Here is a 72,089-nt window from a genome sequence, read left to right on the forward strand (position 1 = left end):
ATTCAGAAAGTAAGATTTGAGAATATTCTAACTCACATTGAACAGATTTACACTTGGGCAGGTATTGTAACCAACTTGTTCACATTCAGCTTTTTTGTGTTCTGATATTTTTGAGTTGAGTTAAGTTATATTGGTGTTTTCCTTGAATGTTTCTCTAATGTTTTTGTGTCTCTGGGCATGGTGATCCACTCTAATCCTCCTCCTGTCTGTATCAGCCAGCTCACCTGCTCCTCGTCATTTCATTAGCATGCATTAACTAAACCCTGCTGCTCCAGTCAATCCATACCAGATCGTTCAGTCAATCTGTGTGGCAGAAACATTAAGGCCTCATTTTGTGTTTAATTCAAGATTTTTGCTTTTTCTTATATTGCCTTTTTTGACTATACCTTGTATCTCCTGTGCTCTGGGAATAAACCTCATCCTGCTATACCTGCATGCTGTGCAACATCTACCAGCCTTGCTTCACCTGCATCAGCTTCTCTGCTGCTCATCAGTCTCTCCATGGACAAAATCTGCAAAGTGACTGTAATGTGATGCAATAACAATGAACATGGCCAGTGAGCCATAATATGAATCAGCTAATGCCCACAGTAAAGGGAGGGGTTGGATTACGTGGGTGCCAGCAAGATCAGAAATGGTACAGTACACAATTGAATCTGTATTTTAATTAAAAATAAAATATCAAAAAAGGGGTTTCAATTAAAATGCTGAGCAACTGCTAAGATTCAAACCACAGTGAGTCCTGCGAGGTAAGATCAGACCCACCGAGCAGAATTTAGAAATGACATGTACCGGAGAAATGCCACAGGAGGGCAGCAGAGACTCTTTGGAGTGGGAGCTCACAGATGGTTCTGGTGCATCATCAGAAGAGGCTGCAAAAATGACATTTTATTAGTTTTCCTCAAAAGAGAAGAGACAGAGAGAGAAGAAATGATCACAACAGAATTTTTTGCTATCGTCTTATCTGTTGCTATTAGACCATTTGGTGTTGATGGTACCCACATTTAGCTTTTTGCTTCAACGTAATGTGAGATGGCTTTGCCACAGAATGAGTCAAGTCTTTCTTGCCATTATTGTGAAAGCTCTTAGAGGAACCAAACATTATCATGTTGTCATAACTGAATATGTAGTTAGGTTACTGCTGTGAAAAGTATTCCTACATCCAAAATAAAAACTGTAGAATTATAAACTGGCTTTTCAAAAGCCAGTCTAGAATTTAACACAGTTAAAACATCACTTAAATTATTTAATCAGCTTTTGTTTGTAGAAAAAGGAGACACTCCTTGAAAAATCAAAATGTTGCTTTGTTCCATTTATCTCAGGTCCGGTGCGTAGGGGGAGAGTAGGGAGGTGAAACTTTGCATTGCAGTCTGCCACAGTGACTTTATGATTCTGCCACTAGGTGAAGCCTAAGTCAGATATTTTCGAATTCTACACATAGTGGCTCTAAATGCACCTTCATGTGTTTCAGTTTTTTTTTTTTTTCAACTATTGAGCAACATTTTCATACATATCACACGTTTCAGATGTTACACAATCTCTTTTTCCCTTTTATATTTTGCTTTTAAAAAAGAAAAGGAAACAATAGCAGTAGTGAATAAAAACAACAAGATGTAAAATAAGCCATTCTTTTCTACAAACAGCCAGTTCGTGTTTAGAATCTGTTTGGTTACCCAATAAAAGACAAACAAAAAACAAACAAAAAGACCACAATTAAGTGAACAAGCCCGACGGGCTATAAAAGATAGTATACACACCAAAGTTAACATAGGACAACAGCAGCCGCGGATTCCCATCTAATCTCCAGCGAATCACCTGACATGCACATGTGTTTCAGTTTTGTTTGATTTATTGTTTAAGTGTCTGTTTGTCTGTTTGTCTGAAGTACATTTCAAAATAATAGCAGCATTATCCGATCTTGGTGTGATTCTGCGAGGAACCTGACCGAATGGTTTATTAACCCAACATACAACATTACATTTAAATAAAAACTACACACAGTTGTACTCTGCACACTGTCCTCACCAAAACATTGGTAGGGAAATGTCCCTGCCACCCACATGCAAACCTACACCCTAGGTGAACAACAATGAACTCTGAAGTGAAGTAGATTTATTACTGGTTCGCACAATTGTTAAACAATCAGTACTCTTTGGTTTTGCATCATTGATAAACTCATATGTGAAGCATTGCAAGTTGTGTTGCGTTTTGACTCAGTCCTTTTTGTACTTTGAAGATGTATAGTATCTTAAAGTACAGCATTAATTAGAAAAACACAGACAAAGCTTTTCAATACTCATCATTATGAAAAAGATGCTTTTTTTGACGGATATTGCAGATATATATACAGATATCTCATCTACTTGTTCTGATATGTAACATCTCTGGTGCCATTTCAGTGTGAAAGTGTGTGTATGTGTGTGTGGATGTCCTGCCATATAGTGGTCTCCTCAAGCTTGTAACCTCGGAGCGCCAAACTTCACTCTCAGTCATCACCACTGCTTTAAATGACTTCATTACCACGTCTGTAGTCACACCATAAAACCAGAGCGACACAAATTCTTCAAGAGTGCAACGTGCACTGGGAAAGTCAGCTCATGTTGCCCCGCAGAGGAATTCTGTTGCTCCCATAAAGTGCCACAATGACCAATCAACCGTAATTGTAGCTTAAATTTACCACAGCACCACCCTTGCCAGTCTAGGCATCCTGGCTGGCGGCCATCTTCTTTTTCGAAGGCCTTAAATCCACCCCTGCAATTTCGGGCTCCCCTTCAGTGAACTCTCTCATTGAAAGGTCCTGCATGTGTTTGCTAAAACTGGGCAAGAATGGGCTTTGATGGTGTTATTTCGGGAGAGCCTTCAGAATGCGTGGGACTGAGAAGTGCCACCCAGCTCATTGTGTTGCATCAGTCAGGAGGGAGTGAAGTTGAGGTTCCTCCAGAGACTGAAGAAATCACTTCCTCAATATCAGAGCTGCTTGGTTTTTAATCATGGAAATATCACCACATTCATGCCGACCACACTCATAGAGACAGCAGTGAGCACATCTTTGCAGAATTAATCTTTTTATACACCGTATTTTGCTTCAAGTAGTAGTTTCAACACTTGTTTGGGATCATCTGTGAGCCATCACTTTGCACTCAGAGAGTACATGTCTTATTCACATCACATTAACCAACAACTGATTTCAGTTCGAGATTTAAACTGAATTTAAATAAGAAATTGAAACCATATAGCTCAGCCATTTAAATCATCATTGGAGCAAGCATGTCATGTGACAAAAACTGTTCAAATGTCACTTCTGTCTGTCTGCTTTCTTTCTTTCTTTTTCTTTTTTTTTTTTGCTGTCCTTGGCTGTCTGCAAACCCCTCCCTAATTCCATAGTACTGTCTGAGGCTTTCCTTGGATTTGCAAGTGGCATGAGTCACAATAACCATTTAAAAGGCTTTCTCATTAACCAGAACTCCCATCTCCATGTGTTTAAACTAGGCCACTACAATTCATGTAGTGTTAAGTCTGTGAAATGCATGTCATGCTGCTATCTGTCTGTGTCTTGGTCTTGCTATTGCCCCGTCCATGTTTTACGGCGCCCACATTTATTCCGGAGGGAACGAGCTCTCCTTCCACAGAACCACAGGTTGACTTGAAGCTGGCCACAGTAAGTGCATAATTGCATGAGCTACATTACAAATGTTTGAGATTTCACTGCATGTGATTTAATCTCTTGTACAATGCCAAAGACTTGCCTGTTTTAAAATGTTTCTAATGTGGTAGAAACACTTTAACTGCATTGCAAGGGGTCATTCTCGTGTGGTGGGATGTTGAGATATTGTTTTTATTTCTTTTGTTTTTGTGTGGGTGGGGGGCGGAGGTAAGTGAGTGCACTGCCCTCTGAGTCCTCAAAGTTGTTATATTGCATGCATTTGCAGATTCTTTCAGCATCCTTATTTTCTCTTTCCTCATCTTAAATCCCTATCATAAATCTGTTCTTGTTTTTCTTTGGAAGGAACTGTTGGAGAAAACAATCTGCATGGGAATTGCTTGCTCCTTCTTCATTCATGTTATTTTTGTGATTGGATTCTTTGGTGTAATTGGAGAGGGTGCAATTTACAGCTGATGCTGTGATTCTGATCACTCTAGGACAGTAGATTAGTAGGTTTATGTAGAAATTATGAATGAACATAATGAGCAGTTTGATGGATGTTATGCGTGTAATCTTCTATAATGCATGCTGAAAATAAGGAGTTCATCCATAAGGACAATACCACTTTCTACCTTCCCATTAACTGAGCTGTGCAGGGCCGATTCATTTACCTGGCTCTTTAGTGCAAAATGAGATCTGACATGGACCTTGAATCTACTGACAGGAATACCTTCAGCAGTACTACAACCTGGAAAAAGAGCCTTTTGGGCGCATGAAGCGGAGTGGGCCAGCCTTCACCTCCAAAGTGAAAGACATGCAGATTTTCTTTGGGCTCAATGCAACAGGTGTGCTGGACTCAGACACCCTGGAGGTGATGGGGAGCCCTCGATGCGGCGTTCCAGATGTGGAGGAGTACAGCCACATCCAGGGGACACGGTGGAACAAGAATGTCATCACCTACAGGTGTGTATGTGGACTTTAACGATGTTTAATGATCAAGATGTTATTACTCTTTTTACTATTAACATTCAATAGAATTAGCACTGAAAGATATATGCTTGTATGAAAGATACAGGCATATCTGACCTAGACTGAACTTGTAAAAAAAAGACAAAAAAAAACAGACTGGTTGTCCCTAAACCCTGCCAAATACATGGGAAACAGTTTGAGCCAGCAGGCAATAAAACTGTTGGCAGAAAAGAGGAATAGCAACTGTCACAAATCATTATGGTTAACAGATTTTGGGTTTGGGACTCCTGCCTCTAAAGTTATTATGGGATTTTTAAAGTGCCAGTTTCTACATACGTGCGTGAATTTATGTAACAATCTCTCAAACATCCGTATCTATTTCTGATTTAGCCATGTCTGCTGAATGTACATGCAGAACAAATATATAATTAAAGAGAAAGTAAGAAACGTAGCCATTGTCGTATAAGAGTTGATTTACAAACGACTGTATAACCATACACTAATTTCATTATATTTATATTTACAAAAAGGATACTGTGTTCTGACCTTGATATTAATCAACATCAAAATGACACATACTTTGCAGCATTGGCAGGTACACCAGGGATTTGCCTCGCAGCACTGTGGACTCTCTGGTTGAGTCAGCTTTCAGCGTCTGGGCCAGAGCCAGCAGTCTGACGTTTGTAAGGTCACACACCCGCAACGCTGACATCATGGTGGAGTTTGTGACCTATGGTGGGTTTGTCTTTTGTTTTATGAAGGTCAGTCTTTAGTGTAATGAAGGACCGTGGCAAAAGATGCTCGAAAGTGCAATGAGCAGTTTGACTCATGCTCACGTTAAGAAAGATATATCTCTGTGTTATGTAAATATAACAGTGCAGTGGATATGCACGTGGAGGACTTCAGCAGCTAACCATGGCAGCATCATCATGCACTGGCTGCTGAACACGACAGGCTCCTTGAGTTGAGGTGAACGGAGCCCTGTAATTTTCTAGTGGCATGAGAGAAAACGGTTTTCTCTGTGGTTTCTATTTCATGTTTGGCCTGGATTATGTAATGAAGAACACGGTGACTTGTATCCATTCGACGGACCAGGAGGCACCTTGGCTCATGCTTTCGGGCCAGGGTTGGGTGCTGGAGGTGACACGCACTTTGACGACAATGAGCACTGGACAGCAGGAGAGACAGGTGCCGGACTGAGTCACACTGGCACTCTGCATTCATACTGAAGGAGCTGTATATATATTTATTTGAGTAAATTTTTTTCTTTGTGTTATTGTAGGTTTCAATCTGTTTGTAGTAGCTGCGCATGAATTTGGCCATGCTTTGGGCCTGAAGCACTCCAGAAACCCAGACTCACTGATGTATCCGACCTACAGATCCTCCCGTCCAGCCAACCTATTATCAAGAGAAGATGCAGCAAATATCAACGCACTTTACAGTAAAGAGTTTTGATTAATCTCTCTATGGATATACTATACTAACTGATACAGCTATTAGAGTCATATCTTTACTCCTTTGTGCTTCCTCCTAAGTGGAACCTGATACATAAGTGTATGCTGATGTATGTTAGGCCCAGCCAGAGGTCGTCCGAATCACTTGCCGAGGTACAACTGGAGCTCTCAGAACAACCCCTGGATGTCAGGATCACTGCTCCCTCGACTCATGCAGAACAGATGTGCTCCAGACCTGACTTTTGATGCAGTGTCCACTCTCGGGGATGCCACCTTCTTCTTCAGGGAAAGGTATGTTGATGAGTTTTAATTTGAAGAGCTTGAAGGACGTTTAAAAGTGTTATCATGTACAGCTCCAGGCATGTGTTATCCTCATTTAAATAGAGTAGAATGTAGAGTTATTAACAACTTTATAAGGTTATCAAAAGTATATTTCTCACTTTGGGACCCTATTTTTTTAGCTGTGTCTGACACCAGAGTCCATTTAGAAATCTTCATTTTAATGCCATTTGCAAAATAAAATAATCAAAATATATTTTTGATCTAACTGACAATTTTTTCCCACAAGATATCTCTGGATTAAACATAATGAGCAATATGACATCAAAGAAGGTCCCATCTCCAACTTCATGCCCAAGATTGAAACACGCATTGATGCCGCCTTCTGGGTACCTCGAAGATCCACTGCTTACCTTATCCATGGTAACTATATTTAATACTCTAAATACTTATATTTATAATACTGCAACACTGGTTTAGTTGATCTCACCCCATGCCCATAGCCACATCTAATCCCAATTTTTATACACAGTCAAACTGTTAATTGTCCCAGTGTTCTACACCCACAATTCATAGTAGATTCATATTAATAGTCACTGAATTGGAAAAGACCCTGTGACATAAAACTATCTTTATCCTTTGACAGAAGCCATGTTCTGGACAGTGAAAGGTTCTCTTGTGAAGGGGAAGCCCAGAGCACTCAGCCACTTTGGATTTCCAGTCTGGGTGCAGGACGTTGATGCAGCTGTGCACATAGTGAAAACAGGACGCACACTCTTCTTTATGCATGATATTTACTGGAGGTAAGGCAACAAGTCAACAGCACGAATCCAGTAGCAATCACTTCAAAAATATTCCCGGCTTTTCTTTGCATGCATGTTTACACATCACGGCATTTTACTTTTGATCATTTCAAAGTATGAGGATATAACATTTTTCACTGGGTAATATTTTTTTCCATTCATGAGCACATTGAATTGGAGTTTCAACATCATGAATTAGCAAAGGACATGATTAATGTATGTGTGAGTGTGTGAGCACTACAGATTGAATTAAGTCAAATTACACTCCTAATTTTAGCCCAAATGAAGAGTTTTTTTTTTTTTTTTTTAATTGTGTTATATTAAATGAATGTGTAATTATATAAAAGAGCCAAATCTCAAAGCGCTGGTAGATATGGACCCAACTGACCCAGATCTGACAATAACATTTCCTCTGTCGGCTGGACCTCACACAGAGAGCAAAGGGCTCGGTTTGATGACGGGATCATAAAGTTGCAACCGTACACAAATGTTTTGTCTTAACTTTGTAGCAAGAACAGATGATCATGAGTCACAACTTGTTTATTTTCAGTTACAATGAAAACCGAAGAGTTATGGATTTTGGTTTCCCAAAGTACATCAGCGAGGACTTTCCAGGAGTCAACACGACAATAAATGCAGCTGTTCATAAAGAGGGTGAGCAAATGGTATCACTGTTACCCATTGTGTTGTATATTTGCAGTTGATGGAGGCTACATACTATATATTTACAGCATAACTTGTGAGATGGAAGAAAATGCAAAAGCTTAAACATGCTCCACAACAAATTTCCTCATATTCAGAACAAGAGTAAAGTATGGTGGCCCTGAGAGCTCAACGCGCTGCAGCTGAAGAAAACTTTGACAAAACATGTGCTGAAAATACTCACAACACAACCACACACACAAATGAGCTGCAAGTAGCTCAGACGACAATGTGTGTGTTTCCAGAGGATACTAAAACGTGTCAAGTGTGTATTTGGTTATGTTGTGTGTATTTGCATAATGTTTTCTGAATCGGCTTGTGTTCTCTTACGTTGCAGTGCAGTGCATTGAGCTCTCAGGGCCACAGTTGTAAACATACTGGGTGATGTTGTGCAGTAGTCTTATTTATGTTTAGCAGGTAGCATATCTCTGTCTGTAGCTTGAAGGGAGCAAGTTGCATTGTTATTAGTAGCACAGGAATGCTAATGTACATGCAATGTGAGCTCAGTGTAGTTAAGGTTTACAGAGCAGCCAGTTCGCCCTCTATCATTTCAACTGTATAATTTAACAATTAAAGTCCTTCATATGACATACTGTAATTTCAACTGTAAGCAAGAGTGGATATTTGAGTTCAGAAAGATGCCCATCATCGTCATCAGCATCATCATTGTGACCGTCAACAAAAACGAACAGCAAAAACATTCTGGGCAGCACAACATGAAAAATGTGAAATACAGTATGTGAATCACTCTGTTTGCTTCCTGAAGGTCTGATTTTTCTTCATCTTAGGTTTCATCTATTTCTTTGTCGGACCACAAGTCTACAAATACGACTACTCCCAGAAGCTTGTTGTCGGAGTTGAGAAAGCAAATTCCTGGCTTGGATGTTGAAATACTTTAAGTCCGTGAACATGCAACAAGGAAATTACCTGAAAACCTTGATTAAATTAAACAGGAAGACGAAATAAACACTGTGTTTTTCAGTTTTGAGTGAAGTTTTATTTATCAGCGGTCACATGTTGTCGAAATAAAGAAATACAATTTGAACCTGATGTGTGTGTTTTTTGGATTGTATACCACAGTAAAAAGCACCCAGCATTTACACATCAGCTTATGTCTTTTTATCAAATCTGCATATCACTGTGGTGGAGATTGATTTACACATATGATGGCAGGCTGTAAATAAGGTTTGCCTCACAAATGGCTACAAGTTGGGTACAAGCTACTGTATCTACATCTGGTTTGTATACTACAAAACACACGGTATACATGTCATCATTACAGACAGAAATCCCAGACGTAGTATGTAGACGTTTCATTGAGAGGTTTTAACCACAAAAACCTCCAGAAAATTGAGGCAGGTAGACCCAGCTGTAACAACCAGGATTACGCACTTTTGGGCTGTGTGATTGCCCAACAACCCTGAGAGTACTCCCATATAAAAAATGTGAAGCCTGCTGAAAATGTGCATTTAAAACATGGAGTTGCTCTGGTTGTTGATACCAGTTTTGGGCTCTCTGATGTTTGCGGGAATCTCATGGACTCTACCCATCGACCAGAGTCAGCAGCTGAAGCCCGAGGATGTGGAGATGGCTGAGGTTTGTTTTGTGGGTAGATGGCTGTCTTGTAGTTTATATAAGAACCATATAATTTAGATTTAGATATCTCATGACTGTGACTGTTTTTGAGGAACCTAGTGAAGATATTAGTTTGTAACTATGCCTATATTTATGACGATTTATGCAGACGGACAATTTATGTGGATTTGATTTGGTTCCAGTATGAAGTCTTAGCTATTAATATCAAAAATTCATTTAAACTACAAATACTAAAGTGTAGTGATTATCACCTCATTTTGAGAGATAAACTGTCTACATTTATACGTATCAGTGAATTCAGCTTGCTTTATACTCATTTCTTTGCAACATGCATTTAGCAATTGAGGTCAATAGGTGATCTACCTCATATGCATTTATTAGAAACATTTTTTTTTTTTATTTATCAGAAAATGATTTGTAGAAATAGTGAACAGTCCGATGTCTTTGTATCAGAAAATGCATCTGCTGTAACCTCTCATCAGTCATACACTGCGTAGTGTGGCGCAGAAAACATATAAAACACCATTTATAGTATAAATACTTTTTGGCATCTCATATGAACATAGACTTAACCCTCCTCTCACAACAGGAGGTTCTATAACCTGAACCCCAGAAGCAGAGACAGAGTGTGAGTGAGACGGATTCGGTCCACGTCAGCCATGGAGGAGAAGATCAGAGAAATGCAAAACTTCTTTGGTCTGACAGAGACGGGACACCTGGACCCTCATACACTGGATGTGATGAGGGAGCCGAGGTGAGGTGTTCCAGATGTGGAAAACTTCAGCTTTTACCCTGAAAAGCCTAAATGGAAGAACCACACCATCACATACATGTGAGATGTTTTGCGTCGACTCAGAAACATTCATAGTTTTCTAATACATACTTTAATCATTCTGGTTTTTACTGATTACTGTAATATTGTAAAATGGTCATTTTCTCACATGTTGTTGGTCCATCTTTTACCGGCACACAGGATTGCTAAATACACTCCAGACATGAAGAATGGGGATGTGGCAAAGTCCTTTTGTTCAGCCCTGAAGATGTGGATCGATGCAGCACCACTGAGGTTCATAAAAGTCAGCCATGGCAAAGCTGATATAGTCTTCTCCTTCGCCCGCAGAAGTAAATCTGCAAATCACTTCTGAGGAGTTACAATGCCGCTTAAAATACACTCAACACTTATGTTAATTATGGTTAATCATGCCAAAAAAGATGGAGAAGATGGGATATTTTTGCAACAGTGTAAATCAGATTTTCCCGGAAACCCTGGTTCATTCACTCGTTCTGTTGTAGCTCATGGAGATTTCTCTCCGTTTGATGGACCCCGGGGTGAGCTGGCTCACGCCTTTCAGCCTGGAGAGGGGATGGAAGGAGACGTGCACTTTGATGAGGATGAAACATGGACGGCAGGGGGGCAAGGTTTGTCAGTCGGGATTTTATCTCAAACCTTGCTGACACTCACTTACTTTGCTCATTTGTCTGAATAAAAATCTTGAGTTATTGGTTTATTTATTGGTTTAAAATATACATAAAGGATACACTCTTAATTTCATGATATCTAGCTCTTGCTCTCAGATGCTTTGAATGCACTTACTGTTAGTCGCTTTGGATAAAAGCATCTACCAGATGAAATTGATGAAATATAAAAATTTGTTGCAGATTGTCAAAACTGTGCAATCTTAGTGCAGTATGTTTGTTGAATATGTAAATCAATGCTGCACCATGAGGGTGTGGCTCGAAGTGAAGCTCTCAAACCCAAAGACAGCAGTGTGGCAACAGTTTTCAGTGTAATCCTGTGCTAATTTACCTCTTAAAGTGACTAATTGGACACTGTTGCTGTATTTCAGGTTACAGCTTGTTTGCTGTTGCAGCTCATGAGTTCGGCCACTCACTGGGTTTGACTCACTCCAAGGACCCCTCTGCTATCATGTACCCCAATTACAGGCATCACAGCAGTACACAGTACTCTCTATCCAGAGATGATGTGCTTGGGATCCAAAAAAGTCCAGGTACATGTGGATGAGAACAACAGGGACATCCTGTTGGAGTCGCCTGAGAGAGGGCCGCAGCGGCACATATTTACCAAGCATCAGTTCTCATGTTGATGCCGCTTATGACATCCCTGCCAAAGGCGTGGCGTACATATTCACTGGTAGAGTAATGGGCAGTCTGCAAAGCATCACTTAGGCCTTGTCAGCATGACAAGGCTCGATTTCCAGTAGGAGAGCACAACGTTGAGCCCAAATTACAGCCTTGTGCAACTTAAGTGTTGCACTTCATGCAAGAGGCTCATTGAGTTTGGCAGTGCCTGTGGTATGTTGCTGTTTTTCATAGTGTCCCAAAATGCAGTGACATGGCTGTGTTTTTCCAGGTCATAAGTACTGGGTGGTTCAACAGCTTATGAGATGAGAAGTTGTGCCGGCTCCATCTACGAGTACGGCTTCTCCTCCAGAATCAGGCAGGTCGACGCTGCCGTGCATGTCAGTGAATATGGGAAAACAGTTTTCTTCACAGGAGATTTTTATTACAGTTACCCTTTTTTAAAGGCCAACTTGCTTCACATAAAAAAAAAAAAATCACATACAAGCAAATAAAAAAACAGGAGAAGTTACAGATGAAGTGAGAGAAAATATTCCAATATCAAACAGCCACCTAATGAGGCTTTTTCATGCTCATTCAGTTTCAATGCCATACTAAGCAAATTAATCTAGGGCTGCAGCTAATGATTATTTTCATCATCTATGAATCGATCAATCATTCTCTTGATTATTCTATGAAAGTTTTGGTCTATAAAATGTCAGAAAATAGTGAAAATGTCCCTCACAATTTCTTAAAGCCCCAGTGACGTCTTCAAACGTCTTCTTTTGACTAACAGTCCAGAACCAAAAGATTATCAGTTTATTGTAATGTGAGCGACAAAAAAAAGCAATCGAATATGAACATAGTGTCAAAATAATTCATTAATATGAACTAATATTAACTCAAAATTATTGGATACATTATCAACATCTCATCACATTGGGTAAATGAGCATGCATGAAATAACAGACATCAAAAGACGTTTGCACTCTAGCAGGTAACAATGTCCATACCCAAACGGGGAAAAAAATTCTAGTATGAACTGGATGAACAAAACAAGCGAATATGAATGATCCAACCTCAGGTATGATGAACGCAAGAGACGGATGGACCCGGGCTTCCCCAGACTCATCCAGACAGACTGGCCTGGAATCCCGAAGAGGGTCAACGCCGCCTTTAAGTTGCATGGTAAAGAAAACAGTGAAACACAGTTATGGTCATGAACTCTGTATAATGCGGACCTGAGCAACAGGATACAAATAGAATACAGCTGAAATAGAAGTTGTAATTTCTTGTTTTTACCGGGTTTAGGTGGTGGACGGGTGGGGCTTACCGCACTGGACACACTTTTATACTGAAAACACCACTTTTCACCAGTTTTAGAACAATGTGTTACTGAAGTAGAAATGTTCTATTTACAGCTGAACTTTGCTGTTCACATCTCAATTCAACATGAGGGGATAACACACTTGACATGCACACACAATTAACATATGACAAGAAATAGAGTCTTTTTTTAACTCTTTTATGTGTGATTTTCTGTTGACAGGTAGCATCTTCCTCCTCAGTGGGTTAAAATCCTGCCAGTTTCACTTCAGACAAAAGCGAGTGGTGAATATAATTCCAGCAAATTCTTGGCTGGGATGTAGATACAGCTGATACAGTGGTGGAGTGAGTTGAATTGTTAATGGGAATACATCTTGTGTATAGTCAAGAGAGAAATAAAAGGTCATATATAATAATAATATAATAATTATTGACATTATGTATTTGACTGAAATTATTACAGTTAAGACTTTTGAGGCATGTGTGTACCTGTATGTATGGTACAGAAGACTTTTAATGTGAAAATCAAGTGCAAGTGTATCATCAGGTGCATTAAAGGTCCCATATTTTATACTTTTCCTGTATTTTCTTTTAAGAGTCGATATCCATAAGAAGATATAATTGTGGTTTTAAGAACCAAAAACTATCTCAGTGTCACGGTGCGGGTAAAGGCTGGACCCAAATGCAGCCAACACATAGGGACCAATCCAAAAATGTTTATCAACTGAAGAACTTACAAAACGAGTGAACCAACAGAACAGGAAACCGAAGCACGAAGGCACACAAGGAACAATAACTGGAGACACAGGGGATACCACAGCCGCTCGAACAGGCAACATGAACAGACCGAGGACAAACCAGACATGAACAGCTGGGGGAATAACCAGACATGAACAGACGAACTGACACAGACAAAGGGGAGCACAATGACTATGTAGACGCAAGGGGGGCGAGAGTAATTGAACACAGTTGAAACACCTTAAGGCGGGGGCAGACAATCACCACACAGAAAAACAGGACCAAGACAGGAAGTAAAAACATTAAGACACACAAGGAAACCAACTACAAAATAAAACAGGAAGTGACAAAATCCAAACAAACTAACAAAAAGTGTCTGCCATGGCAAACCATGACACTCAGGTTGGATAGTGGGTTTAGCTGGGCTTGGGACATGGCTAGGGTGGTGATTGTTTTGTTGTGACATCACAAAATTACAGAAGTCCCGATTACTCATTTTAAGGCTCAGTTTAGCCTCAATCAGTGCTTAGAGATAAAGTCATGTAACGTTCGGTATCTGCAAACAGCACACTCATGTTTACCCACCAAACTGGACTGTGGTCAGCACACATCAGAAGGTTATCAAAAAGAGAACACTGAAAAAAAACAACAAATAGGTAAAGTAAGTCAATGTTTTTTTTTTGACAGATAATTTTGTTCATGTTTAAATTTGACAATCGGGATGAGGGGCAGATTGTAGGTGTATGTTCCTGTTTTCTACCAAAGACCATAATATAAAATGGGTCAAATTAAGCAGATCAGTCTCATTACATTGTGTGCTCCTTACTATTGCAGCTTAGTTTTGTATGGTATAAGCTGATAAAGCACATGCATCTACAGTATATTCACTCAAATATAATATACTACTCAAATGTGACAAATGATACAAAAATATCACACAACAAAGAAAATTGTAAATGTTTGGATAAAACCAAAAACATCTCACTAAAAGAAAAAGCAAGAAGACAACAGACCAAAATACAATCTAACTGCTTCACAGATGTTTCAAAGGTGAAGTTAAACTGATCGTATCTTCTCCTCCCACTGTGTTATCATTGGGGCCCCTCTTTACTCTCCTGCCCCTTCTGGCATTGGCTTGTTTTAACATTTACTGGAAAGCTCCTATTCAGCTTTTATCAGCAGGACACACATACCAAGCTGTCACGGCCGCATTTATAAGAGGAGAGTGGATGGTTGAGAAGAAAACATTTCAACAAGATGTCTCTCATTGATTTTTGGATAGTGTTGCTGGGTTGTTTGGCACTTTGTCAAGCTGCACCTACTGTTGCTCCAACGGTTTCACCAGAGGACGAAGACCTGGCTCAGGTATGTTCTGCATATATATATATATATATTAGCAGTGAGGAGCTATCAGAAGACATGGGTGAGACTAATAGATTTAAGGCTCAGATTGTGTATTCTGTATTTTGCTTAAACCCTGTTTCCCTTCTGTGTGTCAGGGATATCTTTCTCAGTTCTATGGTGATGTTGGGATGACAAACTCCTCAATGCGAAGCATCACCAATGACTCCTTCAACCAGGACCTGCAGGCCATGCAAGCTTTCTTTGGCCTGGAGGTATTTACGTCAGTCAATGAATCAAATATTCTATTTTCAACAGTGCTCATATCACCTGAGTGAGCATGTATGAAGAAAGAAAAGCTCATCTCAATTTCATGGATTAAAAAGATAAAACACATGAGACAGATCTCTAAAATATTGCTTTCTTGTAACGAAATATAATATGACTCCTAATAACTTAAGTACTGACAAGGGATACATCACAGGAATCATTAAGCAGACAGCAAAAATGACAACATGTTTCAAACTTCACTTTAAGCATCTCTATGTTGTTGTTACCTCATGTCATCGTCTGACCACTAGGTGACTGGCGTCTTGAATAAAGAGACTGTGGAGGTGATGAAAGCCCCGAGGTGTGGTGTGTCAGACATCAGCCGATATGGACACTTCTTTGGAAAACCCAAATGGAGGAAAAGGCTAATTACATACAGGTAAGTGAACCAGAGGAGGTTATAATATTGTCAGTAGTTACATAATTGTATTTCAGGTGGTTGAGAATTTAAACATGAACAACAACAATGAGGATGATAATGATGATAACCATATATGATTTGAACAGGATCACTCAGTACACTCCAGATCTGACCCAGAGTCAGGCTGATGCAACCATTGCTAAGGCTTTCCAGCTCTACAGTGATGTCATCCCACTGGACTTCAAACAGGTCTACACCGGCTCTGCGGACATCATGATCCTCTTCAAGGGCGGATGTGAGTCTGGATGAAATAAGAAGTTTTTAAACACGGTTGCAACCTCTGTCAGGAATAAATAAATAAAACAATAAAAAAGTCCAAATTTATCACCTTGTTTTACAGAAATCTGACCTTAGACACGTTATTTATCCTGATTATTTTTTCATCACTGATACCAGCTGATCTCTTGGTTTATGGGAATCCTTGTCTCTGGATGCAAGTACAGACTTGAACTCTAAAATTGTAGATTACATTATCTCCTTTGTGTTATTGCAGATCATGGAGACTTTTACCCTTTTGACGGATCGGGTGGAGTCTTGGCTCATGCTAACTCTCCTGGACAAGGTCAGGGAGGGGACACACATTTTGACGATGATGAAACCTGGACTCTTACCCAAAGAGGTAAATATACTCCACCATGTTATTTTAGTGAAGCTGAAGCTCCCCTGTCCACTGAGGAAGAAGTATAAAATCCATTCACGTTGTTATTGTTGTGTTCAGGTGTGAATCTGCTGTTGGTGGCGGCCCATGAGTTCGGCCACGCTCTGGGCCTGGATCACTCCAGGGACAGACGCGCGCTGATGTACCCCACATATCAATACGTCAACACAAACGGGTACAGGCTACCAGACGATGACAGGCGAGGGGTTCAAGCCCTTTATGGTAGGAAAAAAACAAGCTGAATTGTTGAACTTCAAATATGTCTTTATTTGCACCACATGACAGAAACCTCTATTCAACCACTAAACAAATTCCATGTGTTGCAGTTTGCAATTTGCAATTTACATTTCCATACAATGAACAGCAGAGGAATTGGAGCCATTTTATATTTAATGTGGGTTGTATACTTTACCGTCAGACTGATTTTAAACAAGAGCTTAAGGTCCTAAAAGTGCATCTTTTAGTTTATTTATGTCGTTGGTCGTTTGCTTTATGATGGCTGAAGATTATAGTTTAGTCACTCTTAATTTTGCCACTCCATCTCCCAGGAAGCCGTTCATCAGTGCCCACACCAGCACCAAAACCAAAACCACGTCCAGAGCCTGAACCAGAGCCTGAACCAGAGCCTGAACCAGAGCCAGAGGACCCAACGGAAAAACCAAACCCCCGAAATGAGCAGTGCAACCGCGGGCTGGTGTTTGACGCTGCTACCTCCATCCGGGGAGATCTGTTCTTCTTTAAAAATGGGTATATTCTGAAAGTATGATAATCAGTGTATTCATCTAGAACATGAGTCCTACATCTTTTTACATTTTAATTTAAATGCCTTACCAGATACTACTGGAGAAAAAGTTCAACCATCCAAGGAATCTCTTTGACTAGAGTGAACGCAAAATGGTCTAGGATCAATTATGTTGATGCTGCCTTTGAAGTCCCACACAGGGATGTGGTGTATCTGTTTGAAGGTAATTTTCAAACGGTTTTGTTCGGTTTGATTGTGGATTGTAGTGAATGCGATGAGTGCTGTGAAGCTGTACAAGAATAACCTGCAACTGTTTCTCTACAGGTAATCAATACTGGGGCATAAAGGCTTATGCAAAGACAATAATGTCAGGGTATCCAAAGTCTATCACCCACCTCGGCCTCCCCTCCTCGGTCAGTAAGGTTGATGCAGCTGTTTATGTGCCAACAACGAGAAAAACACTCATTTTTGTGAATAGCCAGTATTGGAGGTGAGCATTGGTCATGATCAGATTTTATTGTTATTCACGACATGTGCATATTGGTTTTTAGTGGATAAAAATGAAAATAACAGAGATGTTAACTGATCACTGAAACATTAATTGGGTATGGCTGAACACAAAAAGAGTAAGAGTAAGAGTGTCTCACTTTTCTCTCTTGCAGCTACGATGAGAGCAGAAACCAAATGGACTATGGATACCCAAGATATATCACGTGGGATTTCCCTGGCATCGGCTCCAAAGTAGATGCAGCCTTTGAGAATCTTGGTGAGAAATATTTATTCACATTTAACTCACTTCTTACTGGTCAAGAATCACCTTTGGTTAGAATGACAGAAACAAAAATCTGGCATTATATTGTAAGCTATACTAGTCATTATTTTTATATTGAAGGAGTAACTTTCAAACAAATGAATGCTAATATTACTCCATATCTGCTGGATGGATATAAGTTGTTTGTACTATAATGTGAATATTATGTATTTTATTGCACAAAATGTCCAAAAAATCTGTTAATTTGTCTGAAAGTTCAGCTGCATACTCGCATATAAAATGAATCTTCCCTCCCACAGGATATATTTATTTCTCAGATGGACCCAGACAGAGTGAGTACTACATGCCATACAAGAGGGTGATGCGTGTACTGCTCAACTACGGCTGGCTCAACTGTTACTGAGACACAACTGTCGAACTCCCTAAATGTAACTGCAGTTTGCATGCTTTCTTATGATGTGGGGAACAGTTCATAGAGACAGATGTTGTTTTGTAGTCTAACTACTGCTTGGCTGCTGACGTACAGCAGAGGCAAAGGTCAGTAAATGTTTATCATTTGATCAATTCTGTAAATAATCTTTGACCTGTTTGAAAATGCTTCTGATTCATGTATGGAACTTGCAAAGGAACATACTGATGGTCATTGTATTTGCTAAGACATGTTTGCACACTTTTGGGTGTAAAATAAGAGTTAAGACATCCCGGGATTACAAATAAAGGTCAAGATGGAGTTATGCAAAAGCTCCTCTGCAATTTCATTGTCCCTTTTAGCCATGATAGGGCTCAACATGCATGATTTTCTTATTTGAATACACTGTACTTTGGTTATGAAGTAGAAAAAAAGTAGACAAACAATTTAAGCCATTAGTTGCTCTTGATCATGTCTCAACTGTTATGTTGTGAAATAACCCTGTCTTTTCCCTGTATGCAGCAATTTTAGAATTAGGACCACAGGGTTTGTTTAGCCACATGAGAGGAGATCCAATATAGAAAGAGAGCTGAGTCACTACTGTTTCATGAACATGGATAAAATAAGGATTTTATAGTTTGTTGTGCACACACACAGTAGAATCCAGGTTGAAGCACACAACAAACTAAGGCCAAGGAGCTAACAGAGTGCAGCAGATACGATCAATGAGAGTGGGGGAGCTTTAAAGGGTTGGTTCACCAAAACAAGATATTTTCTCCCTTATCTGTAGTGGTACTCAGTTGTGCAGATAGTTTTAGATTCAATTTCCCAGGTTGTGACATATCTATCTCTGAGATTTCTGCAGCCACTCCAATGCAGTGAATTGAATTGTATTTGTGATGTCTTTACAGCATTACACAAGAGCAAAATCTCTTTCCAAAAACAATGTGTTCCCATACTCCAGATATAATCAGAACATGCTGTCAAAATGTATTATTTGGACAGTGGAAAGCTGAAAACTGTCCACAATGTTGCTGTTAAAACCCTACAAAGTAAATTCCAATCACCTCCACTGTATTAGATAGGAGGAAGGGGAAAAAAAACATTATCTCAAAACTCCAGCAGATAAAACTAACACTATCTGCATGGCTGCATAACAAGGGATACGTAAGAAAATACTTCTTTTGTTATTTGGGTGAACCAACAATTTAATTAGTAATGACCTTTGATGGTCTTACAAAAAGACTGTTGGACTGGAAATAACCATTTAAATCACATTTATGGGAAATCTAACCCTTTTACTGCCTGCCACCATGACAGAAATAGGCAATAATTCTAGTGTAATTTAGTTTAGAGATGTTAATTTCTCAGTACACAGAAAATGGGCCGAGTTTTTCCTCACTCGTGCATCTAAAGGACTCTGTATTTTACTGCAGGACAGTCCATCCTCAATGTAGGTGTGGCATATTTATGCTCTGCAAGATGTCCCTTTAATCTGTGTGTTGTTCGCACAATAAAACAACCACACAAACATTTAGGTCTGTCCCATATAGTGTAGGTCATTTTGTAGGTCAGTGACAAAAGATATGAAGAAAGTTATGATTTAGAAACACTGGTGGTGCCAGAAAAAGCAAAAACAGAAAATCAAAGTAAAGGGAATATGATTTGTTATTTTGACCTTACAGAAAGATTTTCAGATCATCATGCTATCAGTACACCTGCAGCTGGTCGAACATAAGCACAGGTGCATTGTGAATAGAGATCTATGGCTACATACAGTGGTTATCAAAACTCCACAGGTATGTATCATTCACACCAACACCTTGACAGAGAAACACAAATCATCCTTTAAAGAGGGAATTAACAGAAGCAGTTAAAGTACTCAGATGTGAGGTATTAGAAGACAAAATACACCACAGTGAAAGGGTGTTTAGAAATGATGTAGAAAAGAGTTGCAGTTGAGAAAAATTTGAATGTCTAAATTAAATCTGGGCACAAATTATATCGTCTGAGGAAAGACAGAAAAAGAAAAGAAAAAAACCCAAAACTTTTCTAATTGTGATCTCGCTTCAAAAACAAATTTAACCGGATATCCGGTAAAAGTACCCTCGGTAAAAAATGTCCGATGGAAACCACTGCCTTTAGTTTCTTTGTCGATCCCTTCGTAATCGACATTTTTCTTTATTATTTCTTTATTTTTTTTTTTTACTGTAGATAGTTTCGTTTTGAAACATATTACTGAAATTATTTGTTTTGTGCACAGCTCCACAGTATCACGATAGTTCCGACGGATTCTGCTGCTAGCTGGTTAACGTTAGCCTTTAGCTTCTCTGTATGTAAACAATGCGATGAAGGCGACTGAAAGTTCCGGTTGACACACGGAAACAAACAGTCCGGAGCACGAACTGAAAGAAGTGGGCTTGTTGGTTTGCTGCAGTTTAATTGAGGTGTGTGTGTGTGTTTGCTTCTACATAACCTTTGCTCTTGTGTTTTATGTTATCAGCAGCTGTGTGCACTTAGCAAGTCTTAGCTCCACTGTATAAGCAGGTTTCTGGTTTGAGTGCCTTGCTTACAGTCTTCTTGTTGCCAATATTGTTCTAGCTGAGTGTATGATGTGTCTGCAGACAGAAAGATGAGCTGGGTTGTAAATTTCTCATTGACGTTTCTTCTCTCCTCTGGGCAGAGGCTTGTCCTTGTCTCCTATGGAGTCACTCAACACGTTTGAATCTGAGATGGAGGCTGATGGACAGGGGAACTACTCTCTGTTTCCTGCTCTGGACAGCATTGCAAGTCTGTCTGGGACTGCAGAAACACTGGAGAGGTTGTACAAAATAATTTCATTTTAAAACATATGAAAATCTTTAGCTGGTGGGAATCAAATCTAAAAAAAAATCTGTTTTAATACCACCTGTCTCCTAACTAGCAGCAGAGAAGGGCTTTGCCTGGATGTGTCTGCTCACATCATTTGATATCAAGCAATTGCACAAGTTATTGAATTCAAAACATACAAACAATACCTTCCTTAGTTTCCTGGTACAGCTCTACTCTTTTTACTAAAATATAAATGAGTATGTGATCTAAAATTTTTATATTTTATTGCTAATGATTTTGAAAGTGCCAGTAAATGAAATAATGTTTCACTTGATGATACTGAACTTCTTCTATTTGCAGTGAGCCACCCAGTGAAATTGCAGAGAAACCAAACCTCACATGGCTCGATGCTGCACAGGTGTCTGTCATTTATGCTTATATTTCATTGTGGTGTTATTATATTAATATTTACTATGATCAACTGCTGTAAGTTAGTAAGTGTGTTTTGTCTTAAACTTTCTCTTGTGTAGATCGTCTTGGAGGAGGCAGGACGTCCCATGCACATAAAGGAGATTAAACAGAGAATCATCGACAGGGGACTTGTTCAATCCAAGTACAGCAATCCTTTCAAATTTCTATACATCTTTTTACCCATGTGCTCACATGTCAAATGCTTATCATGTTGCTCTCCCCTTGGCAGTGCAAAATCGAGTCTGGAGGCTGTCATGTACCGTGAGGTAAGGAGGGTGTTTAAAACTCAGCCTGACAGCAACCTCTGCTGTTGAGTATAATAACTTGCACCTCCATTCAGCATCTGTGTTTGTTCAGTTAATACAGTCCAAGCATCGTCTGTATTTCTTTTACTATTTTTTTCTTGCTCCATGTTTTTCCATCCTGCTTCTTTGACCTTATTTCACTATTTTAAAGAGGAGCACTGCTGTAATCACAACAAAGGATTCCCTGTGCTCACATGCACAAGCGTTGAACCAGCTGTTATCTAATAATGATGGAATTAATCTAAATTGGGAGTCAGATTTGGCTTTTCCAACCCCGTGCATTTGGCCTCAGTCTCACATATGTTTCAGACACAAAAAGGCAGCAGGAGATTCAAGAGGATTGAGAACAGAAACGGAGTCTTTGCACTGCTGGTGAGTTAACTGGGATACTAATGGCAATTTCACACAAACCCTGAATATGTTATGGTATACTGAAAAAGAATTGACCTTTTATGCCAGGTTATTTGTCATGGATAAATACTCAGGCATTACTGTTCACACAAGACCTAGGCCCAGAACTATAGTTGGATACACATCACTGCCTGGTATAATTGTACCACATAGAAAGAATTTATTGATATTGAAATTTTCATTTCAGTATCATTAAAATTGGGATACGAAGTGTTTTTGCAGTGAAGATGTAGATGCGATAGTTTCTGTTTATTTCCTAAACAGAATAGAAATTATTTCATTATTTTAATTTCTTTATTTTTAACGAGCTCATGCACATTTTGTTTTCACGAACGTTCATTGTTTGTCATACAGCAATTTATGTGCAAGCTACATCAGTGTTAATTTTTCATCTACATTTTGGTCAGTATTCCCATCCACCCTCCTGAAGACAACACAAGCTCAGGCCTCAGGTACTTACCGGCACACATGAATAGATCTCTGTCTTTCTCTCCCCTCCTCTGCCTCCAGACCGATGAGGAGCGGCAGCAGGCCCTGCAGGCCTTCACTGCCCAGTCTTTCCTCAGCTCTCCGCAGCAGAACACCATCAGCGGTTCTGGCTCAGGGGCCTCGGCAGCTGCCTTCCCATCCCCCACCGGTTCCTCAGAGCATAAGGCCAAGATGAAGAGAGGTTCACGAAAAAATCAGAATGAGAAGTACCGACTCAAGTACCTCAGGCTGCGCAAAGCAGCCCGTGCAATGATATTTGTGAGTGAATGATTGATTAATATAAAGATGTAACTAGTTACTGTAGGTTTTCTTTCACATCTTGCATATATGGAATGATATTTGTGACTAATTTTTAAGCTATTACTGGGAAAACAGTTGAAGCTTCATACAATTTCAGTTACTCTTAGGAACAGTTCAGATACGCGGCTCGTTACTGATCAGTGTTGGAATACTGCTGTGCCCACAGGAGAATGCAGCTCTCTGTGATGAGGTCGCTCACTTAGAAGAGAAGTTTCTGAGAGCAAAGGAGGAGCGAAGGTGAGTGGACATGCCCCAGCTATGTTTATGATTCCCATAATGTTCTTAAAAAAAAAAAAAAAAAAAGTGCTATTGGCCATCTGGTTTGTTCAGCAAGGACCCACCCCAGTCATCCCGCTTTGTCCTCTTTTGTTATTCTTCTATACTGTATGATGGATGTGCCATATGGTGAAGTTTTATGACGATTTTTGTTTTTTTGCACATTTATTTTAATTTCCAGGTTTTTACTGAAGTCGTTGTTGCAGTACCAGTCGTTGTCAGAGGGGGAAATACTACCTACACCCACCTCTAGCTCTCATCCACCTGTGCCGCCTGTGGCATTAACCTCAGGCCCTGCAGGGGCTTCAGGCCTGTCTGGGGGGCATAACATGGCGTCAGTGGTGTCGACAGGGGAAGAGGGACCTCTTAAGAAACCAAAGAAGGAAAGGAAAGAGCGAGGAAGGGAGAATGGAAAGGAGGAGAGTGAGTGCTATGGTCACGTATTGATAATATGATATATAGATATGATATATATATATATATATATATATATATATATATATATATATATATATATATGATAATAGAGGGAATTTGAATGGTTTGCATTCACCTTTCGAGACAGTTGGCCAATCATTTTATTGCCTCGTGTGTTCAGTGCCAAAGAAGATGTCTAAGAAGAGAAAGCTAGCAGACGGGTCTCGGAAGCTGGTGCAGCCCATCCCTCTGGACTCATCTGGTCGTCCCGTCTTTCCCATCGTACTGGGAGGTTTAACGATCTACAGTCTGGGAGAGGTCAGTGCTTTTTTTCTTGCCATGGTACAGTTATTGTAAACCTCTGAACTGAAGTCCTCTTGCTCTGACAACTTAAACAGGCCATCCCGAGTGTAGACTGATGGTTAAAAAAAAAAAAAAATCTACTGCTCTCCAGATAATCACAGACAGAATGTTGTTCCATGACGAGTGTGCCATCTACCCAGTGGGCTTCTGCAGCACACGAGTCTTTGCCAGCATGAAAAACCCTGACCAGCAGTGCCTCTACACCTGCCAAATCAAGGATGGAGGAACAGGTCCACAGGTAAACACACACAGTTGTGATTGTTGTCAGTTTTGCCAAATATCCATCATCATTCTTCTGAACCTTGCAAATGCATGTTAATACAAGTATTTATGAAAATAGTAAATGGCTCAGATCAAACACACACTACATTGGCGATCAAGTTGTATTTTTGTCCAGTTTGAAATGGACATATTTTACTGACAGTCACACAACATGGTTGCTGCAGGTTTTTTTCCAACATTTTCAACATTGTCCCCCCAGTTTGAGATTGTGCCTGAAGAAGATCCTCAAAACGCCATCGTGGCCTCCTCTGCCCTGACGTGCCACTCCAACCTACTGAAGGCCATCGCATCTGTCAGGTACAAGACCTTCACCACAAAGGCTTGGATTAAATTGAATTTGTTCATCTGCATAAATTACACAGCAGACATGTACAGGTTTTGTGTTCTCGGGTTGTGGTGTTAGTCTAGCAAATGTCCACCAGAAAATGATGTGTCACTTTTAATTTAATTGTGTACTCATTCAACATGTCCATCTCCTAGTTCCAAGTCAGTGGCGCCCATCGTGCCTTCAGGAGCAGACTTCTTTGGCTTCTCTCACCCCACCATCCAGAATCTCATCCAGAGTTGTCCAGGAGCACGTAAATGTACCAAGTAAGTTCACTCTTATTACTGAATGTTGACTATCAATTACATTACACAACATCCACACTCTTTTCTAACTTGCAGATTATCATTTTAGAATAAGAATGATATTTGTTTTTCGTTTTTTTTACAACATTTTAGACTTTCGTTTTTGTTTAAGGGGAAAAGCAGAAGACGTGTGTGTAGTAAAGTCTGGACCGTTCTGCTTCTGTGTCCAGTGTACGTGTTTGTTACTAAAACAACAAACAACTGTTGCTGTCAATACAGGTTAAGTTTTCTAAAACATGCAAGACCAACTTCTTCAGCTCGCTGGGACCCAAGACTGCATCACTTGCTGTCTCAGCCATAATTTGTAATTTATTTGTAATGGTAATATACACAGACAGACCTCTGCATTTTCAACATCTGCATTGGTCGTGCAACTTTGGGAATCCCATGAAATGTAGGGAAGTGTCTCCCAGACCATAAGGGCCCATAAAGGAATTTCGTAGATCAGTCATAGTAATTATTTACAGACTGAAACATATTTTCGAACCTGTTGTTCCCTGTTTCATGATTAAGATAAAGATGTTTCTGAAACCAAACTATTGGATCATTTAAAACAGGAGCAAGGAAAACAAGAAACTGGAAAACACTGCCAAGCCAGGACAAAGTAACTATGCAGAGAAATTGTGCAGTGAATTTATGTTTTATTAGAACCATATCATCTTGTATTAATAATTTTACCTTGTTCATTTAGCTACAGATGGATTCGTTTTGAGGTGTGTCGCCCTGGTGACGGCCAGGTTCCTCACAGCCTATCGGAGGACGATGCCTCTGTCAACTTTGAGGCCTACCAGAGACACCAGGGCTTTGATGAGAACATCAAGACGGAGCACATCACAGGTTGCTTCAATACAAGTTTACAAGTGTATATTAAACCTGGTGTGTCATTCAAACATACAGGGACAGGGTAGCATCTAGGTTAAACAGCTGGGATTACTGTATAGTCAGAAGGTTACAGGCAAGCAAATGAGAAACCGTGTCTTGTTCTTCAATAACTGCTGTCAAAATGTCTCAGCTCAATGTTGCTCAATGTTGCTCAATGTTGCTCAATGTTGCTCTGCTCTGTGGCAATAACACAACTAACCTCAACAACTGCTTCACCAGGCCTGTGTGGGAAATAATATAAAAATAAGTGTACTTCCCCATAGGAGTGACAGGATGTTAGTATGAGCCTTTCAAAGTAAAAGTCTGTGCAATTATATCACAGTATTTCCTATTTTTTGTAATTTCTTGCATTTTCTAATGCTGGCAGTCATCACACTTCATCACATTGACAGTGTCTGTTCTTCTGTTTTCCCACCTGGCTTTCCTCAGGACAGACACCGCAGTCTCCTAGCTCCTCTCATCAGCATCACCTGACCTCCCCCAACATGAAGCCCTCTACGTCATACTTCAGCCCCTGATTCTGACAGCACTGGTGAAATCAAAGCCTCACCTGATCCTAATCCTTGTTAACGGTCTTATTTACAAGGCATCAAATTTTTCCTGGTTAAATTATTCTTGAAATGGTGGCATAACAACTCAAATTTATGCTATTTATTATATGTCATCTTCCTAACCAGCCCCAGACAGCATCACTGCGGATGAGTGCTAGCATGGTTGATGATATGCTGAATGTGGTAGATGAATTAGATCTGTGCTTAACATGCTAACCCAACACCACTATATTGAAAATTACATTCTTTACTGTATGTATAAGCGAGTCCTACTTGACAATATATTTAAGATGTAAATTGTATGAGCTTGTTTTTCCACTAGTTGGGGATTACACAGGAAAAACAGAATAAGGTTAGTATGCGCTCCATGTACACATTTTGGTGGATGGCACACTATTGCATTGGTATTTAACTGTTGGTACCCTATTTAAAGTTTCACAATTGAAAAAAAATTCTATATCATGTTTGGATGAATCAATAATTTCATTGCATTTCATTCAGTTTTTCTGTTTTACCAATGCAAAAGCTCTGGCTTTGAATGTAAACATCCACAAAAACTTATTTGCTGATTTGTCATTTATTTGTGTCAAATGTCAAAAGGACTTATTTGAATCAGAGTTTTGATAAAATAAAAATACATCCGTCACACTTTTCTACATTCATACAATCCAGCAATTTATTGGCAGTGGTTCTAACAGCATAGATTTTATACAGTGCATATGGACTTAATAAAAAAAAAAATAAAAGATTGAAATATCCCATTTACATAAATATTCAGACCCCTCACTTAGTTCTTGGTTAAAGTACCTTTGGCTTCAAGTCTTCTTCAGAATGATCCTACTAGCTTGGCACACCTTTCTTTTCGAAGTTTCTCCCATTCTTCTTGGCAGAATCGTTCAAGTCCAACCAGGTTGGATGGGGAGCGTCGGTGCACAGCCGCTTTCAGGTCTCTCCAGAGATGTTCTATTGGGTTCAGGTCCAGCCTGTGAGCCAGAGCACTCTGGAAAAGGTTTTCACTCAGGATTGCTTTATACTTTTCTGCATCCATCTTTCCCTCTATCCTGACTACTCTCCCAGTCCTTGTCGAAGAAAAACATCCCCACATCATGATGCTGCCACTGCCGTGTTTTACTGTAGGGTTGGTTGTAATGAGGTGATGCTCAGTGCCTGGTTTCCTCCACACACGCCGTTGGGAATTGTGGCTAAATAGTTCATTCTTCGTTTCATCAGACCAGAGGATTTTGTTTCTCATGGTTTCGCTGGCTGGCCAGATTTAGGAAGATTGTTGGTGGTTCCAAATCTCTTCCATTTGAGAATGATGGAGGCTACCGTGCTCTTGACCACTTTCGATGCTGCAGAAATTTTCTTGTATCCTTCCCAGATCGGTGTCTTGACAAAATCCTGTCTCACAGGTCTATGGACAATTCCTTCGACCTCATGGCTTGGTTTTCACTCTGACATACGCCATCAACCGTGAGACCTTCTATAGACAGGTGCGTGCCTTTCCTAATTATGTCCAATTAGGCACAGGTGGACTCCAGTCAAGTTGTAGAAGCATCTCAAGGACCACTGATAGAAGTAAGATGCAGCAGAGCTCAATTGCAAGTGTCATGACAAAGGGTCTGAATATTTATGTAAATGGCACATTAAAGTCTTTTATTTTTTAAAAATGAATTGAATCCATTTTAAAAAGTGTCTGAAACCTTTCTGAATGCACTGTAAAGGATAAAGTGTAACCACATTATACATTCCTGTTTAGTCCAGTGTCCAGACTAATCTTTTGAATAAATCTAACACGATGGTGAGTCTCCTACCGCACGGTATCTGTCCAATCTGCTCATTTGACCTGAATGACCAAATGTGTGTGTTTTTTTTTAAAATCACATTGTCTTCTTGCAGTTTCTGCTTCAGTAGCTTTTCCAAATGTTTCCTTTATCTGGGTAGCGGTTGAAAATAAAAGGAGGGGCAGGTAAAATCCCACTGGCGCTGTAGATTGGACAGGCTTTAAAGTCACAGGGCCAATCCCTCCATGCATATCGAACAGCAGCTACTTCATCGCTGGGTGGACACAAGCTGGCAGATAACTGGACAGTGGTTGGACCCCATTGTGTGATGGGAGCTGGAACCCAGAAGGACTTAGGCCCACATGGAGCTTGAATCCCAGAGCAGCAGATCTTTATTAAAAAAAAAAGGTGGACACAAGAGGGTCCAATTATTTACAGAGCAAGAAATTAGTTTGTCTTGGAAATGGTCAGACAAACTTCAGGTACAACACATGCCGTTTAATAGTGATCAGTTCATGTGCAGCTAAAGCAGTATGACCTAAATGATGTGTGATTACACATACTATTTAGGCCAACGTGTTAACTTTGTTTTACTGCGGGTGCCTATGGGACAGAAATCTTAATTCACACTGACTCCACCATTTCCAGCCTTACCTCAAAGATGTCTTTAGAGTATGTGACAGAGACAGACTGGTTGAAGGTAATGTTGACATACATTCGCGAGGACAGGATTTGACTGGGGAAAGGTCCAAGGAAGGACACGTCCTTTTCATTATAAGCCACTGCCCTTGCTCCCAGTGTCAGTCTGTAAGCTACATCCTGCTTGTCCCGGGGATGGATCCTGATACACAAAAACAGAAAAGAAACCAGTCTGTAAGAACAGATGGGTAGCTTGAAAGTTAAATACAAAAGCAGGTCACATCATCACATTTGTATACTTTTAATAAAGAAAAACAGCAGAGAAGCAGTTTCCCTGTTGGTTTATGGTGCATCAAGAAAGTCTGTTGATGTTAGATATGCCAGGGACTTTCCGTGTCTTGGCAGCATATCAGGGGCAAGTCCATGAAACACTTAATAGATGTTTATAAGGATCTTAAATCTATCCAAAGACTAACTGGAAGACAGAGCGGAAAGGTTTGAACAGGTGTCATCTGAGCTCTTTCCTCGTGCCAGATCCTTACGTGCCATAGGGTGATGTTATATCTGGTAAATCCAGAGCCACAGCCATGAAAGTTCGCTGCATCCGTGGATTCGGGACAAAGCCAACGTCTGCCGTCTGGTGCCAGCGGATGTTCGGAAAGCCGTCATCTGTGGAGTCTTTTTTGTAGGTGGACAGCTGCACGTAAAGGCAAGAAAGAAAAACATGGATCAGATCTACAATAATCCAAATGATATATACAAAGGCTGTCTTACTTTATCCACAGCATCTTGTCTTTTTTGGGGGGCACCGAAGTGAGAAATTTTTTAATTTTATACAGTGCCTTCAAAAAAAGTGCACATTAAAACTTGCACTATAATAAATGTTTCTTTTTTTGTCTTATTATCTGTAGTATTAGCGAAATACATAAAATAACTTACCTGGACAAACCCAAAGGGGAAATCAATAGCCGTCTGCCCCTCTGAGCCCTGGTGAAATGCCATCCTCCAGTCATCAATCATAGCAGGGAAGGAACAATTGTACTTGTCCTGATGATAGTCTGCATTCTCCTCACCTGAAAGTGTGAAAAACCTTATAGATACATGTGGTGTATTTGGCTTTAGAGAGCATACCTGTACCTGTGATACCTGTGCGGGTAGTCGTACCTTGGTACCAGATGGCTCCTTTGATGGTCATGTTGAGCATTGGGTGGATCATTGCATTCCACAAGACAGAATTCCTGTCTTTGGGACTGGGGGATTGTAAGATGCAGACAGTAGCAGCAGTGCGGTTAATGCAAGTTAGCGCTTCTTGCTTATCACACACCAGAAAAGTTAATACACTTGCCTGTGAGCAGAATTACCAGGCTGCAGGTTAGCTGAATAGTGTTGTCTTCATATCTTTACCTCTCTCTAGTTCGCTGTAGTCCACACTGCTGCAGCGCTCTTGGCGATGACCAGGCTTCAACAGGTGTGCCTCCCCAACAAGACTCCACCAGTCCAATGGGGTACTTCAGAAACTCGTACATGTAACGTCCAAAGAGCCAGCACACTGCAGAAAAGTCAGCCAGACTCCCTGGAAATACACCTGCCTATTAATCAACCAATCAATAAACTGCAAGTTGGTGGTAGCACACACATAAACAAGTAGCATCATGGTTGATACATGTTGTGACCGTAACTAAACAGTAGCTCCGCTTTAGGAACACCGTGCAGTTGTTATTACACACCTCAGTTGCAGTTTAATACCCCTGACCAAAACCTTTAGCTGCAATTAAGTCTTTGAATAATTATGTGAATAAATAAATAAATAAATCATTGTCTCACTTGCTGTGGGCACAGTCCAGGGAAGTTCCACTTGAATCAGATCAGTCTGCTCAGTTTCACTCAGGTTCAAAGCTGCCATGAAAATCCTCACATGAGGATACTTCGCTGCGAGGGCCAGCTCCTCTGATGCATTGAAAATCTATTGGGGAAATCACTTGAGAGTTCATTAAACAATGAAATATGAATAAATACATACATATCAAATAGAACATTATTTTTGTCTAGAATGCCCCCTGCCATAAACATGTTTGTCCATTTTTTCTGACCATGAGAGCTAAGGTAGAACTTTTTTCTCCATGTCAGAGATCTGGTTAGTCATCTTTCTGGCGCTGATAATATCCTTCGAAACCAATTATGTTGCACTAAACCAGGAATAAAGTAAATTTAATTCAGACTAACCTTCTATGTTTTGTGGACAATATAATCAAAAGGGTTTTGATTCAAGAGTCAACCCTTACGACAGACTTCTATAGCACATTTACTGTGTTAGCTTGATTTAGCTCATCAGAAAGACAGTCAGGTGTTCATGTAGCTCAGCTTACCTGGGATGTTTTGAAGTACATGTTGCTCTGTCCTCCACACAACCAAACATCTCCAAACCACACATCCTTCAGAGTGGCCATGCTGCTCTGAGTGGCTGCTTTCACACTGTAGGGACCACCAGCTTTGACAGGGTCAAGGGTGACTCGCCAGATACCTTTATATGAAATAAATACTATTTAAAAAAAACTGTTAATAAAAGAAAATACGTGGAGACAGATTTACAACGCATTTCATTTATTGGGACACGAGATATGCTCTAGAAAAAGGTGGATGCACATCAGTCCTGATATGTTATATGCAGTGATAGAATTAACAGCAGATGGGTTTCCAAAACCAAATAAGTTTTAAAACAAAAGTGGGGTCTCTGCCATATCTGCTCCTGTCAGGATCACTTAGTGTGGCCTCTGTTTCCATCAGCACCCTGCAGATGTCAGGATAAACTTCCCGTCTGACAGCAACTGGCTGTACTTACCTTTTGTCACATTGACTGGTGAGGTTTTCTGTTTTATCGGTCCTGACAAGGAGACAGTGACCTGTGCACCCTCAGGGCCGTAACCCCACAGCACAGCTCTCTCTGGAGACTTCTGCAGCACCATGTGGTCTCCATAATAGGAGGCAAAGCGCAGGTTCACACCTACACACAAGGACAATTGTATTATTCCCTTTACTGGAATGCTTTTACAAATGCCATTAGAAATAAACAAAAAATATAAGTATTATTAACTTCAGTTCCACAATCGTACACACATTTTGGCACAGTGTTACTCACCAGAGGTGTCAACACAAGGTAAAAGTATGAAAACAACACACAGTGTTATTGCCATGACAATAAGACAACCGACGTTAGCAAAAAGCTGAAAGGTTCTGTCAGACCAATTCATGGCCGTTCGCTGACATACTCACTAACAGTCAGACAACTCAGAAACTGACTAACATCCCCGTGATTTCTGAGGGAGGAACATTATTTGTTCCTGGTACGTCATCTGGGCGCAGCTGACCGTCAACCTTCAAAATAAAAGCATGCAAAATGAAATGAATATTTAAGAAATATTTTAATTTGTCACTTCTGACATTTAATCAATATTTTACTGGAATACACATTTACCATTATATGTTTTCATGGGGAAGCCAGAATCCACCTCAGGCCAGAACCACAACCAGCAAGAAATGATAAGTCATGCATATCAAATTAGGGTCATAATGATTTTGAACTTGTAGAGTGATGTTCACAAATAATTCCAGTGTTTCTAGTTGTAAACCAACCCTTGTAAACCTGTAAAAAAAAAAATCTGTGTGAGTAATTCAAGTTTCTACATGTGAAAAAAATGTGATTATGTCAAAGAGATTTGTTAAAAAGCGTTAGCATTTTTCTTTTTTCTTTATTGGTGAAAAAACAGGGACAAACAAAAATTGTAAAATGTCAAAAATGTCATTAAATGCACATTTACAGGGACCTTTTTTGTATAGTTTATGTTTGCATGATGAGTTTCATTTATTCTTTCTGAATAAACATCTTTTATAAATATATAACACTGAGTGAAATGTCTCAACATGAACATGTTATTATCTATGTTAATATTTAGCTAAATTTTAAGTAATCTCTCTATAATGTCTTATAACATTGTATATGGAGAAGTGCTAGTTGCCGTTTCATTTATTCCACTTAACAAAACAAAATTATATAATAAATAAGATGTAATAAAAAAAATGTAATGGTGGAGTCTCATCTTATTATACAACCCTGTTTCAAATGATAAATACATGAACCTTGAAACCTTTCTTTTACTTATTTAGTATTAATTGTGCATTATGACATATTCCTTACTATTACCACCTGTAAGAGATGAGTTGGCTGTTCCAGTGACTGTACAGGACAAATGATAACTGCCAACTGAGTATAGCCTACATGTATAAAATAACAATTATGCTGTAAACAGCAAATGGACCGAATGATTACAATAATTTCAATGGTAAAGAAATGACACTAGTTATCTCTTTACAGTTTGGATGGGTATGTAATATTGTTTATTTACAATGCATCTTCATCAGTATGGAATGTCAGAACCCTGTCAGCTAACCAGCTACTAAAATCATTTCATTCTTCAGCTTCCTGCCCTTATAACAATAGTTGTTTACATGGTAGGTTTGGCATATGTTTATATTTTTTTGCTAAATAGTGGCAGAATTTTTCCTCTGGAACCACATATTTGATGAGTCAGCTGATACCGAACTTTTCAGTAACAAAATAAAAGAGACTGAATCTTCCTTCTAGCTGCAGAGTTGTATTGTAATGCTCAGTGGTTTTATTAACCTGAGTAACACCTGAGTCATTTATTAATAAAACAAAAAAATAAATTATAATGCAGCTGCAAGCAATGGAAATAGGCCTAAAGTTTTATAGTAATTTAAGAGAGGATTTTTCATTTTGCTGAATAAAACTGTTTTGTAGTGTTACACTTCGTCTATGTTATTTGTCCTGCAGGTGTTTTGTTCTACTATTTGATGGCTCTTATTATTTGTTCTTATCATTTGCTGAAACTCAGCTCAGAGATGGTACTGCACACTGCAGATACTGCTGGTCTTGGTGCACTGCTGTTCAGTGATTACCACTTCAGGTACTGGAACACAGTATATTGAAAAGAGTCTACAGACACTGTGCCTGCAGGGTTTGGCAAAGCAGTCACTGTTGTTAATTTGTTTTCTTTTCTTGTGAATTCATGTCTCATTCATTCATAATAAAAATAAAAAAAAAAACACAATTTTTGCTGGATTTTGATTCGCTGGAAACTAATAAATTCTACACATAGGGAATAAATGTTATAAAACAAATCTTTAAATGATTCATATTGCGCCGATACAAATCATCGTAGCAGTCTAATTAAACATAATAAAAATCGCACAAAAATTATAGGTGTGCGTGCGCTGCCCTCTAGTGGTCCAGGAAGCAGCTACATAAGACATAATCAGGGTGAGGAACTTAAATCCAAAAAAACTTTCAAATCCATGAGTGAAATGAAAACCCTTACAATGTCTCTTAATCACCCACAAACCAAAAGTATAATGATGCTAACAATGCTTATAATGCAGTTTGTTGTTTCAGGTCTGTCCTGCACCAGGCTGGTTGCTGTGGCAAAAGCTACTCATATTGTAACAACCTCTATTGTAAAAACCAGTGTGAGCTTTTCACTTTTCCTTTGTCTATATTTTAATTTTGTCTGAGTGAGTCATCGTCTCCAAACATGGACAACTACAGATATTAACATGAAATGATTTTTAATCAATAAAACTCATATTGGATTAACTTTCCTAATAAATCGAACTTGTAGAACCAACATTGAAATAAACAAAATAGTCAAGTCAATTCTAATCAAAGATTTTCCTTGAACAGCTTGACAGTCTGTAAACCACACAATAACAACCTCTATCCTTAAAGCTTCAGTTAATAAACAACTACAGCAAGTCTCTACAACTTTTAAACTAGTTACAATAATTGCATTGTTTTTCAGATCTGCCTCAGATTCTCATCCGTATGAAGGCCAAAGTCATTAACATCTAAAGTCTAAAGCAACAGCGTGAAAAATGAAAGCAGGTGTAACATTAATTATACAACAGTTTACCAGCCAGGTGTTTATTTACGTAAGCATTTTACACTTGTGGCGGTAGCAAAGACAAATGAACACGCTGCGTTCTGTTGGCATGTTATTTAACAGAAGACTTACACTTACATAGAGATAACTGATGGGTGTAGGCGGGAAACTGGGGAAGCTGTTGGCTGGAGCATACAGTAATGAGCAAACTGTAAAGTGAGTATTAGAAATGTGTACATACATACTTGAGTACGCTCAGAAGGTTACACAAGAAAAATTTTGCTTTGCATTGACGTGAAAAAGTCACAATTTGACTCTGCAACCTTTCATGTGCACCCACTGTGTCATTTACAGACATTTTCAAAGGCTAACGATAACATTTGAAATATGAAATTGCACATTTATCTTAATTGGAACCCATAGCTTAAGGTTTACGTCCAGCAGCCACTGCGTGCTGCCCCTTAATCCTACATACAATGTCACAATGGATATACCTTAGACTTATAGTGTATAGTGAATGCAGAGTTCTTATTTGTTCACTTTTCACACGTTTCTGTTTTAATTTCACTTTCCTGGTCTTACCCATCCCCCATCAGCTCAGGTGCTAATTGACAGAGCCGTCAAATCCTAGCAGCCTTGTTATAGCGTCTGTGAAACAACCTCTGACACAGAGGCAGTTGATACATGATGAAAGGGAAACAGAATAGTAATTATCTCACTGAACTGAGTGTCTGGGAGAGATATGTCAGAAAGATACCCCTAGACTGTGGCTCTATGATGTAAAATACTGTATGAAATGAAATCATTTTAATACATTACAATTACATTAGTATCCACTCATACCTTGGCTGCTGTAATGATAAATATGCATTGGAAATAGACCCTTGTCACATTTCATTTGGTTTCAGACTCTAAGCTGGAGGTAGAAAAATTGTTTTTTCAACCAAAAAAAACTGTAGTTTGTAAGTGTTCAAAGTGCCGAACAGATCAACAGATTGATGGGAGCTTGAGCTCTGAGGTAATGAGGATATTTTCTTTCAACAAGGTCGGAACTGTTCATTTACAATAGAAAAAAAATACTTATATTTTAATCATTCTGAAGCAATAAATGCACAAAAGTATCACAACTAAAATCTTTTAGCATTTCTTTGTGTTCTAAATATCTGAGAGTGCCAAAGTCGCTTTTCTTTCCAATTATGTGTGTTAATTTCAAATAATTAATAAAAGACAAGCCATGTTTCTAAAAGAGCATATAATTGAAAAGTACAATAAAACCATGTCGACTGTTTTGATCTCAGAAGTTACTACAACAAATTACCCATTCTGTGTCTTGTTTTATTTTCTCTCAGGATTCTTCTTCCCAAACATAACTCTCTTAGAAATGACTGTGATTAGGCCATTAAAAAGATGTGGTCTGGGCTTTTATGGCTTCACTTCATCAACTATCCTTTAGATATTTATTCAACCTGTCCAGGTGCTATACAAGCATGTAATTACGTGTTATGGCGGACAGCTGAGCAAAGGCTTTGCTGTTGCTTTGAGTGACAGTTAATGCTGGAAAAGGGAGGAAATCTCTTGTATATTTTATACTGTAAAATGTGAATATTACAAACATAACTTACAGAACTGAGCATATACAATTACTGTATAACACATAGACATTCATTGAAATGATTGATTAAAATTTTCACAGATCATTTTAGAAAAGACAATTTGGCTACATCAGTTTAAGCTCTACCGACCAATGTAAGCACATTAATCAAGTGCATCACAGTCTGTAAGTTAGACAGGTTTAAGGACAAGGAAAACATATGGACTACAGACATTGAAGAGCTTTGTTGCCTCTTACACAGAAAGAAAAAAGGAAAATCAATTTCAGTTATGATAAATACAGGCTTGAAGATGATATACTAACATCGAGATGGAAAAACACCTGCCCCTCAATATAGTTGCTAAGTAATATCACACATAAAGAAGACAAATGGCATTAGAAACACAAAAAACAGCATTTTCTCCATATATGGCTTCTACCTGAAAGGCAGAACAATATATTGCCAAGCACTTTGTCCATTACAACAGCAGCCTGCATACTTTTCCCAAGCAACCAATGAATTAATGGCACACACACATACACCCATACACACACTACAGATCAATAGAGATACATAAGACTCTGAGTTCCTCTCTGTAATGAATAAAAATATTGGAATTATTTGTCATCATCAGCACCTCCAGATCTGCTATTTACTTCTCATGTTTCTGTACACGCAGACCTGGACAGTATCAAAGCGATCTGATCAGTGCCTTTCCGTATGAGTAATGCTTCAATATTACCACTACACTTCAGAGTCCAAGCCAGTGCTCAAATTAGATTGCAGAAATTGGGATGAAAATGGTTATCCGTCCTCTAGTGATCCGTGGAATGGGCTCTGGTCTGTTCCATCACATTTTACTGCTAATTTCATGTGGTGAAATGAGAGATGCAAATATGTTTGTGGTTTCATGCATGAACCAAGATTTATCACTGCTGTCTAGGGCCTTCATAGGTCTCTTACCACATCAGCTCCCATCCATCATGTGATAAATCCCCCGAATTAGCGCCTGCCTTTAAGTCACTCAGCAGCTATTAGGTGCATGAGAGGAGCCTGAGCATCATCTCCTGTAGCACTGCACTGTGCTTTTACACTTTTCACACTCAGTGCCACCCAAATCACTTTACACATGAGACTCCCTTGCCCCATTTATGCCAAAACAACCTGCTGAAAAACAATTATTAACATTGAGATGGTTGAATGTTCAGGCTGCTGTAAATTCATTCATAATACAGTTGAAATGAAGACAATATAATTATTGCATTTTTTTGGGGCATTTTGAGAAATACCCTTATTCGTTTTCAAGACCACTAAATATTAAGCTAGAGCCATCAGCTGGTTAGCTTAGCATAGCACCGAGACTGGACGGGAAGAAATGGCTAGCTAGTTTTATCTATAGAAGAGAAAGTTTGAAAAACATCATATTTTACAAGGGGTTATATGCCAGCCATCAAAGGTTGCTTACACCAACATTTAAAACTGTGAAATTTCACATCACAATCACCTCATTCAATTCTTCCACTTGCACTGGTGACCAACAGCAAGCCATCTTGACGTCTTGATAGTATGCTATTTACCAGTGAGGGTGATAGAAACCCGGATAGTCTGAAACAGAGGAAGCCATTGCAGCTTATTAGATGTAGCATCATCCACTTTTATTTGACCTCCTGTGAAACTGCTCCCCAGAAGAGAATGATGGTACAAATTTCCCCTGAATGCACTGTTAGAAACAGCACAATAGAGCTTTGTAACGTACTGGTGCTTACCTGGCTAGCTAGAATGTTTGCCATTAGCTGGCCAACCACAGCAGTTCACCAACGAGACACTATGTGTCACATCAGTTTCCAGAACCAAATACTTTGCTACAATGCAAAGATTAAGCTTGCTGTGCCACTTTCTGGTGTGACCAGGCCTTAAAACTTCAAATGAATAGGCTATGTGTATTTCCTGAAATGTCAAAATATTCATCTAAACATTTAAACAATTGAAGTTAACAGAACTCCTCAGTGTGGTTCATTTTTAGGATCTCCTGTGTTCCGACCCTGCACTATATTGGTCCTTAGATAACCACACAGGCTCTTACAAATGTCACAGAAGGTCATTAGTGGCAATACAAACTTCCACAGTCAAATCCAGCCTCACCACTCCAACTCTCAGCCTCCTACAAAGATCTAAATTGGTTCCTGGCTTCATGGTGGGCTAAAACGTATATAGCATAATAATGTTGTTGTTGTTGGTGAGAATAAGACTTATTACTGATCAGAGTGTAAGTGCACAAGTATGTCTGGTGCGTGGTATTTAACATAAAATGAGTCAGTTACCTTAGCTGCTGTCTTGCATTCAATACAGCTTCATGAGAACCAGCTGGACATAGATGGTGACAAACACTCATAGATCAGCTACTGTAAATCCCTCAGTGAAGGCATACACAGTATATAATAGACAGCAGTGGTTAGAGAGCTCTTCACCCTATTATGATTTCTAATCAAATTGCAAACAGGAATACATATAGACAGAGGTGGACGCCTTGTTGTATCATAAACAGAGAGAATAACCCAGAGGGACAATATGAAAATGACAGCAAGGAAAAAATGCAAATGCTATAACATTATTAATGACCTTCTCTATTTTAGTGGCAAGCCATTAGATCATAACACAAAGCCCATATTGACACAAGCCTGCAAGGAACAATCCTGGCTGAGTGTCACTTTAATAAATGGGATCTGGCTCATCAGCTGTTGTGATCTTTGCTTTGAGACCAATAGCACAAGTCAATATAGCATACTTATTTTTGAAATACCAGTGAAAGTTGATTGAAGGAATGATGAAAAAGTTTCTTATATTTATTATTTTATTATTAATATTTCACTTTGTTTGTTAACTTTCCCGGCATGCTGTGTTACCAAGCAACCAGCACCTCCTCTCCCTATGAAAACAAAGACTATAGCTCTTTTATATTTCCAGCATAACCAGACAATAGCATGCACAGGGACTGACAGCACACACAACTGCAATTATTCAACCATACCGCATGCAATTAGCTGCACATTGGCATTTCCTGTAAATCATTATTTTATCTTAAATACCTGCTGTTCCACACTGGTGGAAAATATAAGGACGTCCATTGAGTGGTAAATTTAAAGAGACACATAATAAAAATGCACATAAAAGTGTATGTCTGTACAAACATTAAGAAAATGTATCATTTTATGTGTAATTATTAATTATTATTCCCAAAGTATTACTTTTGCTTGTCTGTGATGTGGTACAATAATAACTAGAAAGTTCCTGGAGAAATTTTGAGAGTGCAAGTTTCAATCTGTACAAAGGACGTAACGTAGTTTCATTCATGCTGTAGAGACTCATCCTAACACTGACCTCAGTCACTTGGAAGTACTCGGCACTGGCTTGAGGAAAAAGGTTTTGGATCAAACATGAATTTTATGTTTGCATGAAATGATAATACACAATATACTTACACTATACACAATAAACGGGACGTTTCCAGTTGAGGGGGGTCTTATAACACATCCATGGACGTACCAGACTTTCCTGTGTTTGCTATGTGTTACGCTTCCTGAAGTGTGTCTCCTTGAATTACATAGGGCTGCCATATTGTAAGTAATTATAAGTGTTGGTTGTTGTTGGAAACTGTTTTGGTGTCACACATGTAATACAGAACAAAAATAAAGTGTGGAAAGATAAGACACTTGGTTACATAAATTTCGACATAGTCTGTTTCACACTGAGAAATTTGATGGATTTGGATCTCAATCACTATCTGCATTCTGTTTCGCTATGATTTTATTGTGTCCCTGGCCGGAAGTTGTGTGGTCAACATGATTTAGCGCTTGTAAAGTGATTTTCACAAATAATTCCAATGTTTGTAATTGTAAATCAACATTTGTAAACCTGTAAAATAAATCTGCACGAGAAATTCAAGTTTGTGCATTGGAAAAAATGTGTTCTGCACTGCACATCTGGCTTTGGTGTTTATATAGCCACAAATGTGGACACAGGAGGAAGTTATAGAAAAAGAGTCATTTCTGCTTTTCTCCTGAAATCAGCTCTTGAATTTGTATTGTAGGCGATGGGAGAGGTGGAGGGTAACGTTAAATGCTTCAGCCATTTTTCTACGTTGAAGAATGACGCAGCAGTAGAACCCCAAAGTTGGTCGTTTTGAAAACGTCTCCCCATTCATTCTCTATGGTAATTTTTTCCCCTTTTATCGCCATTTGCCGTAGTACATCATTCCCGATCGAGCCACACGCATTGATATATATGTATATATATATATATATATATATATATACATATTGTCTGGGTGTGTTCTCAAATCTGCGGATCTAGTTATGTGCCAAAATTTCCGTATGGAAGATGAATAACACTATTGCATTGCAGGCACATAGTAACGGTGTTTCTACCTATGGCAAAAAAATTTTTTTTTTTTCTCACTGAAAACCAAGTATTTGGAAGTGTGTATGTGTGTGAGAAAATAATTTTCTCCTGGTATCTTTCTCTTTCAAGTGTGTTTTGCTGAATTTATTCATATTAGCCCTATCTTCATGTCTCCCGTATCTATTTTCCCTATAAAAATGGAACATCTCATCAGCTTCTTCATCATTAACAGGCTGCAATAAAGACACTGGCAATTAAACACTTGGTGCATTCACTACCTCTCGCCTTTAATATCACAGATTCCCTTCCCTTGATAATTAATGAGCTTTAAAATAAACAGCAAGCAGACCTGAAGCATTAGCATGAGAAATAGTTGTAAAACCAGCTGAAGCTGCTGTTTACCCATGAAAGACTGGCTGTGTTTCCATTCTGACACATGGAGTCCGTTATTGTAGAGATGTCAAAGGGATGCTGGACATGATTCATATCAGCAGGTGGCACTCTTATGACAGGGAAATAGGCATGGCCGTGTGTGTGTGTGTGTGTGTGTGTGTTGACAGGATGTGGTGATGAATTTAGGTGGAAGAAGTGTTCCACACTGAGGGAGCTGATGTGTTTGCCTTTTAGTTTTTATCTTAAGCTGCTCAAAGAGGACATAGTCAGGCATCTGGATTATAACAACCACAGACACCAACATAGAGAGAATATTTTTTCATTTTATATGCAAATGACATGGAAATATTGTTTGACACTCAAGTACTTTGTTTAAGTTAGTGCATGTAAATAGTATATTCCACTTTTAATGGCCCAGGTAGGCTCCCATGCCTAACTGTATAATATCACTTTAATAATATTGTTGGATATGGCAGCATGAAATGAGATACTACACATTAACATGGTTCCCATTAACTTTTCTTTCTGCTGACCATGAATACATAAATAGCATTTAATAAGGCAGCATTATGTCTAATGAAAGTCACTGGGATCAAAATGTTCCTTTTTCCAAATTTAATAATACATTTATAAAAGGAATTTAAACCTGTATTCTTATTCACGTTTGCATGAAAACACACTCACTGTTCATTCTTCATGACAACTCGACACGATATCAAATATTGGAGTCATTACAGTAAAAGTTTTACATACCCTAGTTTATGAGTTTGCCTTATAACTGACTCAATATGTATTACAAAATCATAGCTGCAGCTCGCACAGTTACTGTCTCTGTGTTCCATGAATATTAAGGATGACAGAATCAGTATCAGCACACCTGCATGCATCACACAATCACAGCCAGCTCATAACGGAATGACAATTACAATATCTGTTACACAAATTTTCATCTCATTCATTCTCCACAGAGGTGACATATAGATAAACTGTAGCAGCTTATCAGCAGTAACCATGTATCTATCTGTGCTTACTGACCTGTCAGATGAGCAGGACTGTCAGTTAAAAAATAAAATAAAACAAAATTATGCTACAATTCCCAACACGCTGCCGTATGCCCGCAAAGAAGTGAGATCAGCAGGAATAATTGCCTTCAACTCAAACTCTTGATGAATTAAAGGCAATGAAGTCCCAAAGTGGCAGAGGTCATGCACTGGATGAAATTAGCTGAGTATTTCCAATTTTACCTTGGACCTAAACTCCCTCTGTTGAGAGTCAGGGTCATATATACTCCTGCCCCCTTTTGCAGTTTACTCTCGGTTGAATGCTCAAGAGGCTACTGGGGCAATTTTCTTCATATTCAATCAAGTGCATGAGGTGTTAACAGTTTGGCAAACAGAAAAAAACCCACTCTGACTTGTCTTACCCATCTCACACCTCACAAGATTAATAAAGTCTGTGAACATGTAGTTCTTTTATGAACAAAATGCACTCCTTAAAATCTGGTCAAACTCTGTTAACCTTGCATGTTATCAGTATGACAAAGTGCAAAAATAAATCTAGGAATAAACGCTTTCTAAAGTGATTCAAATTTAATACTATGCACCATGGAGAGATGCACATTTTTAAGGCAGTGTAGTGAAAGCCTGTCTCCTTTAATTTTCAAATTGAAAGATTCACTCCCTGCATGCACAAATTTCTTACTGCATACCTATTTCTGGTGAGATGAGATGAGAGTACGATGCAGAGCAAGAGAGAGGAAGCAGGGATGCTAATAGCTTTATCTAAGAGACTGACTTTGAACTGCGCATCTCCTGTGAAAAGGCATCTTACCATTCACACACTGTAGTGTTTTTTTGATTTTAATCAGTTCCCGACAAGCTTCAGTATTTCATTTTTATTTTAGCTGAAATTGTCAGTGAGGAGAGGAGACTCACATTTGTAAATGAAACTCCAGATCTATGGATGGATGGCCACTATGGCTGTTTATATGTGGGCTAATTACCTATTTGGCTGTTGGAACGTTCAGCTTGTATCAATTAGTTGATTGTGTGTATTTAAACCTCTTATAGAGCAGCTTAAATACCACAAGTCTAAACCACATAGAAAAACATTTTTCAATCCCATGCTGATTGTGTGAGCAGAGGAGAGGAGAAAGGGTTATTTAAGTACAATTCAGATCATTATAGGCCTTCACAGCATTATTGCTCATTTTGACTAGTGCCTATTATACATGAGTTTGAAAAGACTGACATCCTCTCACATCGAAAGACAATGTGTCATAAGTCACAGAGTTTTTAGTCTCACACTATAAGATTTTGTAAAGGCTAGGGCATGACTATGACTAGATTCTATGAGATTATTTCCCATCAATGACCTGGTGGACATTTATAGGAAGAAAGGCTGACCTAAGACAGCTCGGACGATCACCTGACACAAAACATTCGAGATGAAGGGAGCACGCCACGACTCTAGCAAAACTTTCATGATTTTATTCTGACATTGGAAGTTTATCAGTGACAGTGCAATCACTTAAAAAGTTGTTTGATGTAAGGCCAGCATTAGAAATGGCAGGTAAGCCTTGTGATGCCTCACTCACTATGATTTACTCGCACATCAACATTTTTGTCCTCCATTCAGCTAGATGGAGGAAAAAATGTTGAAATGCACTATAACCTTACTATAAGGCCATACAGAGGAAAGAAATGGTCTCTGGCTTGGGCTTAATTGACTATGGCATTCTGAAACCCTGCTGTGCACTCAGTGAGAGATCGGGATTACGTTTGTTTAACATTTAAATGCCTCATGTGACTTTAGAGAGCAAAATGGCAGAGGTTTAACATCTTACAACCGTATATTACTGTATCTTTTGGCATGCATACACACCTGTCTTCCTGTTTTCTGTTACACCTGTCTCCTTCCATAGTCCAAAAATGGGAATGAAACCTGGGCTTTCAGTCATATGATTTTATCCTCTGAACCCCACAGAAACAAAAAGGCAGCTAATGAGGAAGTGAACAGCACCATACTTAAATTGATGCACCTGCAATCTGAAAAGGATGCAGCCTCAAAATGATAAAGGGAACTGAAAGAAAATCTAAGCTTTTGAATGTAATGAATGAATCAAAACTATATTGTGGGCTTGTGATTCTAAAGGTGATCTCCCAAACTTCCATAGAAGAAAGTTCAAATTACTGCAACATATTATCTCATATATTTGAAGTCATATGGTCAGGTTACTCAAATGTATTCAACGTAGAACACAGAACCCATGCAGCAAACAAATCACAAAACACGTATTCATCTACAGAAACAGACAATTGTCAAACTTGTGTGAGAGTAGAAAGTTTGGTTGTTTTCAGCAGCATCAACTAATACCAGTTTATCCACACATCACACACACAAACGCACACACAAACAGATATATCAGGATCCAAAATACCGATGTGACACTCAATTCAAGACAACCTCCTGTTACTTTAATGAAAGTGTCACTCTTGCCGTTAATAAAGCTTGGTGCTGAAAAACACACAGTCTCCATCACTCCTGTCAGTGCTTGAGTCGTCTTCAGGATTGGTTCCTTTTTCCATTTGATACAATTGAGTTGAATCTGAATTGCAGAGATGAGATAAAAAAAACAAAGACAAGAAAAGAAAGTAACTAGTCAGTAAAAACTTCATTTTAAAAACCTGTTTACCTGAGCTCTGTTCACATTATTGACCTTATTGTGGTTAGTTTATGTTGATATTGCTTCCCGACTGAAGATAAATTCTGTGCTTGGGATATGGTTATAGGGAGATTATATCACACTGAGGAACGCCTCATAATAGCAAACAATAACAAAAAAGTTAGAGATCACAGAGGATTTGAGGTCACACTAGACCTGAATAAATGATTCATGTGTTTTAGCTTTTCTCATATCTCTCATTAGTTCCTCATCCAATCCAGATTCTGTTACATACCCCGAGAGAGGAGATGCAGGAGGGTAAAAGCAGCAGCTGGGTATATAAGGAAACATGATTTAGCCATAATCACACTAAGAGAATCCCTGTAGATATGCTCGGAACAGCACCAACTCTTTGTCTTAGTTATATCTGACAGCACTATCATGTAGGCAAATTCCACAAACAGAGATAGGCCATCGTAAATCAAATGAAGGGGAATAAGCTGCTTGAGCTCTAATGAGTCCTATCTGACTCAGGAGCCAGACTGTGATACCTGAGGAATTTATTGTACAATCTCTAAACAAATAAAAATTGGACCAGCTCTGTATTTGTTATAGCTTTCTCTGCATCCTTTGCATTTATAAAAGCATGGTGATGCCATAGTTCACCAGACACCACACAAGAAATTAACGGCTTTAACGATTCACATACATCAGATAATACATCCTACAAATGTGCCTATGGCTAAATAGCGTTCCTGATTCTCTATACTTAACAAAACATTATGAAGAAAACGTTTCTAAATCTCCTTTTAGAAAAAAGTGAACACTAGATTATTGCTTGTCATGCTCGTTAGGAAACTTGACCAAAGACTGAATGAGTGGGCAACAATATCTCAAAGGTTATCACATTATCAAATCAACCTTGCTACTATGTGTAGAGCTTCTATATTCTTTCTTCTATGTATGATGAAACTTTCTGATGGTGAACATTCATCCACTTTCATTTTTTAGTACACCTTCACTTAGGGGTGGGCGATATGACGATATTAGATCGTGAAGGATTACAACGTGAAGACGATCTTTAAAACTGCAGAGATCGTGGGATCGTCTAGGGCACATTCTATAAATTGCAGTTCTATGCTAATGCACCGACGCACCAGACGTATTGACGTCGTCAACCTTACCGACCAATCATATCGAATTACGGGCAGTGACGCGCTTTCCTACCCGCCTCCTTGTTTGTGTGTGTAGCGGTAGCACATGGAGAGCGATGGCTGAAAGCCAAACGGAGTTGGTCGCTAAAAAAAATTCCACCTCCATTATGAGGAATTGGTTTGGATTTTCCGCAACTGATCAAGCGCAAGCAAATGTAATTTGCAAAATTTGCTCAGAAACCGTTCGCACGTCGGGTGGTAACACGACGAACCTGTTTAATCACCTGAAGAGGAAGCACCCCAAGCAGTATGCTGAGAGCCAAACAGCTAACAGATAATTCAGGTTATACACATTGCAGTTTGATATTTTTTGTTCAAAACTGTTGCACTAAAAGTGATAACCACAGTCACTTTAGTTTGTATTTTTGCGTTTCAATAAGCTATTTAGTGTTTTGATAAATAAATCCTGTTTAAATGACTGTCAGTAATGTCTTTGATTGATATTTTACTTTCTGTTACTACTTTTGCAAGAGTGCACTTTATTAGAATGTTGTTGTTTACCTTAAATTTTACGTTGTTTGCATATGCAGGCAAAACTGCGACTATTTGAAATAAAATCTGTTAAGAAAGGTGCTTTGGTCTAAATTGTCTGTTTTTCTTTTTCCAATTTAAGATCGTGATAAAATCGAAATCGTAATTTTATTTTTAAAAAATCGTGATATATTTTTGCCATATCGCCCACCCCTACCTTCACTTAATGAATGAGACTGGGCATATCCTATATTTTGTTATTGTCTACAAATCCAATGGAAAGATCAAAATCAGCAATCACTTCCCATGTCTGTTTGTGGTATTTCTTTCTATTGAACACATAAATCTTTAAAAATGTCTCATTAATGTATAATTTTATTCTTTTCTTTTTGTACAGAGCAGCTCATTAGTTTCCATTCATCTGGTTGTGGAGAAGGGAGACTGCATGGACATCCTTAATTCTCTAATGTGCTGTGATGATGATGGTAGAAAACCACTCCCAGTTCAGCTTCCTCTGATGAAATGACAGACTAACTGCTGATGAGTTTGTTTATTATTCTCTGTCTTCAGTATTCACAGGTTCACTTTCTTACCTGCAACTTCATTCTGCTGCTATTGTTGACAGGTGATGGTAGCAACACTTTTAAGATCAGAATTTATAAATATTAAAGCTATTGTGAAAATTCATACCAGATGTGTTCTATAAAAACCATCAACAAAGTTAAAGCAAGAGCTTCAGAAATAACTTTATTGGACATTATAAACTACATTGATTTGAACTATTTACAACACTGGAAATGTGTAAAAGAATAATAAATGGATTAATTAAATACTGTAGTGTACAATTTACAATCAACCATTTAAAATCGAAAAAATAGTTGTAGATGAAGTTAAAGCTGAATTTCACTGTCATATGTAAGTTTGTTTAATAAAAAGACGTAGTTGAATCAACAGTGCAACAGAGTAACAACTATGTTCATTATTCATCATGACTCCTAATGTGTGAGACAGTTAATATTTATTTGCTCCAGTAACAATCTCCCTCTAAATAAGTGATGCTGTTGGAACAGCACACTGATATGAGCACCATGTTTTTACAGTTTTGTGCTTTGCATGTGTTCAGACATTGACAGAAGCTCTTCCTCTTTCAGTGTTTTGTATTGCCTCACCACTAATGTTTTTTTATATAGAAGTCTTCTACAAATTCTTCCCATGTACATGTATCATTTGTTCAGATTTATTCATAAAGTCTTGTTTTATTACAGTATATGCTAAATAAGGTTTAAAAGGATGATTGATAGATCTTTTATGTTCTGAAGTACTTTATAATGCTTCAAAAACATTTCATAGTCAAGAGGAGCTGCTAAACATTTTCTTATTTTTTCTTCTGTTATATGTCATGGGATGGCAGAATCCACCTCGGGCTGGAACCACACCTTGCCGTCGCTGAAACCAGCAAGAAATGGTAAGTCATGCGCACGATGATTTAAATGACAAAATGTTAAAATAATCTGTCTGGCTTGAATATCACAATTTAATTAAAAAAAAAAAAAAATTTTTGGAAAGTTGCTGTCTCGAATTTGTTGTTCAGGAACTTATTGTGATGGAGTAATGAGGTACTGCTCAGTAACAACTATTTATCACTTCACTGACCAAAAGCTCTACAAATAGTAAACTACCAGTTAAACCACAACCATGTAATGTTTAACATAGCCTGCTTTATGCTGAGAGATGTGTATTAGTTAGGAAATGTTTTTAAAAACAAAACTGTTGTTGGCTGTAACTGTGTATCCAGGCTCAAATTAGGGTCAAAATGATTTTGAGCTTGTAAAGTGATGTTCACAAATAATTCCAATGTTTGTAGTTGTAAATCAACCTTTGTAAACCTGTAAAATAAATCTGCATGAGAAATTCAAGTTTGAGTACGTGAAACAATTGCACTTGTGTTGAAGAGATTTGTATTTGTCGAAAGTCTGAATCAAAACTAAACAAACGATCAGTGTTGAGGTTGAACAATGACACTGTAAAAGAAGAAATGGATTTGTCAACATCTGTCACGATACAGAGCAGAAAACTTTAAAACTCTGGGGAAAAACTGGGGATGTTGCACACTGAGTTTTAGTTTTCTGCTCTTTATCTCTGTACAGATGTCCACAAAAGCATTTCTTCTTTGCCTGTGTCTCTGTTTAACCTCACCACTGATCATTTAAGTTTTGCTTCACACTGTGACGGTGACAAAGAAGCTCGCTGGTGCTGCTTCTGAAACAGTTGCCTGGGTTACCAATGTTGGTGTGTTGGCTTTCCAGCATGGTGGCCAGATTGACGACACCGCATCTTCGGGGTGGATCCTTGGAGGTGCCTGCCGTCTCATTGAGGCATAGTGGTCCGTGTTGGAGGGGAAGCTCGGGATGCTCGGCCTGACTGTTGTTAAGGTGATCCTGAGGATCTCCTGGGAGGAATGGAGGCTGCACTGTTGGAGGAGGACACATGGGGCAGAGGAGACGGCCCTCCTCATCCAGGATCTCCACGTCACCCTGGACGTCTCTTAGCCGGATTCTCTCCGCACCCGGGACATAAGGAGACACAGAGGCGCCACCTCAGCTGCATTTTTGACCCACCACGTGTGCAGCTGTACACAGAGACTGGTAAAAGGGCGGGGTCAGTCTTGCGGTTTCCACCTTAACCGCTTCATCCAAGGTTCGTGTGTGTGTGTCTCTCATAGCTTGTGATTAAGTATATTGTGTATTATCATTTCATGCAAACATGAAATTCATTTTTGATCCAAAACCTTTTTCCTCAAGCCGGTGCCAAGAACTTCCAAGCTCCTGACAACACCTGCCAGACAGAGCAATCTTGATAATAAATACATCAGTGCCTGTATTGGTTATGTGTTTTACAGTATATCCATATTTGTACTTCTCAATTTGTTGGTTATATAATGTGTGTACATTGAATTGTTATCACACCTCTAGTTGTTAACCTTTCATTTCCTTGCATTTACATTCATACTGTATTTATTTTTGCATATTCATATCTATCCTCACAATTTATTATATACACACACACAACAGACCTAACATGTTTGAATATAAAGAACTTCTATGATCTAAACTAATTTTCCTATCACATGTTTGTCTGTATCAGGACCAGAAGTCCAGTCTAATCACCACCAATGATGGACCAGCACGTGCCTTTTCTTCTGCATCTGGCCTCATCAATCATCAAGCACATTACATCAACACCTTGAGGTATTATCCCTGCACATAATAGATATTGTCTATACTGTGATCTTTTGCACATCCCCTTATCAATTCCTTTTGCACATCTAGCCCAGCAGGAGTTGTGTCATTCTAAAACACTTTTGTACATAGTTGTGTAGTATCGTTTTCATTGTTTTATTTTTATTTTTATTTTTTCATATATATATATATATATATATATATATATGTGTATATATATATATACATATGTGTATATATATATATTTATATGTATATATATATATATATACATATATATATATACATATGGGGGCTAGCTTGCTAGCATTAGCAGCTATCTTGTTTGAATTTTTCATTGATGTATGTATTTAACGGTTTCATCAGATTGCTAAACAAGTGGGGGGGGCTAGCTAGCATTAGCAGCTAGCGTTAGAATTTTTTTTCTGTATTTTTGACAATCACACAGAATAATTGTAAAAATGACGACATTGATAACAAGTATAAAGTTAATGATATATAATAGCTGCAATAAATTATAATAATGATAACGGTATTGACCATTGATGAATGAATTTGATGATTTCATTACAAGATTGCAAAATAACAAGTGGGGGGGGCAGCTTGCTAGCATTAGCAGCTATCTTGGAATTTATTGACAATTAGAAAAAATATCAACGTTATTAATATTAATATCTGTCACAATTACTGCACCACTGCTCAACAGATGACGCTGTGTCTGCAGAATTTATATTTCAGGACGCTATAAATCTCCAAAAGAGACTGGTGGTTAGACTTACTGGCTGTTGGCTGGTATTTAGCAGCTTGACTGTCATTCTTGCCATATTTATACTGAAACTGAGGCATTTTATTATGTGCTCACTTACAATTAGAGACATGACAGTGGCAATTTACTACCAGACATTTGTAGTCACCAAGTCGAGATTTGTGGTTTCACTGTGAAGCATTATCTCTCAGGTAAGAGTGTCTGAGATGTTATACTTTTATACAGCATTTGAAGAATTAATGATTCAAGTGGAATTTATCAGATGTTACACATTGACGCATCATCAAATCATCACACTGTCACAGAACAATGTTGTTGTTTCTAATTTGATTATTATAATAACCTGCATGGTGAGAAGTCTATTTTGAGCTGTGATGTTCAAGTCATTTTCCTGGCTGCTGGTTCAGCATCAGTAAGGAAGACTGAAAACCCACACATTGATATTTGCTATCCTGAGTTTTTGCCTCCCACTACAGAATGAAAGGGCAAGGTGTATTACACTGGACCAATACTGTATAAATCATATATCAAAATACAGAAAGGAATTTGAATGAAATGAATTCTTCATTTGTGTTATTTTTATCTGTGAATCCTTAAGGCAGATGCACCTTCAGTATATGCTTCATTTAGTGCAACACATCGCAGCTTATTACTGTTCTGAAAAGACCATTATTTGAGTAGCTGCCATTAGTGGAGCCCATTCATGCTCATGCTATCAGCGGTTGATAAGCAGATTAGCGTAGTGGTGGGGGAGACGCTGAAAGTGGGTGCTTGCTTAGATAATGTGCCAGCTTCTCTTAGCGGTGTGAACCACCGAGGCTGATAATGAAAAGCAGCTACTAACCAAAAGGTTCCAAATCAATTTACAGATTTGGGCATGTGTAGGAGCGTGCAGTGAAAAGGCAAACGAGACGATTACTGCTGCTGTCTGAGCAGATGAGAAGAGGAGATGAGTAAACGCTATACTTGACAGTTTTCTGACATTCAGGAAAAACACTTGCTATTGTCACTCTGCCCTCATGTACCTGCATGCATGTGTAGTTTGAGTTTTTCTTTTCTCAGACAGATATAGAGTATGTATTCTATATATTATGCAACCCTTTTACATCTGTGCTTCTGCTTGGCATGTTACTTGTGTCTAACAATGCAGCACAGTGTGATCTTATTTGGTCCTTATTTCTATCAATATTAATATCTCTCATTTATTGTTCTGCATGTTTCATCTTATGGGACTTTGCGTTGCATGTCTTAAATGGTACCTGACAATGTATTCCTGAATGATGTTTTTATTAACTTTAATTATCTTCTTTATTCTTCTGCATGCTTATGGATGATCTCAATAACTTTGTCATTTCAAAAATGGATTATAGCCTCTTGGCTATCTCTGTTGCATTCACAGCGATGTTTATTCATGTGCACTGTCCCTGTTAAATAAACAAGCAAACAAATAAAATAACGGCTATGACTATCATGAGGAATTTTTCCACTGCTGGACCTCAATGACCCATAATCTCGGCTGATCTATAGAAGTGTGCTATTTTGTTATAAATACTTGGAATATGGAACCAAAGGAAGAACCACTTGGCACACACCCAAACAGAAATGATAGAATACAGGGAACCACATTAAGTATTAGTTAAGTCATCCTCTGTATGACATCAAGTAGGCTACAACAGATTTTCTGCACTGAATGTAAAAATTGAATTCAGTGTATTTCCCCCACAGATCTTTCACTAAATTGCTTACAACTAAATGGAGATGAAACTATCATTTTGCACTCTCCTTCCTCATTTTGTGCTTTCCAAATATTACCCATGAAATATTTTATTGCCTTGAACTTGGGGTGTTAGAATTATGAAAAGTGGCCTCGGCCACAGAGCCGTTCACAGGATCTACAAAGGCAGACATTTACATGTTATGACACATGAATAGGAAGTACAATAAATAAAATTAACTTCAATTTTTAATTAATCTGACAGGGAGACATCTTTTGGGTGCATTTGCATTTCCCACTGTGCCATCTAAATCTCTAAGAAAAGCCTTTTTACCAAGAGCTTAAAGAACATCACAGACAGGGAGTGTCGAGACTACTTTGTGAGCTGCAGTTTGTTTTAAAGCTTTGTGAACAGCCAGATTTAAAAAGAAAAAAAAAATGATGCAGAACACAGTCCTCTTAGATGGAGGGCTCTGCCATCTCTCCGTCCCTGTCCTGCACTGGCAGAGTTGGGGATATTAATCCTTCATGGAAGAAAGTAGAAATCTAGACTAAAATCTAGCAGATCATACCTGCTTTCACCCACAGTATAAAAGCCATTCTGTCACTTCAGTTTCGCCAAATCTGGCCAAGGACCAAGCATGCACCACACTGTCACTCGCTTCCATAGTTTGCAACATAAACAACAACATAAAAGTTTCTCTTGGGGAAAAAAGTCCTCATCTGTGCAGATCTCTGTTCTATTCTCTGTTCCTTCATGTAGAGCATGACCAGGCAAAGGGTCATCTGGAGCATTTTCTGCAGCATCTTATCTGCTTAGCTTGTGTTGTTTTGCAGAAATTATGAGCTCTGACTGTGACCTTTTGAAAGTTCAGCAACCTATGCATGTATTTTGTAACGCAGCCGGTGGGGAAACCATCGATTTGTCTCACCATAGTCCTATCCATTATTCACCGGATGTTTTTCTATCACAAATTAAACCCCATCAAATAGTTAAGCTTCAAACTAATATCCAATGATGACACACTTGAGTGTTCTGTAATCTCCTGCAGCCAGTCTAATTTTATGTGTTTCCTCAGAAGGTTATATTTGACATTTTGACAGTTTGACGTATGTAGCTGTCTATGATGTTGGAAATTTAAATTACACCATGCAGAGAGGAGCGTGCGTGGCCCATTTAATCACTTTGAAAATAAAAGTCAGAAAAATTATTTGCTTGTCCATCGTGTGAAATGTGGAAAAAATGCATTCCCTGCCCTAAGCATGTTTGTGTGGAAATGGATTACTGTGGACTTCCTAAAATCAAGCCTCCAGCAAAACATTCTATTCACTTTTATAATAATACAAGGTGATAAAGGATATGTGTATATAACTCTGTGCCGTTTAATCATTTGTCTGTGATGAATGGAAGCTGGAAGCTGCTGAGCCTTGTTGATAGACAAGTTTTGTTGATGGGAGGAAACTCGTTTATGGGCATTTATGTGTGAATGCATAGTTTGTTGTTGTGTTATTAAATCTTTCACCAAATATTCAGGTGCAATTGGTGAGAAAATTGCTCCTTCAGAACAGTGCCAAAAATAGAAAAAAGTGTTTGTTTTACAGGACCAGCGTGTGGGATTCAAGGGGGTCTATCAGCAGAAATGGAATATAATATACATAAATTATAAATAAATATATATATATATAATATAAATTATCACCTGAAACTAAGAATTGTTCTCTTTTCATTAGCTTAGAAAGAGTTCTTCATATCTACATAGCGGCCCCTTCCAAAGTCGGCTATGTTGCACCGCCATGTTTCTACAATAACCCAGAATGGACAAACCAAACACTAGCTCTAGAGAGGGCCTTTTCTGTTTTTATGTTACCTGAAGGCCACCAGGCTGCACGGTGGTGCAGTGGCGAGAAGGTTCCGGGTTCGAGTCCCGGCTCAGCCGTGGGATCTTTCTGTGTGGAGTTTGCATGTTCTCCCCGTGCAAGTGTGGGTTCTCTCCGGGTACTCCGGCTTCCTCCAAAATGGGGACTAGGCTAATTGGATACTCTAAATTGACCATAGGTGTGGCTGTGAGTGTGAATGGTTGTCTGTCTCTATGTGTTTGCCCTGCGATGGACTGGCGACCTGTCCAGGGTGTACCCCGCCTTTCGCCCGAAAAGATGCTGGGATAGGCTCCAGCCCCCCCGCGACCCTACTAGAGGATAAGCGGTAGAAAATGAATGAATGAATGAAGGCCACCATAGGTTCTCCGAAAGGTATAGGTTAAGGGAGGGGTTTGCAGTTAGTTGCTATATGCAACTTCACCACTAGATGCCACTAAATCCTACACTGGCCCTTTTAAATAATTGCAGTTCCGTGTGTGTGTGTGTGTTTGTTAAGGAACAAAATGTTAAAATGTAGAATAGGTAAAAAAAAAAAAATTCTGTTGATCAGACACTGTATAAATTATCTTCACTCTAACACTGAGATTCATTCGATTCATGTCTTCAGAATATTAAATTCGCTCTGAGAAAAATGAATGTCAGCCACACAAAATGCCAAAGTTTTGTTGAACATAAGAAGTGAAATAAAATGTTTAGCTGTGACGCCACAGGCTTCAGGCCACTGTTGAAGCCTACAGAGGCGAGCTAGCTCTCCTCCTTCTGCTGTAATAACCAGCTGTTGTTGATTGAACCACAGTGCCTGGAGGAGTGTGCAGGCAGATGCTCTGGTGACACAGAGAATGATGAACACTGTCTGCCAGCATCTGTATCACTGCAAATGTATGCGCTGACACACAGTTTCACACGCATGTACACACACACACACACCGCTCTCAGCTGGGGCAGTAATTGTCCACCAGATCAAATGAATGTGGACAATTACTACAGAGGCACATCAAGAGCACCTCTAGTCTTCCACTGTGGAGGACAAGGACCGGGCTGTGGTGCATCACTGAATGACAGTAATGAGTGATCTGGAGAGGTTTGTTTGATTCTGATTGTAAGCTGCTTAAAGTGACTGAATGGAACATCTGCATTTTGGAGTATTTAAATGTTTTTAAACCTGACTGTGAAACCAGACATGAAATTAGCTCTGTAATAATGTTGAATCATGTATCTCTTCAAAATTTCATTTTAAAATTCAGGTTGTGTATCCTAGACGAAGATATGCTAATTTTATAGAGACAAAGAAAACTGGAAAGTCAATCGCTGTGACCCTCTCACATATTGTATATATACACCTGGGTCTCTTGAATAAACCACCCTGGTAAGGATGGAGCACAAATGAAGGTTAACACTCACCCAGCGTTGATTGTAAGTGAATTATACAGGTGATATGTGACCCGCAGCCTCACAGTGGGGGGGCTATGAGCTGGGCTGCATGGCAAATATCAAGAGTGTTTCCTTTTTGAACCAGACCATCAGTTGCTGGGTTAGAATTTGGGATTGCTGGCTGAGGATGCTGACGAACTACTCAGTAAAAATTCTCTTTGATACTGTGGTAATCCTTTTGGACTGTAAGATCAAAGATCGGTATGCAGAGATAGCATTGTAGTTGCTTCCACACACTTAAATTAAATCAGCGAGTTCAGTGTTGAAAAAGTTTTGACCACTGTGCAACAATGATGTAATAGTGTTGCTTTTTAAAGCACGTAGTTCCCACAGTGTAGTGTTAACCACCACTGTGTTGTGTCCTTAAAGAGCCATTAGGCCACTTATAATCAAACAGTGCTCCATGGTCGCAAACCACTTGGTATTGTAAGGTATGGTGACATGGATTCTCATTATAACAACCTCTTCTTGAAGGGCGGAATTTAGAGTTAACTTCAGCATTTGTGTTAAAAGCATTAATTAATTGACAGTGTTGATGCCTGACAGTTGAATTTAAAAAGTGAATTCAGTTGCATTTATAAATGTCTCCACTGTTCACCAATATTAAATATCAAAACCTTAGCTTAATAAATATTTGTATCACCTACTGAGTCACATTCACTGTGGAACTTTTTATCTCTTAGGTTTCTTAGTTTATAATAAATGAAATCTTTTCTCTGCTATTAATTTCCTTTTTGATAGATGAAAAATAAGCTGTTTCAAATGAACTGCCCTGGAGTAACCTAACATTTTACAATGCAAGAATATCATCAGAACACAAATGATGAATCTTATGAAAAAGATGCATAAAGATGAGGGTCAATATCATTTTTAACTGTTAATGTTCTGCCTGACAGTGCAGTGGCTAATGTGCAGTCTCAATGATCAGGGAGCATTGTCAATAAGTTTCAACTAATCAGGTATCAATCCACTGATCATATGAAATTCTAATGATATTTACATAAATTAATGATGTAGAATAATTCATGTGTGCTCTCTGACTCTTTACAGTACAGTATGTATATAAACCCCATATATCTGAATCACTGACTGCACAACAGACAGGGGCAATTTGATTCTCTGATGAGAAGAGCAAATTGTCAATAAACAAACTGGTGTGAAATCCTTACAATACTGAAAGTGTATAAGCTCTTACAACACTGACCATGAGTAGATTATGAATAAAAGTTTGATTATTATGATTATCTCACAAATACATATCAACGTAAAAAGGTATAGCTAATTATTATTAAATTATGACTTAATCCTTAACAAGTAATTATTATTGAATTATTTCTAAAAGTTTAATTGTTGCACTGCACTGCACTCTTGTTTTACTTATGTATGATACAATTATTTGTCAGTACATTTGCAACATCTATTTAATTGTTGTATTGGCTTTTGCAGCTTTTAATTACAATACAGAAACAATCCCTTGTTATACTAAACATGAACTTTTTTAGCTTTTGTAAGACTGAACTTTGGAAAACATTTGACCTTCATGGAAGAGCTCTTAATGTATTCATGGTTTTTTGAAGTCATTGTAAAAACATTTTGCAGCTCATTACCCAAAGTTTCAATGACTTTGGGTTATGAGCTTCACTTCTTCTTCCGATAGCCACTAGTTTATCATAGCTTCAAAAATCAAATTTTTACCTTGAATAGTAAAATGTAATTGATTCATTCATCAAATTCATGTGTTCTGCAAGTCAAACATATTATATGGCCGCTGTATTTTCCAGTCATGGTCCTGGATGTGACCTAGATTGTCCACTGAAGGCTGAGTCTGCCTTTGTGTCTTTGGATTAAACCCAGTATCCTTTCATTCTGGCAGGTTCAGAGTATCAGATGCTGCCATCTAACATTTTTAAGCCCTGCCAGTAAACACCCCAAAATTAAATTCTCCATTTGATTTGTTTAATCACTCACAGCAACCATCCTGGCAATAATTTTCACATTGCCTGGATGAGTATTTCACATTATCTCTTTCTCTTCTGCATTTTATTATATTAAAAATAATATCTGTTCAAATTATATTTATTATCAAAGGCTATTTATTAGTGAAACCTGTACAAATGGCTGAGGTCTTTTCACCATTTATGCAATTTGATTTGCATTCATGTGACTACATCACATCACATTTCTAGGAATGTGTTTGAAGTTGTATATCATATCTCACAAGGCTGTGATGAAGGTGGAGGAAATTACGAGCATTATCAGATCCGGTATCAGAGACAGAGCACAATGGCATGTTAACACCATCCGTTTCAGTCAGAGAAGGGATGTAATTCCTTTTACCTTGAGGATGCCTCTGCATTTGGGAGAAGCTTCAAGAATGTACTGTACATTTTCAGGAATTAAGATAGCAGATTTCATCAATCCATCTTGCTGTCTGTATATGTAGTGCAGCCTCTCAGGTAAAACCTGTGCCAAATCCTAGGGCAGTTTCACCTAGAGCAGCAGCCACAGCAGTATGTAAAACCATAGGTACTTTAACAGGAGTTCTGGGAATATGATGCAGCAGATTCTATTTTCAGCCTCGGCACATGAGCTCTGATTGCTGGGAGGGGTGACGAAACACAAAGCTGCTAAAGGTTGAACAGCTTGGTTACACACTTGGCCACAATCCATCAGCTCAGTTTAACTAATCAGTGTGCTGGTTAATGAGGAGAGATGACACTGTGGTCCCTTAACACAACATAGCAATTCAAATCCTTTTACCTGACGGTAATGGAAAAACTATAAGAGACAGCAATGGGACGTTGTGTCAGCAAACCAAGAAAGTGAGTAACTGCAGGACCAGGAGCGATCTGGAAGGAGGAGAGGAGTGGTCAAGGGATGACAGAGCAGTCTAAGAATAGGAGCCGACAGGGCAAGGTGATAAAGGACAGGACGGTAGAAGGAGAGGCAGCAGAGGAGAGGAGAGGTTACGAGATTGGAGGACAGAGACAGGATTGGACAGGACGGGGTGGGAGAGAACAGGACTGAGTCATCATTATGGTAATAGAGTGCGGTGGAGAGCAGCCGAACCACACTGACTCACCCAAATGCACTTTCAGTGAAACATGGAATGTCATAGCTCACCCCAGGGAGAGGATTATCAGTCCAAGGTTAGAAAATAAACTCTGCACTTCATTTGTCTGTGGATCAGCTTCAGGCCTGCCTCCTTGTTAGAGTCCAGAAAGTGATGCTGTCCGCAGTCATGTGTTGAAATGCTAGTGTTGATTTTGTATGGCATCCAACTTTCAGTCATAACGGATCATTCGTAAAGCCTTGCACCTCTTAGGTACTGTTGCTATGTCTGTCAAGCTCTCGCTTTTTAAATGGCAGATATGGAGTTTACATTGACGTGGCATGAAGGCAGATTTACAACTCAGAGTTCATAGTAATTCTTGAAACAATTAAATCTTAATTTCAGACAGAGGTGGACAAAAGCAAGCAAACACAGTCTCTTAAAATGAGAACCCTAAAAGAGTCTTAAATATGCTCTTAATGGCTACATAACCTGCAACGCTACAAAATGTAGGATCAAGTAATGTAGGGTTACTTCTGCAGAGCTAGTTAGCCTGGACTGCTAACATTTTCAAATTACCAGTTACAGTTGCAAAGCTGTGATTGGACAATTGTTGTTTCAAGGGTGGGGTTTAGCAAATTAATTAGTCAATTTAGCTGCTACTTACCACAGAAAAAAAAAAACAGCTGGACTGATCATGTCAGACTCTCACCTGAGACAAAAAAGTGTGGTTGCTCAATAACATTTAATGCTTCTAAAAACAAAATCTATCTTCAGTTACATGCCATTAAAGTTTGCTTCAACAGTGCTGAACAGTTTCTGTTCAATAAAAAGATTGTAATTGGAGGTTTGGGATTTCATCTGTCAGAGTAAAAATAGCAAAAACTTTCAGCAAAATGATAAAAATCTAGACAAAAGCAGTGAAACTGGAGAGAGATTTAAGCCTTGATTTAGATGCATCATCTATGTGCAGCAGTTACAAGGATAGTTTCATAATATTTCTGCAAGCTCAGTTGAACCATCATCACTCTCCTAATGAGCTGCTAATGAGTGTGAAACAGAGTGTGGAGTGCCAGATGCAGTGCCCCTTTAACCTAATAACTCATAATTGTAGTTCATACTGTAAATTACTGCATCACATAAACTGATGATAAGTATCAATAAGATGCCTTAAGGACTTTTCTACCCCACTTTGTCAATTAGCATACCTGATTTCACAACTGGATTCTCTTTGATGCAGTCAATTTGACATCAGGGTGCAGTTTTTTACAGGAATAATGTCATATCAAAGACATTTACAGTCCAGACCAGAAGTATTTGGATGTTTTTACATTTTTTTGTTGTTTGCAGCCTCTGTGCAGCACATTCAATTGGAAATAAAATAATGGATACTACTTTAAGTCACAGCTTTAATTTGAGTAGGTTAACAACGTCAATATTGAAAGAACATGTGTGTGAGATATAGCCCCTTTAACACACACAGTGCCCAGATTGCAAGGCTTCACAAGTAATTGGGTGCTTGGCTACTATATGTTTCTTGGAGAGCTGTGTGTCGTTTCAACATTAGTTCATGCACGAAAGAGCTCACACATGGTTCAGAGTTGATTGAGAGTTGAGAGTTGTCATTTAGATTCAAGTGGAGTTGTCTGTCAATATGAGGAGTAAAGAGGTGACCTTGCAAGTGAAGAAGATAATAATGAAGACAAAAATCTATCAGTGATGTATCAAAGGTGGCTGCTTTTCCAAAATCAACAGCACAGGAAAACTATTTGCGTGGTAAAGAAAATGCACCTTATGACTACACAGCAAGTCAAGAATACCCTCCAGGATGTGGATGTACATGTTTGTCAATGATTAAGCAAAGACTTCACAACCATAACCTCAGAGGATTGACCAAAAGATACAAACCCCTGGTAAGTCTCAAACACGTAAAGGCCAGGTTGCACTTGGCAAAAGTTCAGTGAGGTGACGAACAAAAATCAACTTCTATCGAAATGGTGGGAAGGTGAAAGTGTGGAGAGAAAATGGAACAGTTCTTGACAGTCATTGACAACAAAATATCAAATATGTTGATTTTGTTTGACATCCGTCCAGTAATTTATGAACCCCTAAACTCGGGTTCTTTTTGTTTAAAGGGAGATATCTCACACACAAGGTGAAAATTAGTACTTTCATGTAGTATCCATTATTTTGTTTCAAATTGAATGTGCTGAAGTACGGAGCCTAAAGACTAAATGTGTAATTGTCAAAATACTTGTACTTTATTCCTGTATTTCAGTACTTGCGAGGTAAACAGTGCAGCAGTGTAGGTATGAAATCTTTAGTTCCTCTGCTGGAACAAACCTGACTAACAACAATGAGAGTTGTTCTGATTCTGATGGTACATGTGGTATGTTGTTTACTTGCCATTGATTCAGGATTGTGGATTCAGCATTTGCCATACTGTGTGCTGAAGTGAAATGGAGTGGAAACCATGTCCAGCCAGCTCAAAGTGGCACTGTGCCTCTCAGGTTTTGGAGCGCACCCACAGCACATTACCGACCACACCCAACCACAGCCGTTAGTGAAACTCGTTGTGGTCAGCGGTGCAACAGACTTTTAACCACGGAGAGCACTGAAACGCCACTCTTCAACCTGTTGTTCAATTTCTCTTTAACGAAGACTATACATATGTTGAGTACTCTTCATTTTTGAATGTCGCCCATTTGATCCCTTCAGTTTGGCAGGATAACACAAACACAAGGGATTAGTTGCAGGTCCAGTGTGACCCAGGTCTTGTTGACAGTCATTACAGCTGTCGGGTCTGGCGGCTGTTGACCTTTTCAGATATAACTCCTATTAAACCCTTCTGTGAGAGTCATTTCAGGACATTTAGTGGGATTTAACTCTGCTGGTGCTGTCATTTGCAAACTTAGCCCTCTTCAGCGAGAGCGTTAAGCTGCTGCGAGTGCAGCATCTGCACGAGCGCAGGCGGGTGGGAATGGAGGTGTGTGTGTGTGTGTGTGTGTGTGTGTGTGTGGGGGGGTGCTTACACGTATGTGGTGCAAGAATTTAATGGGAGTCGTGTCCTCACCTCATTGTTTCTGACCTGGGGACTTATCTGGAGTCTGTGGTGATGTGGGTGTCACCATGGTGATGTCATCTTGATGCTAACACCAGTGGGAAGGCTGCCTGTTTAGGTTTCATTCAGCTGATTTTCTCTTTACAGCACTAAAGAGCACATTTGTCTTTAATCTTGCCTCCCATTATCCTGAGAGAAAGGCAGGTGCCCGTTTAGCCATTTAAGAAGATGCTGTTAATGCCAGAGAGAAAAAAAAAGTGTCTGTTTGTGAGCGTCTCTCGCCAAGCCGCTGCAAACCTCTGATAAACCTTTAATGGTCTTTGTGTTGTTGTGTCTGCAATCGCTGGGGAGCACCTACACAATCACCTGCGTTAAAGAGCATTTTATGAGTGTTTACTTTGGCTGATAACCCCCATGCTGTCAGGATAGTTGATGCCTTTCAGCCGTTCTCAAAAAACGCTCTCTCTACTGTTTTCCCTGTCATCCCGTCGTTCTCTTTGCCCTCTCATTTTGCTCCTGATTGCAGTTAACACTTCGAGGCTATTAATGCCAAAACATAATAGCAGGGGAAAGAGTTCAAGATTAAAGGTCAGGAGACAAACAAGGAAGCAAACAAGGACAGCAGGCAGAGGAGACATCTGACACAGCCGTGCCTGAGCTCTTTTTAAAGGAAGACTCAGCTATCTATTTGACAATAAACATTAAAAACTATGCTATGTATTATAATTAAATGGAAAAAAAGTATATGTTAATGATGATATTCATGGTACACCAAACACATTTCTTTTATGTTACATTTTAAAAGTCATATCAAAGCTTACCTGTCATTGTTACCTTGCTCTGAATTTGTCTGACAGAAGTTGATTCTTTCGTTGACATGAGCAGCATTTACTCCACATCACTGCTTGACATATTTTCCATTTCTCTCTGTGTTACAGCTGCACAGCCGTTCAAAAACACTCAACTGAGCCATTTCCACTATCGGCTGTAACAGGACGCTGTTACTTGGCCACAAGTTTGATGTAGGTATGTTTTCTAATCAGGTGAAAGCTTGCGTTGTGGAATTTACCGCCATGGACACAGCCTTCACTCTATGTTGTTATCAATTTAGATAGTACAAGATTTTCCACTTATCAAAGCACACAGCTTACTCTTACTGTATTTACTCACCACAATAGAACTCAAAAATATCTATTTCACAGACATGGCAGACTTTAATTCAGTTTATCTGTTGAAATATAACATTGTGTTTTGAAATGGTTAGTTCATGAGTTACAGCTCCACAGTTTTCTGCCGTAAATCAATTGTACAATCACCTGGTTTGATTAATCGGAGTAGGGGGTCAGAGAAACCCTATTTCATCTATAGATCTCTCCAGGAGAAAGACAACATTTTGGCAGTGTCAGCATAATCAGGTTTTTAATTGCCTTTTCACATGTGAGCATATGCACAGCAAAGACTTCAGGGAAATTAGAACTGTGACTGCAGTGCAGCAGAATGAAAGGAGAGATTTTAGCATGTATGTGAGCCCAACAAAAGCTGAAGCTGACGCAGAATAGGATTTTTCAACGGCTAAAATCCAGACCCATCACACACACACTCACACACAGAGAAAACATCAGGAGGCAGCTTCTTGTATCACTAATACAAACGCTGCAAAATGCCTCCACAATGAGGTCAGGGGTATGGGAAAACCTGATTACACCTGCTCCATGTAGACATGGATTTTCCGTAACCAGGTTACTGCGGTGCATGCTAACATGTTCTCCGATTACCTGCATAACCAGATTCTCAGAGTAACATGGAATCTTCGGTGCATAATAGATTCATAATGAACAGAATTGTTTTTGTTAACCCTTGTGTGTGGGTTGAGTAACACTCATAGGATCATGATTCTAATTGGTAAACTTAAGAAACCATCTCCAAATAGTGAAATACAGCCTTTTCAAGTCTTGTGTCATCAAAGAGCTCTTAAAAAGCAAATCCATTTAGCATGAAAGAAAAGAGAAAGTTCCCATCACCTTCAAGAAAGGCAGGCGTGACAAGAGGCGATCAATACAAGACAAATGGCGTTGGGGCAGGGCCCCCAGATCATGCTCTTTTTGACAAATGAGCCCGGCTTTGTGAAACAGTGAAAACAAATACTCTACCTTGTGCCTCGGGCGCCACAATTTTGGAGGTAAGTGACATTCCTTGGAATGAGCGGAGACAAAACCAAAGAACAAAAGATAAATGTGTTATTGCATGAGCGAGAGCATAGCATGCTCACAGCTAAATGTAACTCCAGACAGGAGGTGGTAATGTTGAAGAGAAGTGTCTTTGTTTTTAAATGCTAGATCTACAGTACAGACTCCACACTAGGCAGAAAAACCAATCATCTCCAGGGTCATCTGTACTTGTTTTCAGTTATGACAGCTTTTCAGCACTGAAAGTGCAAAAACCAAAGCAAAATTACTATTATTTGAACATTTTCAAAGTAATGGGTGATAGCTCTTCAAAACTGAATTTGTTCTTTGAGTCCTTAAGGGACCCTCCAGCATGTTGGGCACTGTGCTTGCTGCCTCTCTCTCTTAAGACAAAATTAAAAATAAACCACAACAGCCTGTCAGAGCAGAGGGATGACTTTTACTATAAGCTGCATAATTTTTGTCCCTCCTATCTAATCTTTTTGGGTGTTTTGCCACAATTCCTCTGCAACCGTTTACACACAGAGAGCAATACAGTATGTACTGCGCTGTCAGTCAAGCACTGTGACACTGGAGGGAGCGCCACAGTCAGGTGATTGACTCAGATCTAACTGCATTTACTTGTGAACTAAACAGCGTGTTGACAAAGAGACCATGCTCGCAGGTGGTGCAGACACGGACATAACCCTAATCACATCATCAACCAGTCCCTTGGCTTGTCCGTGATGGAATAAGTACAGAGACATTGAGTGTAATGTGTTGATAGGCCTATTTGTCACTTTAATGAGGTTGGACGCAATAAATTTGTGAACATTTTTTTGTTGCCTGCAACATCTCTTGTTGGTCATTATCCTTTTTGTTTCTCTCTTGTGCCTCTTTGCAGATTTTAAAGAAACATGCAGCTGCAGGTGCTGTTGTTTAAATCCATATCTATTTTTAAAGAAGTTAAGGTCAGGGCTGGAGTCAAGAGAGTCAAGCTACTGGTCAACACCTCCTCTTGATCTCAAGAGAAGTAAACAAGGGACAGATTGGCTTTCTTAAGCAATAAATTAATAAATCATTTACTAATTTGATTTATACTGGATAAAAGCTATTTAACATGTTAAAGTCCTCTAATTGTCTGCTTCACAAGCATCTGTGACTGATACCCAGAGGGCCAGCAAACACCTCCTATCTTCCAACAACACCGTCTCATAATGGACTTTTAATGGTAGTATAATAGGTTTTATGGAGTAATGAATTTACTGTAATTGTTGCCTTGGGTCTGAAGAAAACAGCAGCACAGTACAGGAAACCATTTCAATTGGTCCCTGATCACAATCCCATTCATATGCTGACTTTGGCAGCAGTTTCTTCTGCATGTAGTGTGTGGTATATATATGGACATACCTACCAATACAACAGAAAGTAAGTTGTAAGTAATATCAATAAAAGTACACATGGGTCATCTTTAGCAAATATTATCCATGATCAATATCAGACAATAACATGGTGAAGTGCTGCTGTGGGTATATTTGAGAGGAGAAACCTGAAAATGAAATAGATTTTCTCTTTTAATGGAACAGTAATGTTCCCATTGAGTTACATTAAAAACTGAAAATTCATTGATCTTTTTAATTTTCTGTAGATTCCGAACAAGTACATTTTTTTTGCATTATTTTAATCAGACACACTCAAGATGCTCTTATGAAAGTAAATTTCAATTAGCTTCTGCATCCAACATTCAATTCAATTCAATAATGTGAATAGTTTTAGGACACACACACACACACACACACACACACACACACACACTGTGATCATTTTTCTAAATGTGCTTTGGATCCGAGAGCTACAGCAGTTCACAATCCATGCTCTTAATCAAACCAATTGTAGCTTGTCACCTTTAGTTAATATGTGATATATAATATAACTTATGTTACCATAATGTCAGCCAAATTGGAGAAATGCTGTCAACCTAAACTATCAGACTCTCTGCAGTAGCACCATTATGTCTCATATTAGTGTTTCCTACCATGTTGGCTGGGTCTGATTAGAGTGCTGCTGGTTTCCACACCGACTCTGTTAATCCATGTGATGAGACAGATGCTGTGAGAGCTGATTACGTATCCCCAGTGGCAACATAATACAGTCCGCTGAGCCTAAAGGGGTTGAAGTGGTCACCTGCTTTGGTTTCAGTAGCAGGATTTGGCCTCAGATAATTTCAACAGAGATTAAACCCATTTTTGGATTAGCCTTGCACAAACTGATATCTTCATAATGTACAGCTGCTTGTGTATTTTAGTAGATGTGTAACAAAACTTGAGATGAGAGAGCAGCACTAAAAGAAATAGATAAAGTGAAGAATTGTGAGGAATTTAAACATGAATCAGGGAAAATGATAAATCAACTAAATGTTAAAAATGTCTGTAGGAACTTTTACCTTAGGGAATAAAGTTTGGGTTTCCTAAAACAACACTGTAGTGTAATTGTTTCCTTCACTGAGAACATATTGCAGTGATCAGAACATAATGCAGCGTAGAGTGAACAAGAGAGTAACTCCACTGGGAGAATTAGTATACTGCATGACGAAGCTTCACTGCTATTATAAAAAAAATAAAAAATAAAAAAAGCACAACACTTCCACTGTAGGTAAGGAGGCTGGAGTGGGTGTGCTCTGAAACACAATTGAAAATTTAGTGTTTAATTCAGAGCTCCGACGACCGGCTGTGCACCCATCTGGTTAATAGGGAAAAGGATTTTATTTTCTAGCTGGCTGCTTCGTTTTCACAAAACACACAAATGGAAGCAGGAAGCTTTATTGGGGTGAAGCGTTCTGTTGCATGGTGGTGATACACCACTCTGAACCATCCTGCATGTTGCCTTTACATACTATTCTCTATGTTTATTGCTAAAATGTAAGACAATTGCTCTAAAACAATTGTGAAAATCAAGAAATGATAATGGCATAAGTGAAATACCATAATACAAATGATACAAATTTAACTGCACATAAATGACCAACAGCAGGGAATAAATAATGTGAGTGGGGTGAATGAAGATGAATTTTGCAGTAGAGAATGATCTTGAAATAATAATTAATCAGAAAGTTGTTAGTATACTTAAGTAAATAAAGAAATAGGTAAAAAAAAATTTTTTTACGTATCTAGGCTTATATCAATAAGATGCAGATTTATAAACATGTATATTTGGATTTGATTTTTATCATCAATAAGGTCTGAAATATGCTATTTAATATTTTAAGCCTATGTCTCATCACACTGTTGCTGGCTAGTTCATTCATTCCTTTGACACTTTAATTTGGATTTGGATTGTCAGTAATTAATTTTCATGTCAGCACCAACACTGAACCTCAACAATTTATAAGGATGAGGTGAGCATATACTATAGCATATACTTAGTTTATTGTTAACCAACTTAAAAAAGGAAAATGTATGCTTGAAGTTGAAGGGTGCAGCTTTTTTTTTTTTTTTTAATAATGAAGACTTCAGGTAAGGCAGAAGCAAATAAAAGATTTAATGTGTGAGCTACAGTGACAGCCTCTGTGAAGCCCACACAATTAGTATGAGTACAAAGTGTGGCAAGACAATGCTTATCATTTAACAAAGATCCTACACATGAGGCCAGAGCTTTTGTATGTGTAACATGGCTGTCATTTGTAAAACATTATAAAATTTGTGCAGGACCCTCTCTGACAGAGTTACTGACAAAACACTCACAATATTCCCACACCCTGAAACTAATTAAAATATGTGCTGTCTTTTGTGCTGCTTTCAATGGCTCCAGTGACAGCATCTCATTCTAATCAACCTTTGATAAGTAATTATGAACAAAGTCAGGAGGAAAATGTGATTATACATGCTCCACTTTGCAGGCTTCTGATGTCAAGACAACAAACTTTCAGTGACATACAGCATATACGTTAATACGCACACTTGCCCTGATGTGATATATACTAACTATCTGAGAAAACATTAAATGTTCAGTATTCCCACGTTTCACCATGGAAACATATTTAGAAAAAGTGTAGAGTAAAATTATGGACTCAGGGGTTTAAATGCCAATGGCCTTGCGTGACTGTGCATACAGAACACACTCATGTGGGCACGTGAGCATAGACCCCCCACATCACCATGTGTTCTCCCAGTGGGAAACATTAGAAGGTGAAGTGTGTGAAACATCTGCGTTATTCACACAACTGTACCCTGTGATAATGCAGCACTCTCACCTCAGTTAGCTTATTTTTGACCTCTTGTCTGGCCTTACATTAATCTACTGAAACCTCAACATCAGCTGTTTATTAGCAATCTCAGTTACATCATAAAGACATTTTTTTAATTACTGTATGTCCAATATGCTGCGTCAGTGTATCCTAATATACACTTGACGGTTACATATATGACATCACGTTCAGTTTACAGCTACGTCTGTATTATTAAAATGTAAGATAAGATCAGCCTTACATTTCAAGATTCCGATTCAAGATTTATGCTTTAAAAAATATATCACTTGTAATTTCAAACAGGAATCACTCTCACTACAGCCTCAAACATGCCACCTCTGCAAATGGAGAAGACCTGCTGTGTGTAGCTACAGCTGATAAGCTGTGATTGGACAATGGCTGTTCTGAGGAAGGGGCTTTAATGGTCAGTCAAGTGAGCTAAAGATGAAAGCACAAACTTAAAGAAATTGACTTTTAATTTCTGGGTCAGCTTTGAGAGGATTCTGCAGCTATGACAACTTTATTTTTGAACAACTGCAACGACAAAGTGTTTTATATTCCCTACCATTTTGATTCTGACTGGCTTCTTCTCCATAGCAACGGAATCTGAGGCTCGTGGGTATTGCAGTAATTAGACCCGCCTGCCGTGCCCAAAATGAGGGACACAACATGATTTTCCAGGAATCAAATTAAAATAATTAAAATTGGTAGTCGTAATATAAACCAAGAGGGGCCTTACATGATCCAGCAGAGTTGTGTGTTTTGCGTTAGGTAACATTTAAAGATACCGTTTGAAAAAATGTTTTTTTAATGAGAACACACTGTCATGTCCAAGAAGAAACATTAAGTAATGTTTAGTTTTGTCTGTCTCGTGACTTCTTGTTTTTATTTTGAAACCTAACTCTCATCTTGTTTCAGGTAACTTCCTCTTTTCCCTTGTGTGTCTCCCACTGGTCTGATTGTCTGCCCCGCCCTGATTGTTTCCACCTGTTTCCCATTAGCTTGTGTGTGTATATATTCTGCGTTTCCCTTTGTCCTGTGCCAGTTCGACTTGTCTTCTTGGCAGAGAACTACGCCAGCCACGTTATCCCAAGTCAGGTTTTGAATTCTGTGTTACGTTTTTTGCCATGGTCTTGCTTTACATTATTTTGATACTTAGTCTTTTCCCTCGTCCTGAATCTTTGTTGGTTTTCCTCTAAATAGTGTTTTTTTGTTCTACAGTTTTTCCTCTCTGTGAGTGATTTTTATTTGGGTACTTTGAATATATATTCCTCTGTAAGAGTGATTTTTCTTTGCTGCTTTGTTGTTAAAATATTGTTAATTTGTACTTTGTCTCGGATTTGTGCATTTGGGTTCGAGTCCTAGTTCAGTTGTGATACACACTTCGCAACTCTAAATGAAACCTGCCATTAATCAAATCAACAATAATAAGAGGTCCACCTTTGTTACCATTTATTTTGGTGCTGATGCTGTCTCTTCTCTCTCTCTCTCACTCACATACACACACACACGCACACACACACACACACACACACACACACACACACACACACACACACACACACACACACACACACACACACACACACAGAACAACCAGCTGCTGAATGGAATACATTGGAGGATATTTGACCACAGCTTCAATATATTCTAAAAGACTCAAACACCTATTAGCTGCACTTCAACTAACAACACGGCACCAACAATGCCATCAACAGTTACCTAAATGAATGTTTATGTGTTATCACTTAATTAGATAAACTGTTTCCCATCCAAGTCAGATCCATTTGTTTCACTTGTGCGACTGTGGAGAGAGAAAACTACGAGCAGAACACTCATACAAACAAACTCACAGCCTGACAACACTGTCTAATTTAAAACTCATTTCACTGAAGCATTGCACTGTTGTCCGTGTGTGTCAACAAAAAGGTGAGCAGCGCCTACTATCAGGACTGGAACATGTCTTCTTGAATTCATCTTCGGTGTATTCCACTGCTATTATTGATAAAGCTTGGCACAACCAGCCAGCGGCTTTTTAAGAAATTGCTACTGTGGAGTGGAGCTTGTTGATATTGATTAGATTGGATATTGACTGGCTCACCAATTTCCTGTGGTCCTTCATATAAAAACCTGATTATGGCCCACTACACAGGCAATCATCATCTGGGCTGATTGGATCAGGTCCTTCCACCCACCCAGTGTCTCGTTCTCTGCCCCTCCTCTGTGTTCTCTATCAGGCCAATTGATTTCTTTGTCTCCGCTTCCTCTGGACCACTCCATGTGCCTCAGACCAGAAAGCAATGTATTAAGTGCTTGTTTGGATCAATCTAACGTGCAGTGATAGCACATTCACAAAGTGCTGACTGGCCAGCAAAACTCATTAATTTACCGTACACTGTTTTCCAAAGATCCTGGTGCTTCATTATGTACATGTAACATCCACAAGCTGGACACCTGCAGAGCCTACAGATGCAGTTTCAGTGCAGGGAGAACATATTCATGTGCAGAAGGTAATTAAGTGATTAGAATAGAATTTCATTTTTCCAGCCAGGTGTGAAAATGTATCTTTCTTTTTTTTTTTTAGTAGTACAGCGCGTACACACACACACACACACACACACACACACACACACACACACACACACACACACACACACGGCATTTAAAAAAAATCTAATTTTGTAAGATTCTTCTTTCAGATGGGAAAAGAAAGCTTTTATTCTACATAATTAATGTTTTCTCACCCAATTCTCAGTTACTAACTAACATTCAACATTCAATACTAACATTTGCCATCTCCCCAATACACGGAAAATTAAGTGCTTGTCAGATCATCTTACTGCATGTAAAACACCCAGATGTGTCCAACAATTTTTGTAACTCTGAAAAAGACAATCCAACACTCACACCCACACCACACAGCAACTTGGCCAAGTATCCTGTGGTGTGAAAGTAAGCAGGGTTTGAACTTTTCTCTCAAACTCTCCTTTTGCATTCTTCACATAACTCACTTTTCATCTGTACCACCCACTGTGCTCTGCTTTCTCCATTTGTACAATGGAGAATACAAAGAAGGCAGAATTATTGAAGAAAGACTGGGAAAGCAGCAAGATGCAACCAAGAGGAAGCCTTTGAGTGTGGCTATTCAGAACGGGACTTTAGCCCTTTTGCCTGCAAACGTGGTCGGATGACATGTTGCTCAGCCTGGTAACACGCTAACCAGACCGTCACAGTCTGCTCCTCAGTCCCCTTTGCACCCTGCCTCCATCCCTTCTTCACTTCTCCCATGTCATGTTTATCCCTTTATATCCCCGCACCTCCCATTCTCCAACGATCCATTCACTTTCTTCCTGTGCCCATATCCATCTGCTCACCTGTTTCCCATCTTCAATCAAAACCCACCATTGTCACCAGCTCCTTGTTAGTTCATCTGTTTATGTTTTCTTCCATGCAAGCTACCCGCATTTTATATCCTATTGTCCATGCATGTATGCCTGCTTGTCTACCTGCCTGCGGATCTTTTTTCACCAGTCAAAGCACTTTCATTGCACCAGCCTGTCTGTGTGTCTGAGTTTGGGTCCTCCCTGCCCGTGCTGCTGTCAGCAATTGTGACAACATTCATCGTCCTGGCGTTTTCCTTTGGCTTTCCAAGATGAAATCGCTTGGACAGATTCTGGATCAGCGTGAGTAAATATCCATCCATCACATACAGTACCTTGGATACCACTGATCAGGATAGATGAAACGTTGTCGGTTGATGCAGATCATTGCTTTCTTGCTTTGTTTCTTTGTTCCTGTGTTTTGAGAATTACACCAACTGGACTACAAGGGTCACTTCAAAATTGGCTTAATTGCTGCCCTTCACAGACAATATCCCTTTCTGCTGATTGGCTATTCACAGAACCTAATGAAACGATGCATCATCAGTCTCCTCAGGGACAATGTGTTCACCACTAATCTATAATTTAATCAACCAAAGGA

General features: G+C 39.0%; 3 protein-coding genes and 2 long non-coding RNA genes across 6 annotated transcripts; 3 read left to right on the top strand and 2 right to left on the bottom strand.

Moving 5' to 3' along the window:
* Positions 1 to 3,523: 3,523 nt before the first annotated feature.
* LOC130167918 (matrix metalloproteinase-20-like) lies at positions 3,524 to 8,853 on the top strand. The gene is made up of 10 exons (XM_056374457.1): positions 3,524 to 3,658; positions 4,368 to 4,606; positions 5,199 to 5,347; positions 5,675 to 5,800; positions 5,895 to 6,060; positions 6,232 to 6,357; positions 6,635 to 6,768; positions 6,992 to 7,148; positions 7,699 to 7,802; positions 8,639 to 8,853. The coding sequence occupies exons 1-10, from the start codon at positions 3,524 to 3,526 to the stop codon at positions 8,737 to 8,739; spliced, it is 1,437 nt and encodes a 478-aa protein (XP_056230432.1). The 3' UTR covers positions 8,740 to 8,853.
* Positions 8,854 to 10,096: 1,243 nt separating this feature from the next.
* On the top strand, positions 10,097 to 27,117 carry tbrg1 (transforming growth factor beta regulator 1). The gene is given in 32 exon segments (XM_056374330.1): positions 10,097 to 10,278; positions 10,420 to 10,568; positions 10,740 to 10,865; positions 11,294 to 11,443; positions 11,446 to 11,598; positions 11,818 to 11,846; positions 11,849 to 11,973; positions 12,607 to 12,713; positions 14,902 to 14,954; positions 15,089 to 15,205; positions 15,512 to 15,639; positions 15,768 to 15,916; positions 16,175 to 16,300; positions 16,400 to 16,561; positions 16,888 to 17,086; positions 17,174 to 17,304; positions 17,406 to 17,571; positions 17,744 to 17,847; positions 18,844 to 18,855; positions 20,948 to 21,098; positions 21,446 to 21,491; positions 21,604 to 21,686; positions 21,774 to 21,810; positions 22,771 to 23,007; positions 23,216 to 23,286; positions 23,507 to 23,748; positions 23,924 to 24,060; positions 24,197 to 24,343; positions 24,587 to 24,684; positions 24,868 to 24,978; positions 25,709 to 25,854; positions 26,329 to 27,117. Coding segments are annotated over 32 exon segments (3,954 nt in total). The 5' UTR covers positions 10,097 to 10,105; the 3' UTR covers positions 26,418 to 27,117.
* LOC130167835 (uncharacterized) lies at positions 11,957 to 15,586 on the bottom strand. Its single transcript, XR_008827326.1, has 3 exons — positions 15,488 to 15,586; positions 14,175 to 14,224; positions 11,957 to 12,699 (listed from the first exon to the last, which is right to left on the bottom strand). It is a non-coding gene; the product is annotated as an uncharacterized LOC130167835 (long non-coding RNA).
* Positions 27,009 to 32,199, bottom strand: siae (sialic acid acetylesterase). 2 transcript variants are annotated; one of them, XM_056374333.1, is made up of 10 exons: positions 32,010 to 32,199; positions 31,713 to 31,874; positions 31,240 to 31,394; positions 30,698 to 30,836; positions 30,278 to 30,446; positions 30,038 to 30,123; positions 29,813 to 29,946; positions 29,416 to 29,570; positions 28,889 to 29,075; positions 27,009 to 28,624 (listed from the first exon to the last, which is right to left on the bottom strand). In XM_056374333.1, exons 1-10 carry the CDS (start codon positions 32,119 to 32,121, stop codon positions 28,358 to 28,360), a joined length of 1,566 nt encoding a protein of 521 aa, XP_056230308.1. In that variant the 5' UTR covers positions 32,122 to 32,199; the 3' UTR covers positions 27,009 to 28,357. The 2 variants fall into 2 exon arrangements, with proteins under 2 accessions (XP_056230308.1, XP_056230307.1); XM_056374332.1 differs by having other exon boundaries at positions 30,278 to 30,458.
* Positions 32,200 to 46,145: 13,946 nt separating this feature from the next.
* Positions 46,146 to 52,019, top strand: LOC130167997 (uncharacterized). The gene is made up of 5 exons (XR_008827365.1): positions 46,146 to 46,371; positions 46,957 to 48,024; positions 48,866 to 49,256; positions 49,704 to 49,807; positions 51,434 to 52,019. It is a non-coding gene; the product is annotated as an uncharacterized LOC130167997 (long non-coding RNA).
* The last annotated feature ends 20,070 nt before the right edge of the window (positions 52,020 to 72,089 follow it).

The sequence above is a fragment of the Seriola aureovittata genome, chromosome 4 (genome assembly GCF_021018895.1).
Source record: "Seriola aureovittata isolate HTS-2021-v1 ecotype China chromosome 4, ASM2101889v1, whole genome shotgun sequence".
Classification (NCBI taxonomy): Eukaryota; Metazoa; Chordata; class Actinopteri; order Carangiformes; family Carangidae; genus Seriola; species Seriola aureovittata.

Bases quoted from the DNA above. Each gene is read 5' to 3' on its own strand.
- LOC130167918 (XM_056374457.1), top strand. From the start codon at position 3,524: ATGCATGTCATGCTGCTATCTGTCTGTGTCTTGGTCTTGCTATTGCCC. The intron at 6,061-6,231 runs GTTTTGATTAAT...GTACAACTGGAG, and splicing joins AACGCACTTTACAGTAAAGA to CTCTCAGAACAACCCCTGGA. The intron at 6,358-6,634 runs GTATGTTGATGA...TTTTCCCACAAG, and splicing joins ACCTTCTTCTTCAGGGAAAG to ATATCTCTGGATTAAACATA.
- siae (XM_056374332.1), bottom strand. From the start codon at position 32,121: ATGAATTGGTCTGACAGAACCTTTCAGCTTTTTGCTAACGTCGGTTGT. The intron at 30,124-30,277 runs GTAAAGATATGA...ACAATCCCCCAG, and splicing joins CTACAGCGAACTAGAGAGAG to TCCCAAAGACAGGAATTCTG. The intron at 29,076-29,415 runs GTAAGGATCTGG...TTTGTGTATCAG, and splicing joins ATAACATCACCCTATGGCAC to GATCCATCCCCGGGACAAGC.